The 72,089-nt window shown below is 35.7% G+C and overlaps 1 long non-coding RNA gene across 2 annotated transcripts; it reads left to right on the top strand.

Annotated features, from left to right (window-relative positions):
- The first annotated feature begins 16,769 nt into the window (after window positions 1-16,769).
- Window positions 16,770-56,968, top strand: LOC143646121 (uncharacterized). 2 transcript variants are annotated; one of them, XR_013157302.1, is made up of 6 exons: window positions 16,770-16,904; window positions 44,219-44,322; window positions 53,632-53,718; window positions 54,572-54,651; window positions 55,848-55,985; window positions 56,541-56,968. It is a non-coding gene; the product is annotated as an uncharacterized LOC143646121 (long non-coding RNA). The 2 variants fall into 2 exon arrangements; XR_013157301.1 differs by lacking the exon at window positions 55,848-55,985.
- The last annotated feature ends 15,121 nt before the right edge of the window (window positions 56,969-72,089 follow it).

Here is a 72,089-nt window from a genome sequence, read left to right on the forward strand (position 1 = left end):
TGAAAGAAAATTAACATAATATTAGCAAATATATGCAGAAAACTACTGCTCAGAATTTTAGAAAGACCTACAAATAACGAAAAGGTAAACCGCTTATGGACTGATCGATAATATGTTTATAGACAGTCAATTTTCTACAAATAGACTGACAACAATTCAATGCACTCTCAATCAAGCTAATTCTAACGTTAATATGGAAATGCAAATGACTTAAATATGCAAAGATGTCCTGAAAAAGAACAAATGTGAAATGCTTACGCTACCCAATTTCATGCTTACTATAAAACTGAAAGTAATCAAGACAAAGTTTTAGTAGCATAAGAATTGACAGCAACACAACAGAACAGAACAGAGAACCCCAGAATAGCTCCAGACTTAGGAGGCCATCTTTCTTGTTTTAATGAGGATACCAAAGCAATTCAATGGGGGAAATGAACATCTATTCAACAAATATGCTGGCTGTCTATATGAAAAAAACAAGGAAGGTCAACCCCTTTGTCGCAGCACACAAGCACAAAATTGAAATGGTTCATAGACCTAAATAAATTGAAACTAGAATGCATTAAAATAGCATATTAGCCCTTAAACAAAATTAGAGTTATTACTTTTGCTCAATAGAAGAGACTCTTCAGAAAATAAATTGACAAGCCACATCGAAAATTGCTGCAAATCATGTATGTGACAAAGGCCTGGTATTCAGCATTTATAGAGCAATAACAAAAGAGGAAATAAAAGCAATAAAAATGGGCAAAAAATTTCCATAGATATGTAACAAAATATGATATATGAATGGCAATAAACACATGGAAACCTGCTCAACATCTTTAGTCATCAGAGAACTAAATCCAAATTAGCTAACCACCAGAATTGCTTCTATTCAAATATCTAACACCACCAAATGTTGTCTAGATTGTTGTGCAACTGTGAATGCCATGCATTGTTGGGTGGAGAGAAAAATGGTACAATCACATTGGAAAATAACCATCAGTTTCTTATAATTTGAAAAATCCACCTACCTCCTTGCTTTTTACTCAAGAGAAAGTAAATCACAGGTTCACAAAAATTCCTGTATGATTATGATTATAACAACCTATTAAAAAACTGGAAGCATCCTAGGTGTCCATCCACAGGAAAGTGGATAAATAAACTGGTATATTCATGCATCAGAATACTACTCTGCCATAAAAACAAATTAATTTCTTTTACATACCACAACTTGGACAAATCTAAGAAACATTTGTATATATTATCAGATTCCATTTATATTGCAATTCTATAACAGACAAAACTAATCTATGATAAAAAATTCAGAACAGAGGTTGCCTCTAGGGATGGGAGGGGTAGGAATTGATTTTTTTAAAAAAGGGGTGTTTGTAAATTTAATGTTCTGTGTCCTGCTAGGAGTTTCAGTTACAAAGATTTAGAAAAAGTCATGTCATTGGATATAGGCTTTCCATCCAAAGGGACTGTTTTAGTTTTCTGGCTGCCAAAGCAAATATCATGCAATGGATTGACTTAAACAATGAGAATTTATTTACCCATGGTTTTGAGGTTAGGAGAAGCCCAAACCAAGGTACCATCAATATCGATACTTTCTTCTCAAAGACTGGCATTCTAGGACTGACTGCTGGTGATCCTTGGTCCTTGGCTCTTCTGTACATTGCAATGCATGTGGTGGTCTCTCCTGGCCTCTCCTTTCTCTTTTGGATTTTATTGATTCTGGCTTCTTGCTTTCCATGACTTTCTCTCCATCTGTCTGACTTTCACTCTGCTTATAAAGAACTCCAGTGATAGGACTAAAACCCATCCTGACAGAGTTTGGTCACAGCTTAACTGAAATAACTTCATCCAAAAATCCTACTTAAAATGGATTCACACCCACAGCAATGGATTAATTTTAAGAACATGCGTTTCTGGGGGTACATAGCTCCAAATCAACATTGGGGAGAAGAAAAATTCCTGTAAAAAAAGCAACCAAAAAATTGTGAAGACCCAGTTATTAATAAAGTTCAGACTTACTGGTTCCATACTGAAAAACTGCCCTTCATTCCTGAACACCAAGAAAAATGTATAAAACCAGGGAAGAGAATAAACTCTCCCTAACTTGGAACCACTGCTTATAACTGTTTAAGTTTTTGCTTTTGCCTGTAGCAATTTGTAATAAGTGTTTGTGAGAGATACAAATAGGAATAAATATTGTTCGTGCTCTCTCTAATTTCCACACTTTAGAAGGGGTTTTCTTCTCATGCGGGTCTTTCTGTGGCATCGGGGTCTGCATCTGGATCCCTGTTTCTGCAACCTGATCATGACTCCCAGGCTGAATCTCCAGGCATCTTTACCTAGTCAGCACAGTTTTGGGGCTAAATGCTACACGTCTTCTAAATTCCTGTTGTGAAGATTGTGCCACTCAGGGAGGGAAAAGCCCCTCTTCTGTGATTTTTTTGGGACATGTTAGGGATTGAATCGTATCCCCTACAAAAGGCATGTTCAGGTCCTAACCCCTGGTCCTGTGGGCATGAATTCATTTGTAAATAGGACCTTTGAAGATGTTATTGAAGAGAGCCAAACTGATTCAAGGTGTGACGTAATCTAATATGGACGACGTCCTTGTATGTGCAAATATAAATTGGATAGAGAAGTAGGAACCAGACAAGGAGGCAGGAAGAGAAAGTTTGCCAGAAATCTAGAATGCTATAGATTTTGATGAAAGCATCATCTTGCTAAAACAATGGTTTTGGACGTTCAGTCCCCAAAACTGTGAGGCAATACGTTCCTGTTGTTTAAGCCAATCAGTGTATGGCATTTTTCATAGCTGCCCTGGCAAATTAAGACAAGAGAGCATCAGAATTCCTCTACTGTATAAATTTTAAAAGGGCTTTCATAAGCAGTCAGTTTCCACCATAGATGACAGTTTTCAGAGAAGGAGAATTAGGATGACAGCGTTTTGTTGTGTTTAATTAAAGACTACTTGCCTGGAGAGCATTATTTCTGCTGATGACATTTCCAGGAGATCCTATTAGATCAAGAACAGATTTGTTGGTATAAGCCATACCATCAATGTTAAGACAACATTAATTCTTAAAATTTGGTTTGATTCTGAATTTGTATTAATATTTTTCACATTTGAAGATTTCTGCTACTTTTTCATTGCCTTCAGTTTTTCTGAATGATTTCTTTATTATTGGTATACAAAAATATGCAAAGAACAAAAAACCAAGCCTGTTTATCTTTATCAAGCAGTATAATAGAATATAAAGTATCAACTACAGATGTAAAACCATCATTCCTCTGTTATCTAACATGATAATTAGTCTGTAAAGAGCTTTTCACCATTATTATTCCACCAGTAGTCAATTCATTTCTTTTTAAGGATTTTACCTTATTGGTCACACAGAAGACGATCCTCTAGATTCTCAAAGTCATGTCAGTCAGTATTTACCCAGATCGAAGATGAGAGAATCCATAATCAGAGAGCTTAGATGGAAAAGCATTTAATGCTCAGGATGATTTAAAACATAATCCTATATCAAACCAGATAAAAAAAAAAAGAGACAGTAACAGAGTAATTTCTTATTGAACCCTCCAGGACTGATGTAAACACACCTGCATGCATCCACACCCACACACCAAGAATTGTTTTTCTGAATTAAGTTGAAGGTAAAACCCTCAATACTAAGTTTTGTTGCAATTTATCATTGCCTACTTTGAGGATATTTTTTATGGACCACATTTGTCATTGAACCGATTTATTATTATTATTATTATTATTATTTGGTATTGCAAGGTACGCATGCGTCTGTGCATGTGGGATTCTTCAAGGATTAAGATATATGTCTGGAGAAAGACTTCAAGTTATAGTCACCCTATTGCCCCAGATTCTACACTTTTGAGAGTGAAATCAGGTGCTATTTCTAATGTTGGGGTAGCTGATGTTCACTGGGATATTGTCACATTATTTCTGGGCAGTGTTTCTTCATGATGTGTTAGGAGGTATTGGATCAGGCTGTCTGGGTTGATTTCAATGTACCATCGCTTAATAGCTGTTTTTCTTTGAGGAAGTTACGAGTGCTAAGTGCTCCTCAGTTTCTTCATGTACAATGAGAATAAAATGGTACCCAATTATTAGGGTTGTGATGACTGAAGGAGATGACACATGTAAAGTGGCACAGTACCTAGCATGTATTAAGCATTCCACCGTTCTTAGCCACTATTCTATAAGTAGAAATCACAGTATTACCACAAGTAATAGTTATTTTTGTTTGGGTTTAATTCTACTAGACTTTTGAAAATGTATGCTGTGCCCATATTAGATATGTTAATTTGTTCCACTTCTAAGTTTTAATGTTCTCCTTATCTTCTCCTTGAAAATTGAATATATCTTTATTACTTGATCACTCTCACATTTCATCCACTAATTAACATTTGAAAGCATGTACTTCATAAAGTTATTTTCTAATTTTCGCCATACATTTTTATATTGCTATAGGAAACATTTTATTGTGCAAAGAGCTGATTCTGAACATCACATTTTATTATATATTTGATTAGTCACCACTGCCACTGATATATAACATTAATATATGCCAATATTTTAAGAAGCTAAAATTTTTTTAAGCTACTTAAATTGTGGTCATGATGCAAATAACAGTAGCCTTTTCTCTCTTTCCTCATCTCAGAATTATCTCTCTTCCTTCTAACACCACCTTCTGTAAGAAGCTTTCTTTGGCTACCCTATCTAAAATTTCACCCCCAAATTCTAATATACTTATTTTTCCAAAGTATTCATCACTACTCATATGGTAGCATTATGTTACAATTTACTATATTATATAGGTATTTTTAAACTTTCTTTTATTTATTCATATCTTTTCCACCAGACTGTCAGCATGAGGACTATTGCTATTCACAACTGACCCTGGGGTGCCTGGTCCGGGAATGGAACCCGGATCTCCTGCATGGAAGGCTGGCATCCTACCACTGAACCACTCATGCACCCTGAATTATTTACTTTCTTTTTATCTCCATGGCCCTGAGATTTATTTTTCCTAAACGTAGGCCTTGGTTTTTGTCATTGCTGTTCCCTGTCATTTTTTCCCTACAGCACATTTATAGAGCCCCTGTGATACGGGTACTTGGATGAAAGGGAGTTCTTTCTGGAACAGTTATCTAGAGAAGAATAATACATGGGAGTCTTTGGAGGAAGTCATCATGTGTTTCATTAAAACTCAGTATGATGTGTGTGTGTGTGTGTGTGTGTGTGTGTGTGTGACAGAGGGGTGTGTGTGGGAGATTCGAACTTTATCGAATCTTCAGTCATGTAATTTAGGAGACTAATTTCTGGCACATAATAGACATTCAAATAAATATTGAGCGGGTGAATACCATGCATTGGCCTTAATAGTCTCAACTAGCCAATGTTAGAATTGTAGCGCTGGACATGTTGTGCTAGCAGTCTTGCAAGTTTGGCTTGTCCATACTTGGGCTCACCCACCTCTCGAGACATTCCGTGCTATCTAATAGGGTTCACAGGAGATCCCGTAGCACCCTGTGTATCCAGATTCTGGTCCATGTAAGTGTTTGGTTTTGTCCCTGGGACGAGGCCTACTAGTGAGCTCTCTTCTCGTCCTCCACCTAGACCCATGTTTTCAGTGCCCTCGACAGCCCTACTACAGAAATGTTCTAGCTTAAGTTTATACTTTCTTCTTTTTTCATTCTCTTCACAGTTTTGTTGGTAGACAGGAGGAATAGAAAGATTTTTTTTTAATGTTAAGATATACTATCTTCTCTTTCACACATTCTTTTTAATTGTGAAAATTATTTGGGCTCATATGGTTTGATGCCCCAGATACATAGAGATTAGAAAGATCGATGTTATTTTATATGCTGATGAAAGAGGACTGCCCTCAGTTAAAAATTATTTTTTCTAAATATTTTCAACAAGAATGAATTAAAATCAACTAACCCCAATCTAGCAGCATTGCAAAAGTTGTCCCAAATTTCTTCTTTTATATCCGGTCTGGGATATGATATATTTGCAACTGTTATACATGCAACTATGTATAACATGCAACTATGTATAACATGCAGCTATGTATATAGTTGGCAAATAAATGACAGCGGGAGCTGGTTCTTGGAGTTGCAGTGAAAGAAATCAGGACCTAAATGAGATCAAGGATGAGATTTTTCTAGTACCATGTCTCTTGATAGATAACACTTCCTTGAAAGTTTTCTGTTCCCTTTGCTCTAAGCTGTGATGTCAGATGTGAATAGGGATTTTGATCATCTTTTCAGTTTGTATGGATCTAGAAAGACCATCCTATATCACCACTAGAGGGGAGGGGCCATCTATTTTGCCTGAAAATCTTGGTTACAGTTCTTAACTATATGTGAAACAATTGCAGAATCACTAACTCTATTCCCTTATGACATTTAATACCTGTGGATTTGCTCTTTTTTTCTTCGATGTTTTTTTATTGAGATATAATCATCCGAAGTGCACAATCAGTAGTTCAAAGTATCATTATAAAGCTGTGCATTCATCATTATAATAGATTTTTGAACATTTTCATTACTCCAAAAACAATAAAAATGAGAATAAAAATAAAAATAAAGCACCCAAAACATCCTGCCCCCCACCCCCTATTGCTTGTTTTTTGTCTTTTTTTTCTTACCCATTTGAGCATACACTGGATAAAGGGAGTGTCAGACACTTTTCTGAAGAGGACACACAAATGGTTCAAAACACATGAACGGATGCTCAATGTCACCGAATTTGCTCTCAATCAGCAACATTGATGACCTTTAGTTCAAACTTTAAAGGTAAAATGACTTTTACACTCTGCTTGCTAAATTTTATTAAAAGAGTGTTTTTTTAAAAAGTTCACTGAGAAAGTTACCATGTTTTTGTCTGTTTGTTTGAGAAGGTATATAACCCAAATAAGTCAGATTATAAAGAGCTATATATAATAATTAAAGGAGATTGAATATTTTTTCTGAGCGGAATAGAGAGCTAATGGATAGGTCGGAAGCAGGTCTCTTAAATGACAGATTTGCATCTTAGAAATTGATCAAATGAAAGCAGTTTGTAGGATGGATTATAATGACGTGAAATAAAGACAAAAATGAAGGCAAGAGATTACTATGGTCATTTTAAAAACACATGGAACTCATGGTGCAGTCCTGAGCTAAACTATGGCAATAGTGATGGTGAAGAAAAAAGAATAGGTATGAGATGATGAGACAGGAAGTGAAGTTTAGAAGTCATGATGGTGAAGTCTTTAAAGGAGGTTAAGAAGGAGAAGTTTAGGATGACTTATACGTTTTTGGCTTTGGTTAATAAAATGAGTGCAACAACTGCAGGTTGCAATAATGTATGCAGGAGATGGGTAATGAGCTCAGATTTGGCTTTGTTATGTCTGCCTTGCCTGTGGAAAATTAGGGTGGGGCTCAGCAACAGCCAGTAATTGTAAGGGGTTTCCAGGGAATAGAGATGGCATGTAGATGTCCTACCTGGAAATCAGTAAGAATCCAGGGAGATGGCAGTGAGTGGAAAGAAGAGAATTTCATGATGAAACTGAAGGGAACCTAAACATTTTGATAAATAAAGCTCTTAATTTATATTACTATTCTCTAAAATAAAAAAAAATCTATATCTACCCTTTACTAAAATCCATCCTCAAGTAGTTTAAAACAATAAGTAACTATAGTAAAGTTATTCTATAAGTTTTCATAAATGCAACGTACTTTAATAAGATGATACACATTTGGCTACTATAGGAAAGAGAAAAGTATTCTAGGTGGGGGGAAGAGTGGGCACAAATCAAAACAGGCAGAAAGTTGTAGGGTATAGTCCTAGAATGATTAAAAATATGATGAACTGTAGATTTGTTAGAATATATAAAAGAGATCAGGAAATAAAGGTGAAACACCAGATATGGATAAACCAGTCAAATTTGAACTTTGTTGTCTAGTCATTAAATAATCAACAAAGAATTTTTTGATACATTTTATAGCTTCACATATTTGCATAACTCGCTTTGATAATTTATTTAACCACTGCCTCACATGTGGAAGCAGAAAACTCTTTTTACCATTCTATTCATTTCCATTTTAATAACACTACTTAAAAATCTTGAGGATTTTTAATCTAAATTCACATATATAGAAATCTTATTTTGGCTAACTATCTCATTTATAGGCAAAGAATAATTATGAATGGAGTTTTAATCCCCTGAGGCCGATTGGTTTAGCATGTAGATAATATTCTTTTGACCACTAAAGCATCTCAAAAGCAATTTAACTATTTGGGGCACTGAAGTTTAATAACAAAAAATATAATATATTTTGGCTAGGTATTCATTTTGTTAAACATTGACATGTCTGTTACTTTTATGAACTCCTTACACATAGTACTTTAAAATTCAATTCAATGTCTGTTTTTTAATAAGTTGCTTACGTGTTTATGGAAAAAATAATCAGAATTCAAAAGGTGTCACAATTCCACTCTTGCAGCACTGAATTGAAAGGCTTGATAGAATAAATTTTCAAGACTCAAAGGCTCTTTTATCTATTTATTATCACTATAATTCCCCATCTAGGCCATCTGAAAAACCATACCATTTAGCACAAATATTTGACAGGCAGTATATTTGTGCATTAAATCTTACATATGTCTGGAGCAAACTTTAAGGCAGACCACTTCAGGGAAATGTACATTTGAACTAGACCAGTGACATATATTAAATGGACATTTACATGTGTGTTGAATAGAATTAATATTTAATTTTAGACAACACCTACAAAGCGAATGGAGAAAAAATGTTAGATACTTAGAATTTTTAATTACACAGCTTATTACTTAAGATGTGGAATACAATCTACTTATTGGAGTATATGTCAAATAAAAAAAGCTAAAACTGCAAATAATTCCTTTAACTTTAAAACAAAAATTGAACAGGCTATTCTCAAGATGATGGTATTCTGTAGGATAAAATTGTGTGTATAAATTAATGCATTTTCATAAGAGTTGCTAATAATTCCACAGAGAAAATTAGAATCATTTCCATGAATGTCAGGAACGGAAAATCGTGCCTGTTATTGTAGCTATTACTCAACATTATTTTTGGAGATAGTAAGGCAATCCAATAAAGTCAGAAGAAGACATATGAGGTAAAAGATTAAAATTGAATATACAACATTATTTTTATTTATAAGTGATATGAAATCAAGGAAATCATAAAATCAGGAAAATTACAAAATAACAAGAGACTTCAATAGATATATGAATATAAGATAACAAATACTAAATTAGCATTCTTATAACATATAGCCAATTAGAACATGTAATAATGTTTTTCTATTAAGCTTATTTTCAAGAGCAACAAAAGCTGGGTGGTTCCTTTGAATATGTGTACAATTTATGTGCTTTATACTGAAGAAATATAATGTTTTTGAAAACTTTAAAGATGGATGGGAAATTGCACCATTTTAAAGATGCAAATTATCCACAGACGAATCTATAAATTAAATGCAGTTTTTAGCAAAACCTCAACAGGACATTTTGTGGAACTTGAAGAAGTTATTCAAAAATATATTAGAAATCAATCTGAGGGAAGCTGAATTTGTCATTTCAGATTCCAAGACATATGGTAAATCTATAATGGTTGAAATAGAATTAATTTGAAAGAGGAATAGACAAATATATCAACCAAATATAAAATATAGAGTGAATCTATGCAAGTTTTTGAAATTCATGTAATGGCAGAGGTAGTTTTAAAAATCAATGGGAAAGGATCATCTGGTATTGGAATAACTTGCTATGTACATGGGAAAAATTAAAATAGATTTCTAACACCTTATCCATGAATATACAAGAATGTTCAAATGGAAAAAAGAACTAACATTGAAACTATCTTGAGGAAAATAAAGGAGAATACACACACACACACATATATAATAATCTCAAGACTGAAAAATATTTCTCAGACACATCATATAAGCCATGTATTTTAAAGAAACATTGGATATATTGGCTTAAACCAAATAAAAATTCTGTTTGATGTTGATTATAGAATTGTTCGAAATAACAATAGAAAAATGGGAAACAGACTAAATGCCCATTAATATGTGAAAGGATACAGACCTGCAAATGGGATTTTTAATGGAGAAAAGATTGCATAGTGTTTAATATGAATGACTGAATATATATCTATAACTGTATCTATCTATCAAATCAGGTTAGACTGTGGTGGAAAATATAATATTTCCTAAAACTATGTAAGTTGCAGAATAATACAAATATCAGGATAGCATCTACATACTATAGAAATAAAAACAATGGTAGTCAAAAAGTTGTATCTGGAAAGCTTGCAAAGTAGGAAGTGAAATGAAATTAGTGATTGAGGACAACATGACAGCAACTTCAACTGCAATGGTTTCATTTAGTTGTAAGTTGGTTTTGCTACAGCACGGTTAATTTATCTCATTCCTTGGACACTCAAAAAATCTTGATTATGATGACTGAAATGATGTGTGTATGAAAATACACATATATTCTCCTATGTATTTATCATGCATATATGATAGTTTCTTCCCCTCATCAGAAGGATGAAATATCTTAGATAACATATTTTATCTTAGTTCAGTCTGAAATCTGATTTTTCACTGAGATGCATTTATAGCTGCTACGTAGAGCCAATATTTAATTGTGTGAGCTACAATTTTCATTCTTCAAGGTCATGCTTATAATAGAAATACTAATTAGCAGTTAGCAGTTATAGGCATTTTGTCTTCTAAAGTACTTTACCAACAGTTAATTTACTCCTAGGAGCCATGGACTCCCTAAGTTTTGTGGGATAGAGGAAAAGTTATATTAAGCTCATTGAGAAGGAAATGAGATCAGGATATATCTTCACATATATTTGCAATATTCATCTACATAAGGTAGGAAAAACACATACAATTCAGCTTATGTTCATTATGAAATTATTGATTTCTGGGGGAGGAAAAAACTATTTTCCTTTGCCTAAATTAAGGCTCAGTAAACTAAATTTTAATAAAGTATGGAAGTTAGTTGTTTCTGGTGAGTCACTGTAAGATAACCATAAATTGGGTATAAGTGTACTATAATACTGTAGGTGTTTATAATTGCTTCTGATATGCACATTTCAGAAATATTTTATTTAAAGTTTATTCATTCTAGAGTTGTTTGTTAAGCATGAAGGCAGATGTGATATTTTGAAACACAGCCTGCCATATTTTAAATGTTATTTTTGATAATGGTTGCTTTGAGTACGAAGACCTTTGTGATACTTTTGCTATGATACATATTTCCCTTATTCTGTTGCAATTTGGAAAATTATGGCTATTTGCTATTAAATCAAACTAAGCATTTAATAACAAAGATGCAGGCAGGAAAATGACTCACCACGGTTTGCCTCCAGTTTAATGCTGTGCCTATAAAATTCAACAAGATGGCATGCTTGGAGAAAATGCTTATTATGAAAAACTGTACTGATTTTGTTTGGATTTTACTTTTAAGTGACATGAAAGGGTTGTTATTTCTAACTTTGATTATATAACTGAAAGATATTTCTGCCGTAACACTGTTGCTAGAAACACTTATTTTTTTATCATAAATGACAGAAATGATTCACATTAATATTTTGCATGGATTCACCTGCCAAATTAATTTGACATGTGGATAATATCAGAAACATGCCCCTGTACTCAGCAGAGAGATGGCTAACATCCTATAGTGAAAGGTGAACTTCCCTGGGGATTTTGCTCCTTAAAGATATTGAAGATGCCATTTTTTACTTGAAAAACCCCTGTGATTGTATTCTTGGAGGATTCCAGTTTAGTTACATGCTACCAATTCGATGAGGTTCCTTTCTGCCTTCCTTCCTGCCACCCTCCCTCCCTCCTGTCCTCCCTCTCTTCCAATCCCCCTCTCTCCCTTTCTCCTTCCCTTCCTCTTCATCTATGTCACCTGGTAAATGGTTGTTAGAGTTTATCGATCTGCACTTTCACCCACAAGCAGTTGTTAAGTAGATGTTAACGTAGGAACCTACTTAGGCAGAATAAAAAATACTTTAGGCATCTAGACTGTATGTCTAAATGTGAACCTCTTATCGACTAGGAGAAATGTTCAGTATGTCTTGATAAAGTTGTGTGTATGTTTGAAAGCAAAAAGTAGCAAATTCAGGCAAAATAAGTATTGTTGAAAAGGAAGCTATTTGTCCCTTGGAAAAATCTTTTACAGTTATCAGAATCCTTAATTTACTAAATAATTTATCAACTTTTCAAGTACTCACTTCGCTTTAAATGAGGTACATGGGATGAGCATCTTTGTATTATCTCTTGCACATTAATACACTCAAAGACTCTAATTATAATTAGTTGATGCCTAAATATTTTTAAAATGTTTAATAAAAACAATGATCTATTAATCTAAATGCACATTTCTTTTCAATCCTTGCTACCATTTGGCTACTTTTGCCCATTATTTGCACTCTGAATCAGTGCAGAGATGGTTACATGCCAATAATGAGCTCATTAATGAATAGCATCTGAAGATCAATGCTAACACTCAATGTAGTTCAAAAATCCCTCCCCAGGGCTTGTCTATGAAGATTCACAGATAAATAATCTACTATTTTCTGGATAAAAGTTGTTTCTAGTGATGGCATAAGTTCAATAAATTATTGACATAAACCTAGGCAAATATGCTCCAGCATTATCGAGGCTTTTGAGGACAGGGTGGGGGCAGAGTGAGTTCTTCACACTAGAGCTGTTAGAGAAGTCTAACAGCATTTTCCGGCCTGTTCATCAGGACTAATCCCAGCAGATGCTCTTAAACCTCTTCCCCCCTACAAGTTTATGCTTGGGACCCTAAGCCACTGAATAATTAATCCCATCTGTATATGGACACAAATAGTTATCTGGATTATTTGAGAAACAACATCAAAATTCAGAAGCTTGGCTGTAATAGTATTTTTACACTTACATTTACATTTATACTATTCATCATTTTTGTTTTACTTCTTTCTTTAGTAGGCTGTTTTTTTTTTGCTTTTTTGCTTTTATTTCTTTTGTAATTTTCACAAAATTGCCAACATTTCTGTCTTTCTACCTGCAATGCAAACAACTGACCTGGTGTTTAAGCATCATTCATTTTGTAAAGAACTGTACCATTAAAATGATTTTCATAATGTATTAGTCAGAATTCTCTAGAGACACAGAATCAACAAGAGAAATCTGTAGATATGAGATTTATAAAGATGTCTCACACAACCGTGGGAATGGAAGAGTCCAAAATCCGTAGGGCAAGCTGTGGAGCTGGCAGCTCTGATGAAGGGTCTGAGTCAGACAACAGGGCATCATCACTTGGCCAGGTTGATACCAGAACCTACCCATCATATTAAGCATCATTCATTTTGTAAATGTACCATTAAAATGATTTTCATAATGTGTTTATAACGATGATATTTGGCTTCACAATCATGAATCCTCCTCTGCTTTCCACATATACTGTTTTAAAATGAAGAGAAAAGATGTCTCTGTTTTAAAATTTGCCTGCTCTACCAGCATCCACATTCAACTGGGTAAAATTTAATAAGTTGAAGAAAAGATATAGGCCTTGTAAACCCCAAGGTACTGTTTTGGTAACAGATCGCATCGAAATTCTCCAATCATATTTCTTATAGGAAGCTATTATTTTTACACTTTGCACTTCAGATTCACAGGCTCATGGTGTATGCATTTACAAACATTTATACATAAAAAAGTTAGTAATATACCCACACAGAAATGTGTATGAATCAGTGTAAATTTGCATTTTGCTTTGTTTTATAAACATTACTAAATAATTAGGTGAGGAAATAAAGTATCACAGGTCCTAGATTTGGGTTCCATTTGAATTCCATTATAGTAATTTCAGAACCTCAGTTTTTTTTTCTGTGAAGTGGGGAGATTGGGCTATTATACTTCCCTGCTATAATGATTCATTGTACTCTACTGTTTTTTTTTTTTTTGCAGTCAAACTAATAAAAACAATTACATTTGTATCTATATCTCCAAATTCCACAGCTAGAAATGTAAGGTTATTTCAAATCATCAAAGAAATGCTCATTTTGTTCCACAACTTAAAGATACAGTAGGCTTGTCATTCTCAGAGAGATGGTTACATCGTTTTTCTTTTTAATTATACACTCAACTGGTTATTCTCAGAGAAATGATTAATACCGTTTTCTTTTAAATTTCATAGGACAAAGATGCAAATACTTTTAAGTGGACATATTACAGTTACTTGCAATTATAATAGTTGTAAAAACTGCACCCGCTTCTTAATGACACATGAAAGTCTTCATGAGATTGTGGGAGTTCATATAATTTACCCAGTTTGCAGTTCAGAAATGGAAGATCAGGAGGAAATTGTCTAGTATGTGTGATTCTTAGTGCTTTCAGACACCAGGAAGAATCCAAGCAAGTTTTGTGTGTGTACCAGTGTGTGTACTTTCTGTGTGCCCACACATGCCACAGGGGTGGGAAGCAGAGGGACGGGTGGGTTGTTTGTAAAAGGATGTATGAGAAATTGGCCTAATATCCACAAATATATGCTGGGAACTCTGACCTACATTTTCTCTTAGAATTTAGGCTTAGGCTTTTGCTTCTGATTACATGAGCAATTCAAGCCAGAGCATATTTTTTTCTTGAGATTTTACACGCATAATGCAAATCAACATTTGCACAGGATTTTAAGAAGTAGACCTAGCTGAGGGCCAAAGAATAAGGAAGGAAAAAAGGGCCTTTATATGCAATTAGATTGTAATGGGTAAGAAAACCTGAAAAAGTAAGCTGCTGACAACTTTTCCACATGAAAACATTGGACTGTGGGAAATTGAAGGTGGCAGCGTGTCATGCACCCCCCTGAATATTCTTTATCCCTGATAGGATCTGATCTGAAAAATCTGGAAAGAACTTGTGCTGTCCCCCACTCTCTCTGTCCCTTTGCTCTCTACATTGAGAATTTCTTTCTCCATGCCACAGGCCATGTAGGAGCTGAACCTGGCTTCATTTATCTTAAAAATCTGAAAAAAACTGGGTCATGAAGTTGTGGATCCCATTTTTTCCCTTTTGAGTTGTTCTGCCAGACAAGAATTAAGCCTTTTACAGAAATGGGGGAGGGGCTCTGGTAAGTCATTCTAATTCAACCATTTTTGATGATTTTGCATGTAGCAAAATCAAAAGAACACCCTTGGGGGTAGGCAAGATACAAACCTCATAAGACATTAGCTTGCGTCCACATTAGCTTGCATCTTTGCTAACTCCAGCTTACCTGAAGCTAGGTTCCAGCAGTGGGAAAGGGGTCGAGTTGACTTTTCAGTTTTTCTGCTGCTGGTTTCCTTCACTTCTCATCGTCCTAAGCTGTTACCCATTCTCACCTTTCCAGTGACTGAGCAAGGGTGAAAGGAAGAAAAGATCTTTACTAAATAGGTAGCTATAGGAACAAACTCCCATCTGTCTCTCAGGGAACTCTTTGACATGTCATTCAGGATCTTTCTGCTGCCATCCACAGGACTAAGTAGATGCTTCTCTATTCTTGGTACTAGCCCACCAATCGTTCCCAGTTCCTAGGGGTCCTGCATTCTCCTCCAGCTTCTTGTACCCTATCGTACCGAACCCAAGAAAGTTCTCTCTTCAATAGTCTCACATCTGCTCCTTGGGATATCTTAGCTTTCTCATGCATGATCCCACAGCTGGGTTTCAGTCCTCTGTGTTTCCCAGCTTAACAGATTTCGTCAAAGCTCTGAGTAATTCCAAGGAGCCAGTATTTGTACCTTGGGTGCTTCTGCTATTTCCCTGTCCTTTCCCTACATGTTCCACTTATCTCAAGTAAGTAAAATGCAAGCTTAGTCAGGAAAGAGTCTTATGAAAGAGATAAAATATTCTGAGAATCCAGAAGAGGATGGAGATCACTGCAGTTTGGAGGGATAAGGACCACTTTTAGGTAGGAAGATGATGTTCAAAAGATCAGGGCGGGGGGGAGCTGAGGAGCATTCCAGAATGAGAAAAGAATCTAATTAGAGTATCTTGTGTCACATGGTGTGGTATGCTTAAGAGAATTGTAAAAATTGAGCCGCTAAAGTTTGGAAGAATGCTCTTTGTTTATTTCCAGTGAAAATGAGGACTCCCTAACTTTTTAAATAGGGGGATATAGTAATCAAATCCATGTTTCAGGAAGGTATATATATATATATATATATATATATGTGTGTGTGTGTGTGTGTGTGTGTATACCCCCTCTGTCCCAATGTTTGGCTGCTTCTTTTGTATCTTTCATACATCATCTTTCTACCTAAAAGATGGTCCTTATCCCTTCAATTTGCAGATAAATATATTCCATGATAGATAGCTATTTGGTTACAAGCTTTGCTAAGAAGACAAACAATGTTTATTTGTCTTTGCTTTACTAGGACTTTATTTGGCTATAATAAAAGAGTAGATGCCAAAAATGTTTGCTAAAATGTTAAAGGAATGACTTAGAATGGATAGGGCTAGAAGGCCCCTAAAGAAGTTAGTTAAAAACCATAATTATAACACAAGAAAACCATGGTAATATCTGGCAATACAATAGATGAGAGTGAGATTTTAAAATGTACAGCTTTAATAAGTCTGCAATTAGGTACCCATCAAAAGAAAGGAACAAGGATTTAGAATTCTGTAGTCTTGAATAATTTAGCATTATGACATGAGATGAGAATGTCAGAAGGAAGGCTCTATTTGGATGGCAAGTCATATAAGTTTTATTTTTGTTCACATATATTCACAAGATTTGTTTCTTGGTTTACTTGGGGATCATGCTAGAAAGTGAAAGTCAGCTTGTAGGGCCAGACAACTGGCAGGTAAGGTGGCGTCTTAGTTTGCCAGAGCTACTATGACAAAAATCACCAAATGGTTTGGCTTAAAAAACAAACATTTATTGTTTCAGTGTTATGAAGGCTAAATATCCAAAATCAAGATGCCAGCAAATGCTTCTGGCTTCTGGATTCTTCCTGCGACTTTCTCTGACTGTGTTGGAATTTCTTCTTTTTTTACAAGACCTTTAGTCATGTGGATGAAGGCCCACAGATTCGGTTTGGCTTTGCCTAAAAAGGATTTTCAAAGGTCCTAGTCACAAATGAGTCCACACCTTAACTGATAAGAATATCCTTGAAGGTCCTGCTTACAAATGTGTTCACACCAACTATGGCATGGATTGTGACTTGCACATGATCCATTTACCAACAAATGCGATGATGAGGAAAAAGAAGGCCTGTTCATAGCATCGTGTTTCTGTAGGAGATGGGGTTTGGGTCAGGATGAAGGGAACTCAAAGGAAAACCTTCTTTATACAGTTTACTGGCCTTGTCAACATTGGCAATAAGGCTAGGAATAAAAGGTGAAGCTAAAAGCACTACAGGCTCTTGTCAGGAAAATCAATCATTCTTCTGAAGCCAGTGGACTCAAGTGTTGCTATTTAAAATTGTCTTTAAACAAGAGTGAGTTATGATCGATGAACGGATACTTGAGTGGTAGAAAAAGAAAATGAATGGAACTAGTACAGGTAGCAGGATTAATACAAAGTGATGAATTTTGAGCACATTATAGAGGAGCAGTCTTCATTATTTACCATGATGTGACCATGACAGAGGATGGAAGAAGGCAGGCAAGGCTGACAGTATTCGTGACCCAGAAAGACAGGGAAACCAATGAACATGTTCTCAGTAGATAAAAGGAAGCCTTTTATAAGGAAGGCAAATAAAAATAGAATTTAAAAATTTTTGAAACATGGAGGGCACTATGGTAGACAGTGCCATGTGCTAAAAACTCAAGGAAATTGGTCCCTTTATCTCATCACAATGGAAGCAGCATGGAGAAGTAGTTATGAGTTCTTGGGCCAGGCTGCCTGGATTTGGTTTTACCAGTTGTATGATCATGTGAACAATTACCCAAACTCTCTGATACTCAGATTTTCAATCAAACTGGGACATAACAAGGCCTACCTCCACTCTTGTGGTACCCATGTTTCTTTTCATAGGTAAAAGTACTTAGAACAGTGTCTATGAGTCTTTCTTAAATAAACACTTATAAAGTGTTTGGTGAAAAAAAGTGTGATTCTATTTTTAAAGAATAAATTTCAAAGTATAAAGAGGAGCCATCAAGAACTCGACTTCTCATCTAAAAATAATTTCAGTCTCAAGAGCTCTGAAAACTTACTTGCTTTTCTTAGATCTTCCATCTTCCTAAGAGCTATTGAAGCCAGAGAAAGCAGGGTGAAACTTGGGGTCAAGATGGTTCCCTTAGTTTAATTCCAAACTCTCCAATTTACTTAAAATGGCAACTGGGACTTCATTTATAACAAAACAAAAGAAAACAAAGCAAAAAGAAAAGAAAGCAGAGAAAAGAGAATTAAGAAAGAAATGACAAATGCAAAATGAAAGAATATTTGTACATATGCTATCATGAATCTTCTACTCCAATATTCTTCCTTACCTCTATTACAAGCAAAGAAGATTTTACATTAGTTGGCTCCTGAGGGTAAAACAAATTCAATAAGGAACTTGCAAGTGCAGAGACATAAATTTCCAATATTCTCTAGGACAATGAACTCTAACACTGTATCTTCCCTAGAGCAGAATTCATTTGCTTAGATGATCAAAAACCATAAATTATGAAGATTCATTCCAAACACATTTCTATTGATCTCTTTTTCACAAAGAGTCTTGGAATAAAAACCAGGTAAAATATTCTTGAAATACAGATATGAAATGCAAGGTGGTGATTCCTTTGAAAGGGGTATAATTCCACTAGTACTAAGTCATACATCCTGTGGTACATTGAATTACCTGTCCCTTCAAAAGACATGTTCTTAATCTAAATCCACTTTCCTGCAGGTGTGAACCCATTTTTAATAGGACTTTCTGAAAATGTTATTTTTAGTTGAGTTAAGGAACAAATGAATCAGGGTGGGCCCTAATCCATATTACTTGAGTTCTTTCCAAACAGAAGAAATTTGAGCACAGTCAGTCACACCTGTTCACAGAAAGGAGCCAGAAGTCAGTGGAAACCAGAAGACCAGGAAAAAAAAAGACCAGAAAGAGATGGCCACATACTGGCACGCAGAGGCACAAGCCAGGGAACCCGAAGGACTTTGGCAAACTAGCACCAAGGAGGAACGTATAGCCTTGCCAAACCTTAATTTTAGAACTTCTGGCCTTTAAAACTGTGAGCCAATAAATTCTTGTTTAAGCCAGCCCACTGTGTTGTATCTGTCATATCAGCCTGGCAAACTAAGACACATTCCTACAAAGATTATCTTAAAATAGCATTCAGTTATTAAAAAAATATAACATATTTAGTCATTTGGATTTTCTCCTAGTATTTTCTATTCAGCATAGTTACATATTAAGATCTAAATTGGATCTAAATTCACTACTCACACTTCAGTACTTATACATTCACATATTTTAACCTTCTATTTGTAAAGTGTGACCCAGAGGAAGTTTTATGATTCCAAGTTCATCATAGGGCAAAATGGTTTGAAGTTAATAAAAGTCTTTTACTTCTTAAGCGCATTTCCTTTAGTAGCCACACCTCCAAAGAACATTTATAGGAGGAAAAGAGCTAGAAGTGAAGGAGAAGTTGAGAAAGTTAGCAAGAATGATTATTACACTAAATAAATAATCATGACAGGAGAAAATTATTTTTATTTAGGAGCTCCTACATAAGCAAAGCCAAGATTCCTGTCTAACTGCAGACTACCTCTGTTACCTATGATCTGGCTGAGCATTCCTGACTCTCAATAGTTCATGTCAGATGTAACAGACTTGTTAATATCATTAAGCTAATAATTGTAATGTTTTAAAACTCTTATTTTCAGAAAAATCCTTTTGCTTTCCTTGCACAAAGCTTACATATGTTAATGTATTCAACAGATTAAATGCAGTGTCCTTGATCATGAGACTGGGAGGCAGGTGATCAAACTGGGCTGAAATGTGGGATGGGCCCCTTACCAATTTGGGGACATACTATGGCTTGTGTATCAAATGGTGGTGATAATAACTCCTCTCAGAGTTGTTTAGGAACTAAATTAGAAAAAGCATGTGAAATATATAGACACTGCAGAGACACTGTTAGAGCTTTTATTGAGGAAATGTCATTTTTCCAAGGCTAATTGTCTTGTCCAAAGTCACACAGGGGGTGAGGGTCAAAGCCAAGCTCTGTAAGCAGGTGTGTCTCCAGGCATTTATTTCTAAGTGTCTAAGACATTACAAAATTTGACTTTTATTCTGACTTTGGGCAAGTTCAGCTTTTTGTCTTTTAATTTCTAAACTATAATACAACAGTACGTCATGCATTGAATTGTGTCCTGCCAAAAGATATGTTTAAGTCCTAAACCCCAATCCTGTGAAGGTGACCGCATTTGGAGATTGTGACTTTGAAGATGTGATAAGATAAGGCCAAACAACACTAGGGCAGGCCCTAATCCAACATGACTGATGTCTTCCTGAAAAGAGGAAACAAACACAGAAGAGACAGCCATGCGATGGTGGAGGCAGAGAATGAAGTGCTGCAGCTACAAGTTGGTGAATGCCAAGGATGGCCAGGAATCCAGCAGAAGCTAAGAAGAGGAAAAGAGGGATTCATTCTTATGCCTTTCAGAGGGCACATGACCCTTGATTTTAGACATCTTGCCTCCAGAACTGTGAGACAATAAAGTTCTATTGTTTTAAGCCACCCAATTGTGATGTTTTGTGATGGCAGCCCTATGATAACTAAGACACAGCACAATGCAGATTTGACTAATGTTAAGATAACTACTCTTTGTGGCTGTGTCTCAAGAACTGGTCAAAGTGAACAGGAATACATGGGACTCTGATTCTATAATTCCTTATCAGCATACAGCTACAGAACAGTTATAAAGGCATGTGATCACGGCATAGAAATATACTGCTGCCATGGGTATGGGTGTTTCTTGAAACAATATATGTATTTCATTTTGGAAAACACCATATTCAAATGAATTGAGTGTAGTAAGGAATGGCAGTTATGATCTAATAAAAAAGCTTTAAATTGATTATAGTGAATACTTTTATTAATTATTAAATTTACTGATCACTAAAATGCCCAAAGCATAGAAAAGTATAATGAAGAAAATAAAATTCACTCACAATTTCACCGACCAGAATGATCAGTTTGCAATTATTTTTATGTGTCCTATTGCAAATGTTAAGCTCCCTTGCCTTTTTCTTTTTCCTCATATTAATTACTATATAAATACTGGTGCAGATATTTACAAGTATCATTCTGTAATTTGTATTATTGTTAACAATATATTGTATTGTTTTGTGATTTTAAGACTGTTCTAGTTTGCTAGCTGCTGGAATGCAATATACCAGGAATGGAGTGACTTCTAAAAAGGGGAATTTGATAAGTTGCTAGTTTATAGTTCTAAGGCCAAGAAAATATCCCAATTAAGGCAAGTCTATAGAAATGTCCAATCTAAGGCATCCAGGGAAAGATACCTTGGTTCAAGAAGGCCAATGAAGTTCAAATTCAAGTTCTCTCTCTCAAGTGAGAAGGCACATGGTAAACACAGCCAGGACTTCTCTCCCATCTGGAAGGGCACATGGCGAACATGGTGTCATCTGCTAGCTTTCTCTCCTGGCTTCCAGTTTCGTGAAGCTTCCTGGGAGGCATTTTCCTTCTTCATCTCCAAAGGTCACAGGCTCATGGGCTTTCTGCTTCATGGTGCTCAGCATTTTCTGCTCCCTCTGAATCTCCCATTCTTCAAAGTGTTTCCTCTTTTATAGGACTTCGGAAACTAATCAAGACCCACCCAGATGGGTGAAGACATGTTGTCACCTAATTCAGCTTAACATCCACTCTTGATTAAATTATATCTCCAAGGAGATGATCTGATTACAGTTTCAAACATACAGTATTGAATAAGGATTATTCTGCTTTTATGAAATAGGATTTAGATTAAAACATGGCTTTTCTAGAGGACATACAGCCTTTCAAACCAGCACAAAGATGTACATAAGCAACATGATAATGTATATCCTTTTGCAATTCTTAAATTTAATATTACATTTTGAGAATGTGTCTATATTAATACATGAAGATCCAATTAATTTCTTTTTAATGCTGCAGAATATTCCACTGTTAAAAAAAATGGAGTCATTTCTGTAATTCCCCTAATGAGGAGGGATTGTGCAGGTTCCTCATTTGCTGTAACAAACAGTGCTCCAGTGAAGATGCTTGCATGTGTGTCTGTAGGCATATGAGAGAGAGTTTCTCTGGGACACAACACCAGATTGCTTGGTCACAGAGTGTTCGTACCTTTAACTGTACTAAGTGTTGTCAAATTGCTCCCTGGGGAGTTTTTATCCTTTAATAATTTCACCAGCTGTATTATTGTCCCCTTTTTATACATCCTGACCAACACGCTCTTGTTGGATCTTGTAGGCGATCAGACAACTCATTTTGCTGTTGCTTTGTATTTCCTTTATTATATGAGAGAGTTAACACCTTTACTAATGGTTGGTGATCCCAGTTTCCAGTGCTCTTTATCTCAGTGAATTAAACCACTGCCTATTTGGTTGCACAAGTCAGGAACCTAGAAGACATTATTGACCCTTCACCCCCCTCAATGGTCATTCATTTCTGTTGATTCTGTTGGTTTTTCTTCCTAAACGTGTTTCAATTGTTCTCACTTTCTGGGCCTCTTTATCATCCTACTCCAAGTTGACCTCTCTGGATTATATATTAATGCAGAAGACTCCTAACTGGGCTCTGAGCGCCTCCTTTTGCTTCCTTACAGTGCATTATCTATCCACACATCAACTACGGTAATCACTGTTAGAGGAAATCCTAATTACTTTTTAAGTTGAGTAGGGTCTTACTTTCTAGGATTGCCATAACGAATCACCACAAACTTGGCAGCTTAAAATAATAGAAATTTATTCTCTCGCAATTCTGGAGACTCGAAGTCTGAAGTCAGCATGTAGGCAGGTCCGTGTTCTCTGTGGTGGAGACCCTTTCTTGTCTCTTTCTCTCTCCTGGTGATGCCCAGCGATCTTTGGCGTTCTGTGGCTCTGTTGCTGCATAACTCTAGCGTCCGTCCTCTTCCTCCCGATGGCCTTCTCCACTACGTGTTTGCATCTTCTTGTCTTCTTAGGAAGACACCAGGCATATTGGATTACAGCCCATCCTGAGTCAGCAGGATCTCCTCTTAACTTGATGGCACCTATAGTGATCTTTTCAAAAACATTCACTTTTTTTATAACTTTATAATTTTTTATAATTTTATAAAATATAAATTCTTCTGCCTCACACCCTCATGCACACAGTAGTTCCTAGCAGATTCAAAGAAATAGTTTGGTGTTCTAAGTCTTATTTAAGAATAATTAATCCTTCTGTTAAAAATTTTGCAGAATGTCTATGCAACCACTGAATTATTAACATAGGACTTGTGCCTTTCCATTACTAGGTCTTCATCTAAGGTAGTGAGATTCTTTTCTATAAAAGTAAGCACAATCAGGCAGTGCGATGATGATTCAGGGGCAGAGTTCTCACCTGCCATGCCAGAGACCCAGATTCGGTTCCCAGTGCCTGCCCATGCAAAAAAAAAAAAAGTACACACAATCACATAAAAGTCCAAAATCATCTTTCTAGGCCTTACTTATTTTTGAGCAGTCATTTCACTTCCAAAAAATTAAATGTGACCTTATCTGACTAGAAATCTAAAAAGCAAACACATCACTATAATAGAATGCTATAAAATGGTTTGCAATGATTATTCATGTAAAAATTCCATTTGTGTTAGCATTTTTATTAAAATTATCATTATTTAAAAGTGCAACGTGTAATTCATCATTTCATTTCTGCCTATTTGTAAATCTCTGAACATGAGCATATTCATAGAATTCTCAAGAACTCTAAGATCATACAGCATATTTCAGATATTTTTAGTCTGAGCATTTGGACGGTTCCTGCTTACAAAGTTTTGTATTCTAGACAATTTAATATTTCTTGTATATATTTAGTGTTTTTTTAAGTTTAAATAAACTCTAGAATACTATTTGCATGCCCAAGTTAATGTATTGAAAACTGAAAATACTTTGTGCAGACAATGACATAAGAATATATAACATGTTTAAAGAATATATGCCACAAATTTAATTATTGCTAATGTATTTATAGGTGTTAGCTCCAGTGTTGAAAAGCTTTATTTATATCAGTGAATTATCTGAGAGATGCCATGGATTGGAAATGCCAAAATGACTAGTTTGAGATCTAAGTTTGAAATATTTTTCTTTAAGTTTAAGGATGATCTATGTATAGCAGCCTTTGAATTTTTCAGGTGACTATTGCCCTTGGAGAAAACTCGAGTTACCATATTTTACATCTCTGGTGTATGTTTCCAAGAGAGAAGATGCTGAAGCCTCTGAAATCTTTATTTGCATTAATGAGGCAGAGAGAATAATTTTTCACATAAATATTAACATTGTAGCAGTGCCAATATAGTCTAAATTATTTCATGCTCTTTGATTAATATTTCAAAGTGCACAGAGTCTCTAACTTAATTAGTCCTAGTGCTATAAGAAGTAGATCAGGAGCCATTAATTTCCTGCTATTCGTTGCCAATTGTTTGCATCACCACATAGTCCCAGGGGTCCTAGAAAACTGCTTTAGTATCTGGAAGAACCCTGGAGGCAAGCTCATGGTCAGTCATTGCTATGCCCGAGAAGGAAAATTGCACTGCTTATCATATTTGATCACTTACACAAAGTCTTTATATGTTTACTTGCAAGTGATTTGTGCACCAGACTATGAATTGCCTGATGTAATTGATTCGCAGTTCACATGTAGAGAATGTGATGTTTGGTGGATTCCATCACACAAAGAAAATTCCTTTAACAAATTACAATTGGTTAATTCAATCAAAATTGAAGTTTTGCAATACTTTTCTAGAAACCTGTTTTTGTTAACGATGATTATTCCAAATACTAGGTCAGTGTTGAATTATTGGGATAACTTCAAAATATTAAATATTGATTGCTAATTGCTGAGTATATGCATATGGAATATCTATCATAATTCAAGTTTCATGAAGACTGGATGTAAAATGTTTATTTTTATAAATTAGAAACTCATAGTAAGTGAAAATGTCTGCCCAATTTAACTGAATAACTGTGTTATGCCAATAAACGTGTTCCATAGTATTCATCAACTCAGCTGAGAATGTGCACCTGTAGAATTGCTCTCCTTCAATGTTAAGCTATTTATTATTCTATAATAATTGGTGGTTGCAAACCTCTCTTAATTTGTTAAAATGTATTAAGCTTGATGGCTCTCCATACCAAAGTGTTATTTTGTGTGTCATTATGGTATATTCATTTCTGTATCCCAGAAAAAAAACATATTTTTAACACCATCTCTGAGGGTGTGAACCCATTGTAAATAGGATCTTGTGGAGGTTTTTTTTTAAGTTAAGATGTGACCAATTTAATAAGGATGGTTGTTACTTCTATTATGGGAGGCATTATACAAAGGAAGCCTTGGAGAGGAGCCAGAAGGTAGAAGTCATTGGAACCTGAAAGCGAGAGGAGAGGACATTGCCCTGTGATAGAAAAGCCAAGGAACCCATGGATTGGCAGTCCACTAGAACACTACCTGCCCAGGGAGGAAAGGAGCCTTCTAAGGCTCTGAAGCTGTGAGCCAATTAATTCCTGTTGTTAAGCCAACCCATTGGTATCTGTCTTAGCAGTCTGAAAAGTTAGATAGTCATACAGAAAACTCCAGTGGTTAAGAGTAAAATTATGGCTCCAGACAGTCTAATTTGGAATCTGGGCTCTGACATGTCCCAGTCTTTGACCTTGGGCAATTATTTAACCTGATGCTGCCTCCATTTCTTTAACTGTACAATGGGGAATAATGATAGTTGTGAGTCAATGAGGTTGTTTTGAAATAGAGTACATCTTCTAAAGTAAATAGAAAAAAAGGCAGAAAAATAGAAAGACTTCAAAATATTTTCTATTATGAGTATTAGTTAAGCATTCTGTTATTTAATATTTGAATTATATTATTTTTCAGAAAAAAAATGAATTAACTCTACTTAGAAAAATCTTGAAAATTTAGATGTAGATTTCATACCCATTGATCAACACCATCCATTCCAGTCATAGTTGTGATGAGTGGTTGCCCAGAGGTTCTTCTATCTATTCTGTAGCTTTCACAAACTTATAGGATAGTTTAATATATGTGGTTATTCCTTTACTAGGGATATAGTATCATACTCTTTGCAATCTGTTTTCACTCCCCTCTCAATTCCTTCCCCCCTTTACATACACATTTGACAATATATTCTTTTAAAATGTTGGTCAAATACTTCACAATATTGTTATTAGTAGTGTACTTAGACATTCTCTTTTTTATGGGTTGTTTTCACTTTCTCCTATGAAGCTGTCTTAAGAACCCTGCATGTTGCTTCCTTAGGTACATGTATAAGCTTTTGCCTGAGATTGATTTCTGAAAGTAAACTTCACTTTGTCACAACTTAAGTGATGTTTAATTTCATATACTGTAAATTGGCTTCTAAAATAGTTATTTTCCTTTATGGTGTGATGTCCTGCAGTGTCTGTTAATATTTATTTATTAACTTCTGACAAATACTTGATATTATCCGAATGTTAATACTTGACAATATTATGTTTAGGACTTGCCACCTTGTTCTTGTTATTTTATATTACTCTAAATACTAATAATGGTGGGAATCACTTTCTATTTTTATTAGTCATTGCCTTATTTGTTTTTTCTGTGAATTGCTTAATGAAAGCCTTTGACTAATTTTTCCTATTGAGTAGTTTACCTCTCTCCATCTCTGATTGATTTGTAAATTATTGAGAATGTTCATTATTTTTTTCTGTAGTATGTATCTCTATTTTACTCTTTCAATCATCTTTCAATTTCTATAATTCTTGTAGCTCAGCTTTAATTTAAACATTAATAAATAGTTGATTTCCATGTTTACATTAACATCCTATAACCAGTAATCAAAAACATTTCTCTAGAATCTAATCTTATTTTTTCTAGGATCTACTTATACATGTAGACCTTTAATCTACCTGAAAATAATCTTTGGAATTTTGAGATATATTAAATTTCTGAAGTTCTTTAATGTATTTTCCAAGATATAAGATTTCTTGTTTAAACCCTGTTTAGTGAATAATCCATCTATTATCTTCCTTTACTTCCTCACATACAAATGTGCAGTATTTTAAGACACACGTATATGTCACATTTAAAAATTATGTCTCAGATTTACTCAACATAGCTGCCCACTGAATGAGGTAAAAATACTAATCCAAGTTACATCTTTATAGTGTTTAGACCCCTGCCCCTCTTTTTTTTCTGTTTTGATGTCATATGAATTTAATGAGTTTAATCCTAGATTATAATTTCCAGAAACCATTCCTACAAGAATTAACAGCCTTGCATAATCACTTAATTGCACACCTTTGCTTGTTGCATCTGAATTCATCAAATTGGTGTTATTTCCTTCTTGCTGGAGTTGCAAACTAGAGAAGTTCTTTTAGAAGCAATGAGAGAAATTTTTAGAACTTGAATGTGTTGAAAAGCATTTATTTTATTCTTATACTTGAATTATTATTTATCTCTGTATAGAATCCTGTTCGAATTGCGTTTCTTAGAGCTTATGTAAACTTACCATATAAATTAATTCTGTCTAATATATAGAATGGTGTGAGGGTGTATGCATTCCAATCTATATAGATTTAATATATGCCAAATAATTTAGCTCAGTTCAGTGAAGCAAGGATACTTTATTTGATAAATATTTCTAATACAAAAGACTCACCATCCAGAGAAGAAAAATTTGTATTTCTATTAGTTTGCTAACACTACTGGAAATGCAATATACCAGAAATGGGTTGGCATTTATAAAGGGAATTTATTAAGTTACTAATTTGTAGTTCTAAGGCCATAAAAATGTCCAAACCAAGGCATCCAAGAAAAGATACCTTGACTCAAGACAGACCATTGTTTGTCACATGAGAAGCCATATAGCTGGTGTCTGCTGGTCTTCGTTCCCAGTTCTGTTGCTTCCAGCTTCTGATTCCAGTGTTTTCCCCTTTAAGCATCTGTGGGCCTTCATTTAGCTCCTCTAGAGCACAGCTCTGCATTCTGGTCTGTTTAACATCTCATGAGAAGGCACGTGGTGATGTCTGTTGGGCTCTGCATTACCAAACATCTGTGTCTAGGTGTCTGCTCTTTCTTTTGGCACTCCAAGCATCTCCAAATGTCTTCATCTCTTTTGGTTCTGATGCTTCTCTAAAATGTTTCCCCTTTTAAAGGACTCCAGTAAACAAATCAAGACCCACCTTGAATGGGTGGAGTCACATCTCTATCTAATAAAAAAGCCACACCCACAATTGGTGCATCACATCTCCATGGAAGTAATCTAATCAAAAGATTACCCATAATTTGGAGAGTCACATTGCCATGGAAACAGTCTAATCAACGTTTCCACCTTACAATATTGAATCAGGATTAGAGGACATGGTTTTTCTGGGGTACATAATACTTTCAAACCAGCACTTATATGATATCAAAATCTAAGTCCAAATGAATGAAAAACAAAAGTAGTATATAGGATTATACAAATCTCAGCTGAAAAATTACAAAAATATATTTTAGTTTAAGGATTATTGAAATTTATTAATTACAAAAATAAATGCATAGGTTTATGGTCGCTTAGGAGGCAGAGTTCTCGCCTGCCATGCCGGAGACCAGGGTTTGTTTCCCAGTACTGCCATGCAAAAGAAAAAAGAAAAAGAAATGTGTAATCTAATATATGAAATCAAGTTGATGTAAACAGTTTATTGGATACATATTCCATAAACAAAATCAATGAAACTATGATACAGATAGATTGAGAAGATATTTTTAGAACTTCCTGATAGCAGTTTAAGGGCTAGAATTCAGAAAGATTTTGAACAATTTGAGTAACAACCAAAAAAGCAAATCAGCAAAGGATAGGTAAAAGATATGAATAGGCAGTTTCGAAAAAAAACAAATTAAAGTAGACAATAAATATTTGAAAAGATACTCTGGTATTTATGAAAATTCAAATTGAATTAATGTTATCATGTCACTTTATACCCATCAGATTAATAATTAAAGAAAAATAGCAAACACAGCTGGTTGGGGTAAAGAGAATAGTGTACTTTCATACTTTGCAGATAAAAATTCAATGGCTTACTGAAAATACTTATGAGAATTTATCCTGTAGTTTAAAAATAATGGTATATTGGAATTGATTTTTCTGCAACAGAATTTCTAGTAGTTTCTTATCCAAATGGATAAGAAGCCATGTGCTCCAACAGTAGAAAATGGAAAAAATTGTGGTATATTCACACTGTAGTTAATATTCAGATAATGAAAATAATAATGTAACAGTTCCACTTCTGACAGTGGAAGACAGAATTTTTCTTAACAACACTCCTAAAATCAATAATTAGAGCAGAACAAAATGGGGAAAAGCTATTTCAAGGTATTGAGAATGACAAAGGCCACTAGGAGAATAACTGGTCAAGAGAAGAAGACTACGGTAGCCGGGCATTGCTTTTCCTTTTGAAATACTTGGCAATCAAAAAAGCTGAGAATTTGAGCCATTCTGGCAAACATTCCAGGCTTTCAGTTAGGAACCAAATATGGACTTCACTAGCATTGATACTCAAAGCCTAAATTATTTTCATCCCTGAATGGATTAAGTGAGCCAAAGAGAATCCTTTGTAGGAACAGAATGTCATAAAGAGCTTCAAATTTCCTCTATGATGTTTCATATAGAACATTAAAAAAATGAATAAAGAAATGACCAGACTATGAAAATACAAGTTTTGACTCCTGATAAAAAATCAGGAATAAGCAACATAAAATAGAAATACAACTGCAGAAGTTCTAGATAATGTAATTGACATGATTTTTAAACAATATAATTAAGATATTTAAGAAGTCTTAAGTAATTCAGCATAAACTTGTAACCTATTGATTTAAATTTAAAATACAGAACTGAAAGCTACAATTTCTGAAATTAGGAAGTCAATGTATGCATTTCACAATGGACTGGACCTACTAAGAAAGAATTACTGTCCTGGAGGTTAGGTCAAAAGAATATATCCCAGGCTGAAGCACAGATAGCGAATAAATGCAAAACTTCAAAAAGAGCATAAGAGATACATGAAATATAGGGAAAGTTCTAACATGCATGTAAACTGAAGTGTTAAAATCAGAATTGAGAGGCAATATGATAGAAACAATATTTGATGACATGTTTACTAATAAATTTTCAAAATAGACAGGAGACAAAACCACCAAAATCAAGAAGCAATTTAAAACCCAAATTTAACTGATACTACAAAATTCACTTCGAGGAATATCAGAATGTAACTGCTAGAAACTAAAAGGAGAAATGCAAAGTTAAAGCAGATGGAAGATATTTTAAAAGAAAATATTTTATTTTTATTTAAAATTATTTAAAATATTTTTATTTAAAATAATATTTTTAAATGAATATTTCTCTGAAAATGAAAATATAATAAAGGCTTATTTAAAAATATTTTTATTGAGAAATCTTCACATACACACACAATCCATACATAATATTCCATCAATGGCTAACAATATCATCACACAGTTGTGTATTCATCACCACGACCATTTTTACAACATTTACATCACTACAGAAAAAGAAATGAAAAGAATAAAGAAAAAATTCATACATCTCATACCTCTTAACCCTCCCATTGATCACTAGTATTTCAATCTACCCAAACAATTACCCTTTATTCCTTCCCCTATTATTTATTTATTTTTAATCCTTATTTTTAAACTCATCTCTCCATACCCTGGATAAAAAGAGCATCAGACACAAGGATTTCACAATTACGTGGTCATATTACAAAAGCTATATCATTATACAATCATCTTCAAGGCTATTGGAACACAGCTCAATAGTTTCAGGTACTTCCCTAGAGCCACTCTAATACACCATAAACTAAAAAAGGGTAATCGATATACTGCATAGGAATAACTTCCAGGGTAACCTATTGATTCTTCTTAAAATCTCTCAACCACTGAGATTTTATTTTGTCTCATTTCTCTCTTCACCTTTTAGGTCAAGAAGGCTTTCTCAATCCCATATGCCAGGTCCTGGCTCATCCTGGAAGTTCCACATTGCCAGGGAGATTTACAGCCCTGGGAGTCATGTCCCTTGTGGGAGGGAGGGCAGTGAATTCACCTGCTGAGTTGGCTTAGAGAGGCCACATCTGTGCAACAAAAGAAGTTTCCTGGGGCTGATTCTTAGGCATAATTAAAAGTGGGCTTATCTTCTCTTTGCAGGAATAATTTTCATTATTGGCAAATCCCAAGACCTAGGGCTCAGCCCACTTAATTGGTTGTCCCCATTGCTTGCTAGACTAACAGAAATTCTTCAAATGGGAAAGTTGAATATTTCCTCCTTTCTCCCCAGTCCCCCAAGAGGACTTTGCAAATACTTCCTTATTCACTGCCCAAATTACGCTGTGATATATCGGGGCATCACAGTAACCTGGACAAACTAGCAAGATTTCATGCCCTATTCAAGATTCCAGGTACTCATGGTATTCAACTAAACTGACCATACAAGTTAAATTAGGTAATGCACTATCCAAAGTTTAAATTTTACACCAACTAAATATGTCTCCCTTTGGTCTCACACAGACTTTGAGTTTTAAAATATGGACAATACCATCCTTTACCTTGTATTCTGCTGTACTTTAGTTCCGTCCAGATCAGAATCCTTCATTTCTCTATTAGAAGTCTAATCACTTTTTCAAAAAAATTTTAACAGTTCTATATGGGGTAATGCTGACTTTCCTAGTTTCAGAGCTCTAATTCTGAGTCTCAGGTGTCACATAAATACCCGAAATTTCTGGAAACAACCGCGTTATACACAAACAATTCAGCATCTCAGAACTTAGAACTAGCAGTTACAACCGCTGAACATATGTGACTGCTGTAAGGGCCTGCAATCCAGGACACTTTATGATAGACCCCGACCTGATAACCCATACTCTCAACTCCAACTTCCCGAGTTTGCATATTGTAGTTAGTACCTAAGTGAGGCATGTTAATTTTTCTTTAGTTTTTGCTGTTTCATTCAACATACTGTCCTTAAGCTTCATTCACCTAGTTGCATGCCTCACAACTTCATTCCTTCTTGTAGCTGCTCAATAGTCTGTTGTATGTAAACCCCACAGTTCCCTCTTCCTTCCCTCACTCTTTGTATCATTAGGCCACCTCCATCCATTGCGAATCTCAAAACACTGCCATCAAAAACACCAGTGTGTAAATGTCCATTCCTGTCCCCACTCTCAGTTCCTCCAGGCATACACCTAGTAACAGGGTGGCAAGATCCCAAGGCAGGCCCACTCCCAGCCTCCTGTGGAACCACCACACTGCCCTCCAAGGGCTTGTTACTCTCTGTTTCCCTACCAACAGTGAATAGCTTCATCTCTTTCTCCACATTTTCTCTGGTACTTGTTTCTCTCTGTTCATTTTTAAACAGTTTTATTCTCACAGCATACAATCCAGCCTAAGTAAACATGCCTTTACCACCATAATATATATGAAGACATTTCCTTTTCTTCTGCAAAAAATCCATACCCCCACATGTTGACACTCAGTTTTGGCATAATGTCTCTGTTATATTCAGTGGAAACATATTACAATGTTACTGTTGACTGTAGACCCTAGCTTGCATTGATTGTTCTTTTTCCTGTATATCACCCATTTTCATCACCTTGCAATGCTGACATTCATTTGTTCTCCCGCATGCCAAAATGCTTTTTTTTTATTAATTAAAAAAATTAACAAAACATTTAGAAACCATTCCATTCTACATGTACAATCAGTAATTCTTAATATCATCACATAGTTGCATATTCATCATTTCTTAGTACAGTTGCATCGATTTAGAAAAAGAAATAAAAAGACAACAGAATAAGAATTAAAACGATAATAGAGAGAAAAAAAAACCTATACCTCACATGCAGCTTCATTCAATGTTTTAACATAATTGAATTACAATTAGGTAGTATTGTGTTGTCCATTTCTGAGTTTTTATATCCAGTCCTGTTGCACAGTCTGTATCACTTCAGCTCCAATTACCCCTTCTCTTTTTTTTTTGTTTAATTAACGGAAAAAATGAAATTAACCCAGCATTTAGAAATCATACCATTCTACATTTGCTATCAGTACTTCTTAACATCATCACATACATGCATGATCATCGTTTCTTAGTACATTTGCATCGGTATAGAAGAACTAGCAACACAACCGAAAAAGATATAGAATGTTAATATAGAGAAAAAAATAAAAGTAATAATAGTAAAAACGAAACAAAACAAAACAAAACAAAACAAAACAAAACAAAACAAAAACCTATAGCTCAGACGCAGCTTCATTCAGTGTTTTAACATGATTACTTTACAATTAGGTATTATTGTGCTGTCCATTTTTGAGTTTTTGTATCTAGTCCTGTTGCACAGTCTGTATCCCTTCAGCTCCAATTGCCCATCATCTTACCCTGTTTCTACCTCCTGCTGGACTCTGTTACCAATGACATATTCCAAGTTTATTCTCTAATGTCGGTTCACATCAGTGGGACCATACAGTATTTGTCCTTTAGTTTTTGGCTAGACTCACTCAGCATAATGTTCTCTAGGTCCATCCATGTTATTACATGCTTCATAAGTATATCCTGTCTTAAAGCTGCATAATATTCCATCGTATGTATATACCACAGTTTGTTTAGCCACTCTTCTGTTGATGGAGATTTTGGCTGTTTCCATCTCTTTGCAATTGTAAATAACGCTGCTATAAACATTGGTGTGCAAATGTCCGTTTGTGTCTTTGCCCTTAAGTCCTTTGAGTAGATACCCAGCAACGGTATTGCTGGGTCGTATGGCAATTCTATATTCAGCTTTTTGAGGAACCGCCAAACTGCCTTCCACAGTGGTTGCACCATTTGACATTCTCACCAACAGTGGATAAGTGTGCCTCTTTCTCCACATCCTCTCCAGCACTTGTCATTTTCTGTTTTGCTGATAATGGCCATTCTGGTGGGTGTGAGATGATATCTCATTGGTTTTGATTTGCATTTCTCTAATGGCCAGAGACATTGAGCATCTCTTCATGTGCCTTTTGGCCATTTGTATTTCCTCATCTGATAGGTGTCTGTTCAAGTCTTTTTCCCATTTTGTAATTGGGTTGGCTGTCTTTTTGTTGTTGAGTTGAACAATCTCTTTATAAATTCTGGATACTAGACCTTTATCTGATATGTCGTTTCCAAATATTTTCTCCCATTGTGTAGGCTGTCTTTCTACTTTCTTGATGAAGTTCTTTGATGCACAAAAGTGTTTAATTTTGAGGAGCTCCCATTTCTTTCTTTCTTTCTTCAATGCTCTTGCTTTAGGTTTAAAGTCCATAAAACCACCTCCAATTGTAAGATTCATAAGATATCTCCCAACATTCTCCTCTAACTGTTTTATGGTTTTAGACCTAATGTTTAGATCTTTGATCCATTTTGAGTTAACTTTGTATAGGGTGTGAGATACGGGTCCTCTTTCATTCTTTTGCGTATGGATATCCAGTTCTCTAGGCACCATTTATTGAAGAGACTGTTTTGTCCCAGGTGAGTTGGCTTGACTGCCTTATCAAAGATCAAATGTCCATAGATGAGAGGGTCTATATCTGAGCAATCTATTCAATTCCATTGGTCAATATATCTATCTTTATGCCAGTACCATGCTGTTTTGACCACTGTGGCTTCATAATATGCCTTAAAGTCAGGCAGCGCGAGACCTCCAGCTTCGTTTTTTTTCCTCAAGATGTTTTTATCAATTCAGGGCACCCTGCCCTTCCAGATAAATTTGCTTATAGGTTTTTCTATTTCTGAAAAATAAGTTGTTGGGATTTTGATTGGTATTGCATTGAATCTATAAATCAATTTAGGTAGAATTGACATCTTAACTATATTTAGTCTTCCAATCCATGAACACGGTATGCCCTTCCATCTATTTAGGTCTTCTGTGATTTCTTTTAACAGTTTTTTGTAGTTTTCTTTATATAGGTTTTTTGTCTCTTTAGTTAAATTTATTCCTAAGTATTTTATTCTTTTAGTTGCAATTGTAAATGGGATTCGTTTCTTGATTTCCCCCTCTGCTTGTTCATTGCTAGTGTATAGAAATGCTACAGATTTTTGAATGTTGATCTTGTAACCTGCTACTTTGCTGTGCTCATTTATTAGCTCTAGTAGTTTTGTTGTGGATTTTTCCGGGTTTTCGACATATAGTATCATATCGTCTGCAAACAGTGATAGTTTTACTTCTTCCTTTCCAATTTTGATGCCTTGTATTTCTTTTTCTTGTCTAATTGCTCTGGTTAGAACCTCCAACACAATGTTGAATAATAGTGGTGATAGTGGACATCCTTGTCTTGTTCCTGATCTTAGGGGGAAATTTTTCAATTTTTCCCCATTGAGGATGATATTAGCTGTGGGTTTTTCATATATTCCCTCTATCATTTTAAGGAAGTTCCCTTGTATTCCTATCCTTTGAAGTGTTTTCAACAGGAAAGGATGTTGAATCTTGTCAAATGCCTTCTCTGCATCAATTGAGATGATCATGTGATTTTTCTGCTTTGATTTGTTGATATGGTGTATTACATTAATTGATTTTCTTATGTTGAACCATCCTTGCATGCCTGGGATGAATCCTACTTGGTCATGATGTATAATTCTTTTAATGTGTTGTTGGATTCGATTTGCTAGAATTTTGTTGAGGATTTTTGCATCTGTATTCATTAGAAAGATTGGTCTGTAGTTTTCTTTTTTTGTAATATCTTTGCCTGGTTTTGGTATGAGGGTGATGTTGACTTCATAGAATGAATTAGGTAGTTTTCCCTCCACTTCAATTTTTTTGAAGAGTTTGAGGAAAGTTGGTACTAATTCTTTCTGGAATGTTTGATAGAATTCAGATGTGAAGTCGTCTGGTCCTGGACTTTTCTTTTCAGGAAGCTTTTGAATGACTGATTCAATTTCTTTACTTGTGATTGGTTTGTTAAGGTCATCTATTTCTTCTTGAGTCAAAGTTGGTTGTTCATGTCTTTCCAGGAACCCGTCCATTTCATCTACATTGTTGTATTTATTAGCGTAAAGTTGTTCATAGTATCCTGTTATTACCTCCTTTATTTCTGTGAGGTCAGTGATTATATCTCCCCTTCCATTTCTGATCTTATTTGTTTGCGTCCTCTCTCTTCTTCTTTTTGTCAATCTTGCTAAGAGCCCATCAATCTTATTGATTTTCTCATAGAACCAACTTCTGGCCTTATTGATTTTCTCTATTGTTTTCATGTTTTCAATTTCATTTATTTTTGCTCTAATCTTTGTTATTTCTTTCCTTTTGCTTGCTTTGGAGTTAGTTTGCTGTTCTTTCTCCAGTTCTTCCAAGTGGACACTTAATTCCCGAAGTTTTGCCCTTTCTTCTTTTCTGATACAGGCATTTAGGGCAATAAATTTCCCTCTTAGCACTGCCTTTGCTGCGCCCCATAGGTTTTGATATGTTGTGTTTTCATTTTCATTCGTCTCGAGATATTTACTAATTTCTCTTATAATTTCTTCCTTGACCCACTGGTTGTTTAAGAGTGTGTTGTTGAGCCTCCATGTATTTGTGAGTTTTCTGGCACTCTGCCTATTATTGATTTCCAACTTCACTCCTTTATGATCTGAGAAAGTGTTGTGTATGATTTCAATCTTTTTAAATTTGTTGAGACTTGCTTTGTGACCCAGCATATGGTCTATCTTTGAGAATGATCCATGAGCACTTGAGAAAAAGGTGTATCCTGCTGTTGTGGGGTGTAATGTCCTATAAATGTCTGTTAAGTCTAGCTCATTTATTGTAATATTCAAATTCTCTGTTTCTTTATTGATCCTCTGTCTAGATGTTCTGTCCATTGATGAGAGTGGTGAATTGAAGTCTCCAACTATTTTGGTAGATGTGTCTATTTCCCTTTTCAGTAATTGCAGTGTATTCCTCACGTATTTTGGGGCATTCTGATTCAGTGCATAATATTTATGATTGTTATGTCTTCTTGTTTAATTGTTCCTTTTATTAGTAGATAGTATCCTTCTTTGTCTCTTTTAACTGTTTTACATTTGAAGTCTAATTTGTTGGATATTAGTATAGCTACTTCTGCTCTTTTCTGGTTGTTATTTGCATGAAATATCTTTTCCCAACCTTTCACTTTCAACCTATGTTTATCTTTGGGTCTAAGATGTGTTTCCTGTAGACAGCTATAGAAGGATCCTGTTTTTTAATCCATTCTGCCAGTCTATGTCTTTTGATTAGGGAATTCAGTCCATTAACATTTAGTGTTATTACTGTTTGGGTAATACTTTTTTCTACCATTTTGCCTTTTGTATTATATATATCATATTTGATTTTCCTTCTTTCTGCACTCTTCTCCATACTTCTCTCTTCTGTCTTTTCGTATCTGACTCTAGTGCTCCCTTTAGTATTTCTTGCAGAGCTGGTCTCTTGGTCACAAATTCTCTCAGTGACTTTTTGTCTGAAAATGTTTTAATTTCTCCCTCATTTTTGAAGGACAATTTTGCTGGATATAGAAGTCTTGGTTGGCAGTTTTTCTCTTTTATTATTTTAAATATATCATCCCACTGTCTTCTTGCTTCCATGGTTTCTGCTGAGAAATCTACACAGTCTTATTGGGTTTCTCTTTTATGTGATGGATTGTTTTTCTCTTGCTGCTTTCAAGATCCTCTCTTTCTCTTTGACCTCTGACATTCTAACTAGTAAGTGTCTTGGGGAACGCGTATTTGGATCTATTCTCTTTGGGATATGCTGCACTTCTTGGATCTGTAATTTTAGGTCTTTCATAATAGTTAGGAAATTTTCAGTGAAAATTTCTTCCATTAGTTTTTCTCCTCCTTTTCCCTTCTCTTCTCCTTCTGGGACACCCACAACACGTATATTTCGGTGCTTCATATTATCATTCAATTCCCTGAGACCCTGCTCAAAATTTTCCATTCTTTTCCCTATAGTTTCTGCTTCTTTTTGTATTTCAGATGTTCCATCCTCCAGTTCACTAATTCTAACCTCTGTCTCTTGAAATCTACCATTGTAGGTTTCCATTGTTTTTTTCATCTCTTCGACTGTATCTTTCATTCCCATAAGTTCTGTGATTTGTTTTTTCAGACTTTCCAGTTCTTCTTTTTGTTCATTCCTTGCCTTCTTCATGTCCTCCCTCAATTCATTGATTTGGTTTTTGAAAAGGTTTTCCATTTCTGTTTGTATATTCAGAATTAGTTGTCTCAGCTCCTGTATCTCATTTGAGCTATTGGTTTGTTCCTTTGACTGGGCCATATCTTCAATTTTCCTGGTGTGATTTGTTATTTTTTGCTGGCATCTGGGCATTTAATCAGATTTCCCTGAGTGTGGGACCCAGCAGTTTGAAAGACTTTCCTGTGGAGTCTCTGGGCTCTGTTTTTCTTATCCTGCCCAGTATGTGGTGCCTGTCTGTCTGCGGGTCCCACCAGCAAAAGATGTTGTGGCTCCTTTACCTTTGGAAGACTCTCACTGCTCGGTGTGTGGTGGAGACAGAGGAAAGTTGTAGGTTGGTTTTAGTGGCTTCAAATTGTGAAGTCCTGGGATCTGAATTCCTTGAGAGAGGGTTTCCACCTGAGTTGCGTTTCACCCTCCTGCAGGGAAGGTTCAGGTGGTAGAGAGCCCTGAAAGCAGCCTGTTTCTGCATTCGGGGCAGTTGCAACCTTTGTAATCCCAGTGCTGAGCCCAGAGGCAACCAAGCCTCCGTAGAAACAGCCACAGAAGGCTCTGTTTCACCCCCTTTCCTCTTCTTCAGTTAGCCCAATAGGCGACTTCCGCCTTGATCAGTTTCGCCTGAGCTGAGGGCCTATTTTCAGTAGTCGGAAGGTGTTCATTAATGCCACTATTGGTGTTAGGTTGGACTCAGTCTCTACTACTGTTGGAGACTCTTTCCTTTCCCTCTGGGAAGTCGCCTGTTGGGGAGGGGCGCTGGCCGCCGCGGCTTGGGGAACTGCTGATCCAAAGCTCCCAGCCGGCCCGGGAAGCCGCGTGTGTGGGAGGGGCTTCGGTCGCCGGCCGCCGTGGCTTGGGGAACCTCTGATCCGAGGCTCCCAGCTGGCCCAGGAAGCCATGTGTGTGGGAGGGGCTTCGGTTGCCGGCCACTGTGGCTTGGGGAACCACCGATCCGAGGCTCCCAGCTGGCCTGGGAAGCTGAGCATGGGGGAGGGTTGCTGGCCGCCGCGGCTTGGGGAACCGCTGATCCGAGGCTCCCAGCCAGCCCGGGAAGCTGCCCGTGAGGGAGGGGCACCAGCCGCCAGCCACCGTGGCTTGGGGAACTCGCCTCTCCGATTCTCTCAGCCAGACTGGGAAGGAGGGAGGGAGGGGCGTCGGCTGCCAGCCACCGCGGCCCGGGGAAGCGCGCGCCACTCGGGCACCTTACCGCACCGGGAGTCTCATAGCTTGTCCATCCGTTCCAGACTGGGGTACACTGTGTGTCCGGTCTCTGTCGTGGCTCCGGGAGCTGTTCTGTACTGTTTCTAGTTATTTAGTAGTTGTTCTGGAGGAGGAACTAAGATGCGCGCACCTTACTAAGCTGCCATCTTCTCCCGCATTTCCTAGTTTTAACTCAAATAGATAAGTTTATTATTCATGAAAGTTTTAGTATGTGAGGGAAACCAGGAATAATAGATTAGATGAATTATTTAAGTTTTTAGAATATAGCCCCAAAGTAACAGAAATGCTATGAGGGAGAGTCATATAAAAGGGGCTTTTGAGGAAAACTATAAGAAAATAAGATTGTGGCTGGCTAGCAACTGCAGATTGATTTGTGAAATTTGGTAACTCAAGAGATTCTACTCAAGTCAATGGTTGAATGAAAGGTATCATTTAAGTTTGCTATGTTATGGCTTCTCTCTCTAGTATTTATTGAAAACAGTGCAGAAGCTTTCTAAGAGTTTACTACACAGCTATGTGTAGTCTACCTAAAATTAGCTTCATTAGGAAGCATATGCTGAAGATTTGTAAAACATTTGCTTTAAGAAATCTTGAAGGAAACCAGAGGAAGAAACCACAGGACCTTCAAAGGAACAACTGGAAGACCATCCCTGAATTCCCTATGGAAACATGAAGCCAGAAGACAAGAGAATGCTACCTTCAAAAGAGAGAAAGCAAATAGCTGTCAACTTAGAATTCTAAATCTATCAAAATATCATCTGAGGAATGAAGATTGTAAAGACATTTTCGGAAAATAAAAATAGAGAGGATTTGTCATCAATGAAATTATACTAAAGAACTAATTTTCTCTTTGAACCAGAAAGCCTATGATAACTTGAAGATGCATATATGAAAGAAGAGCACCACTATGATAAACTTATCAGTAAAAACTAATGAATTATTTCTGTTAAAAGCTATATTGAAAATGACTTGTGGGGTATAAATATAAGGAGAATCAATCATAGGACAAATAGAGGAAATAAGTCAGAGTGAGGACAAATGAAAATAAAATGTTTTAAGGTCATGTCCTTGTACTGGAAGAACTAAAAGTACTAACCTTTGGTAAAACAAGTGAGTCGGTTACAATATTTAGGCAATCTCTCAAAAAAATAGTGAAAGAATGTAAATCTACTAAGCTAACAGAAGAGGAAATTATAATCATGCAAAATAATCAACCCAAAAGAAATCAAAGAAAGGGCAAAGTAAAGGAAGAAAGAAAAGCAAGACTAAAAGAAAGGGAGATAAATTCATATCCAAATAGATCAAGAATCAGTTAATTGCAAACGGACTAACTGCTCTGATTAAAGGGCAGCCTTATCAGAATGGAGCACACATATAGAATATAAAGACTCAGAAATTTAAAAATAATAATTATGGAAAAGATATCATTAAATACTAAGAAAAAATCTGGCATGGATATTGACATTAGAAAAATATGCTTTAGGGGAAAAGTTATTATTAACGACAAAGATGTATACTTTGCATTGCTAAAAGATTTATTTCACCAGGAACATAAAATAATTCTAAATTTCAATTGTTTAATTATACTATATCAATACATATCAACACATACAAAACAAAAATTGAAAATTATAAAAAAAGAGCATAAATTCACAGAATGTTTGGAGTGAGTTGTTACAGCAGTGCATCTGGGAACACAGATTCAGCGCACAATAGAAACTTTCAGCAAATGATCCCTTTTTTGCCCAGAATAATGAGTCCAGAAAGGGCAAATAGTCTCCTTGTCACTTACATGGCACAGAGAGTCCAAAGAGCAGGAGAAGAAGCAGTCATGGCCAATCTCCCATGGTGCCCCAAACTGCCCCCAGTCAGCATTGATAGATGAATGCTCTGCAGATCCCACTTTTCAGTGGAGAATAGAAACCAATCTATGCTGTTTGAGTGTGGTTTTATCTATCTTGGGAGGAGGGTTTCCTGCTACTGAGAATTCCTTTCTGATAAGCAACTGGAGCTGCTTATCCAGTGTCTGAGTTTAAGGTCTGGCCAGGACTTTTCCTTAGATTTAACATCTCCCAAGGTTGTGGAGTGGCACGCAATAGAGAAGGAGGTAGAGGTACCGAATGACAACAGGAGAGCTGCTTGGTGTGTGCTGGCGACTTCCCCTAGAAAGAGTTGGGAGTAGGTGAGATCTGGGGAATGGATGCCTCACAGGTGTGTGTGATTTCCTCAATAGGCTGGAACATTTTCACTTCTCAGCAACTAACAGAACCAGCAGTAACAACAATAAAACATGTAAAGAAAATTTGAATAACTAACTCAATTTACCAACTTGATCCAATTAATGTACACAGAACTCTATACTTAACAACTTCAAAATACAAATTCCATGCAGAACACATAAAATAAATACAGAACATTTACAAAAATGTTTGAGCCATGATGTATGTATAAAGAAATTCAAATAAACTGAAACCATACAGCATGTATTCTATGATTGTGGTTAAATAAAGCCAAAAATCAATATAAAAGATAAATAGAAAATTCTATGTGCTTTGAAACTTAGCATTGCATTTCTAAATTACCCATGAGGCAAAAACTAAGCTACAATGAAGATAGGAAAACATAATGAATTGGATGACAATGAAAAAATATAAGAATCTCTGAGATGGAGCTAAGCTCTGCTTAGAGAACAATTTAAATCATTATATATTTTGATTAGAAAGGCACACAAAAGACAAAAATCAAAGGACTAAACATTTGTCTAAAGAATTCAGAGAACAATTACAGCCATGCAGAATTGTTTATTTTCTACTGGAGCTATTATTACTTTAATTTGTAAATTAATATTGGAGTGACTTCATTGCTATCAATTTAATTTTAATTCATATAACTTCGATTTATCTGATAGTGTATAGTGATGCATATTTGCATGAATATTTTGTCCTACATTTTATAATATCTTGAACAATGCTGTCCAATAGAAATATGATGTAAGCCATATATGTAGTTTAAATTTTTCAGTGGTCACAGTACTAAAAAAAAAAAGCAAAAAGAAACAGGAGAAATTTATTTAATGATGTATTTAACTCAATCAAACTATGATTTTATCATTTCAACATACAATGAATATAAAAATATTAATGAGATAATTTACATTCTTTTCCCCCATCATTGTCTGAAATCCTGTGGGCATCTGACACAACACTACATTCCAAATCCTCAATAACCATTAGCCTCATCTGGCTAATGCTTCTCATATTGGACAGTGCATATCCAGCTTTTCAGATGACTACATTAATAAAAAATCTATGCATTGACTTATATATAAAGGACACTTATGCATAATCTTTCTATACATTTGTTTTCTCACTAAAACTTCAGAGTTATTGTGATGTTCATAGCATGTGTCCACACGGACGGGTTGTGGTGCCCAGCAGTGCGGTCAAACACCACTGGCCTGGTCCTTACTGTGAAGATATTTCATGGACTTAAATCACCAATAAGTTGATTGCATCTATGGCTGACTGCAGCTACAATCCACAGAGGAGACTGCTTTCAACAATGAGCGATAATTCATCCAATCAGCTGAAAGCTCTGAAAGGACAAGTGATGATTTCAGCAGTCAAAAGAGAATTCGCATCTCTACTTCCACCAGTCAGCTTCTCCTAGGGAATTAATCAAAAACCTTCATTGGAGTCTCCAGCTTGTGGCGTCTCATATGAGATTTGGACTTGCCCATCCCCACAGTCATGTGAAACAGTTCCTATAAAAATATCATAACATTTATAGATATTTTCTATCCTGATTAACACAGTTATCAAACGTTTTTCTTTGTTCGAATACATGAATGAATGGGATAGCTGGATGAGTGTATCTTGCGCTCAATTCAGTGACCATGCTAATAAAACATTTGAGAACCCTTAACTGCACACTATCATAATGTATTACTTTCCTCAAATGTGTAGAATATAAAAAGTAGACAGTTATATTTTTGATATAAATTTAAAACTGTTTACCAGAAATATTTTCATTTTCTGTTGGAATTAAAACTTCTTGGATGGAGTAATCTTCCTCTCCCAATGAAATCTTCTTCCTCATCTGGCATTCTCTACATCATGCATTGATACCATTCATCTAGTTACCAAAGCCAGAAACTGAAGTGCTGTGTAGAATGTGTTGCCTTCCCTGGTCTCCCTACTTCCTCCCAACTCATATAATGAATCCCAGCTTATTGATCTTGGAACTACTGCAATTACAAACATGTCACAATAGCTTTGAGGCTCTCAGAAAAAGAATATGGTTCTCAATCTACTGAGTTCCTAAAAGCAGCTTGTCACTATTGCAAAATTTCCACTCCTTGCTAGCAAGGTTTAATTTCCCTGTGTCATAAGGTATGGATAGTGAGAAAACCCTTATCAAATTAAAAAATGTCTCCAAATACCTGTATTTGGCTTGGAGGGTTATGTTTCTGTCATATAGGATTTGAAATTATTTCAACTTTAAATATAAAGTATGACCATATTTCCTTGATTTTGTAGTGACAACAATAAGATGTGCCGTGTACATGTACACTTAAAGACGTATGTGTATATAGAAATCTTATAAGACAAATCAATTTTGAAGATGTCAAGATGGGAAGAAGGTGAGTCTTAGAATCAAAGAAATATGTTGATATAAAAAATTGAATTACTCCCTTCAACACTAGATCAGTGGAAAAAAATTCAATGGAAAGCATGAATCCATGCTCCCATGCATACTTCTGAGATGCTCAACAGGTAGATTCCAAATATAATATGCCAAGTAGAGGCTTTGACTGATTCCCATTCGTATAGTTGTCTCTCTGATATTTCTACTTGGTTCTGTAGCAAAATGCAGAGAAACTTAACAAGTCCAAAATGCAATTCATATTCTTTTCAGTTCACCAATGCAGTTCCAGGCCCAAGTCGACTCATGCATTTATTGCAATTGTTGCATTTCCCTCCACTGTTTTTCCACTCTAAAGGCAAGTATCAAATCATACTTGGTTCACTGTTATCCCCTCCAAATTATAAGTTATTGAGGATCAGATAAGACCAATATGATAGCCTATTACATACATTATAGGTTATCCAAGTAGATTGAATAAAATTATAAAATGTGTAATTATCAGAAAATAAATACAGTCACATTCTTTTTTTTTTTGTTCCATAAGACTTCACTGTATTCCTGTCACTTTCTGATCGGCCTTCCAATTAACTGGCATAAAACTATAAAATGTGTAATCATCAGAAAATAAATACAGTCACATTTTTTTTGTTCCATAAGACTTCACTGTATTCCTGTCACTTTCTGATCTGCCTTCCAATTAACTGGCATAAAACTATTTCATTATTGTATTGGCCCTGTTCTATAAGCATTCAATACGTTCGCTCAGCTCAAATTACTCTGTCAAGTTCACGTATCTCTTCCCCCCTCACTATCTCATTTTCTTTCTCTCTCTCTTCTTTTTTCCTATTTCTCTCTCTCTGATGCAAACACACATATGGTGAAAAGTCCAGAGGGAACATTAATAAGGCAAATCTAACTTTTGTGTACAAATTACAACTCAATTTTTCACAATATTCAGCATTGTAGTTATGAGATTAATGTATACCATATATAACCCATACTTCTGAATTGACTGAAAGCAGTTGTGTTTTAAAAAGAAGATATACAACAAATCCCTAGAGAGCTTAAATTTTTCTTTCCTTCTTTCTCTTAAAATTTGTTGGTTAAAACATGACTGCCTTTCCTAAGACTGACAAGGTGTCAGAGTCTTGATGAATTGTTTAAGTTCTGAATATGGTTGCCATGTAAATAGGTGGAAATGCAGAAACCTTTGAGAAAACTGAAGTTCTTCTTGGAATACAAACCAAGTAATGCTGCAGCCATTTTTCAAAAAAAGATGTAGCAAGATGAGATATGAAATATTTGGCTTTAATAGAAGTAATTACTTGAAAAACCAATTGTAATGGAAACTGCTCAAAAATGAATACTTCATATGCAGTAAATAGTCCTCGATTGTGTGTGTAGTCAACCAAAGACTTCTAAAGCAGTTTGCAGATTGAAATACAGCCACCACTGAGGATAATTGAGCTAAGATTTGATGCACGTATATATACCAAATAGGTCATGCAAGCTGAAGGGCAAAACTCTTTAGCTTTGGAAATTACTATTACAATTTGGTTGCTATAAAGTTACTACTGAAAGTGAGCGTGGGGGCAAGCAATTGTACTCCCAGGTACATCCTTCATCTTAAGAAAAAAAATTAAAATGATTTATGGCTTTAAAATTTGTTCTCTTAAAGTTCCCAGTCAATTTTTTTCATAAAATTTGGATGCAGCAATATGTTAAGGAGTGCTTGTAAATGCCAAAGTATAATGTTAACATTTGATTGCAGTTATTACAATTATTTCTTGAGCTCTGAAAAATGAGGGGTTTTTATTGTCAGTACACATTATTGTAACACAATGCAAATGTAGCAATATGAAATAATTACAATGCTATTCATGACTGTGATCTGCTTTATTTGTTATGATGACAAATAAACATTGTGTAACTTTAGATTTCAGTACACATAACTGATAATGTAGTTCTAGGAGACTTAATTGGAAAATTAAAATAAAAAATCCAATAAAAAGTATACATAGAATACTGTATTCTGTAAATTGAGATCTCTACTAAGATTCACAGGGGAGAGTCACTTCATAGGACGTTGGTTGAAATCTTTTTTATCAAGAAATTCAGTGTTCTGTTTAACTAGTTTCCTGTAATTCATATGAATTTTGCAGCATGTTATCTTGAAATATTAATCAAGGTTCCTTCTTCCATATTGCCAGATACCCCCAGGACTTTGCTCCTTTCAGGAAGATGGAGTTTTTGCCTTTGTGAACTTAGGGAAGGGATGACACAGCCTAATATGGAGCTAATTATTGGCCTTTGCTTTTCAAATTCTGACTGCAAAGGAGAGACAAGTTAGGGAAAAGTTATCAGGGCTTGGATAATGTATTTCAGAGAATACTTGACAAAAGACTTTCTGCTCATGAGTCAAGAAATGACCCCTGGGTAGGCAGAAATAGTAGTTTGGGTGGAAATAGGTATATTGAAAGAGTGTTGTAGTATTCAGTAAGGGGCATTAACCCTGTACCCCTGTAAAAGGGTGGCAAGCTCAGGGTTGGTTCTGATAGGGAACAATCAAATGCCTTGACATGTTTGGAGAATCCAGGAGCAAAAGGAAAATGTTCCAGTTCTCCAAGGTATAGATTCAAAGATGTTGAAAGTCCACCATGGAGAAATGGTTTATGGTGCATATAAGCAATTATGGCCTTAGATACCAAAGGGCTTGGGAAGTGAGGGGGCTTGGAAGTAGCTGAGGGACATGAAGAGATCCTGTGATTCAGGAGGACGGTTATATTGTTTTGTGATTCCATGTTTCAAGGCTGTATTACATTTGTACATATATCAGCAGAAACCAGTGAAGACAGATTCCCTCCCCTCCCCTTCACTGTTCTCACAGATGCAAAGAGTACCTCCAAAAGCTCGACACCAGGTAAGCCTCCTAGACCTTCACCCAACCGTAATGAAGGAGTCTGGGGGAGAAGTGGGTATTGACCTAAGTAAGGTTTCCACCGTCCAACAGAATGGCTACAAAAAACACAAATTTCAGTTACTGTAAAAAGAATTAAGAATGCTACTGAGTTAGTGTCTGAGTTTCATACTTGTTAGTAAGAATAAAAATAATGTAAACAGTATACCATCTCTGGAGCCTCAGACAGGGACCTCCTCCAATACTGGCCAACCATCTAGAAAAGAGTAGCAAGCAGCTGCTGACTCAGTGACTCAGGTAATATGAGGTAGCTCTAGAATCCATCCTTCAGCAGCAGGCTCTCGAAGTCCTTGTTTTAGTGCTTCAGCTCTGCAATCTCTGCTTTTATAGCTCTTTACCAGTGATCAGTTGATTCATTTTTTTTCTCTGACTCACATTCTACTTGCTGCTTTGCCTGCAGGTGTCTTCTTTTCCACTTTAGTATCTGCATTGTTTTTTTCTCCTTTCATTGGATAGTCAAACTTTCTTAAAAACATGTTGGTCAGCCACCTGAATAGAGTTCATCTCTTAGATAGAGCATCCCCCTCAGGCTAAATTCCCTTCTTTGGCTTAATTAAGTGGTTGCCTACACCCTTAGCTTGTATGGCACCCAGGCAGGTATGTTTTGCCTAGGTTAACCTCAGGCTCTGATATGCACAGGGCAGAAGCTTCATAGACAGGGAAAAATGAAACTCGCATGCACCTGTTATGAGTCTTCATGCATTTTGAGTTTTGTCTGCAGTGTCAGCTAGGATCTTCATATATTAAACAGCTCCAGAGGAGGCTGCATAACATAATCTAGAAACAAGGCAGTTCTTCAGCCTCACTCACCCTCACCCAGATGTGAAAGTCGTCTACAGTTACCAGCAGGTGTTTTATCCAGAATGATGCAGAAAGTCCCTTGAGAGGCTGGTTGCTCTGAGCTAGATACCATGAGTTGTGATTTATGTATGTATTGGTCACGTTCTCCACAGAAACATACCTGACAAGGTTATATATATTAACATAATCTAATGTAACTATTATGAGACTTATTATAGGAATTGGCCCATATGACTGTGGGGATGGGCAAGTATGAATTCCATAAGGCAGGCTGCAAGCTGGTAACTCTAATGAAGGTTTTATATGAATTCCCACAAGAAGCTGACTGGCTGAGGTAAAAATGGAAATTCTTCCTTGTGACTGCTGAAATTATCACTTCTCTTAAAGTCTTGGACTGACCAAGTGAAACATCTTTCATTATTGAAGTCAATCTCTAAGTGAATTGTGGATGTCATCAACTCTAGATACAATTGGCCTACTGATTATTTAAGCTCAGAAATTATCCTCACAGTAACAATCAGGCCAGTGCTTTCTTGACCAAACAACTGGACACCATAACCTAGCCAAGACACATGAACTTAACCATCAAAATATGTTAATTAGTTCATCAATTTAGTCACCTTTTATAGGTCCTTGGGTATAGGCATGATCAGGGACAAATTTCGTGACCATGGTGCATTGCATTCTAGCAAGAGAAATGGCAAGAACATCGTAAGCACAAGTAAGTAAATATATAATAAATCAGAAAGATAATATAGACTAAGTGGAAATGGGGGAAAATAACAGAACACAAAGGACATGGGAGTTGCAATTTATAAAAAATAGAGTGGTCAGTGCAAGACTCTTTGAGAAGATTGACTTTGAGTTCTCTGCTAACCCTGCTTTGATCCTATCTAATGATTCTTGATGTGACTACTCTATTTAAGAGAGGAGGATGTGATGGTAAAACAAACAAGAACCTTCTACTTCAGTTTCCTAAGCACACTAGCCTCTACTTCAGAGCACATATCCCAAATTACAAAAAAAAGGAAGGAAGCAGTAAGCCAATCCTGGTAAATTGTATAGATTACTCTCCAATCCCACATTCTTGATAGATTAAAGTTCGAGCCAGTCTGACAGTTGGTTAGTTTCTTGGGGGCATAAAAGCAAAACTAGGGCTCTAAAATATCATGTTGGGAGAAATACAAAATGTGTTTGACAGCACTCTTTTCACAGGAAGGCCATTTGTTATTAAGAGGTCTACTTTAATAGCCTGGTGAGGGCAGAGGTCTCAGGTGGATGCAAAAAGCAGTAAGATGCAATGCAACTTTTTACAGATGGGACTTATGGTAATTTGCAGGTCTTTGCTTTTGATGAGTGAATTTTCAAGTTCACTGCAGACCTGGGAGAGTTAGTCAGAAACCAAGTGGTGTCCCTTACTTTGTCCTTCCCCTGTTCAGCACTTACCTACTCTGTAAATAACTCTTGAACAATTTAAAAATATTGTTTTGATAGTGAAGCAAATTAATAGCCTGTTAGGGAAAGTTATATATTTTAGTCTGAATTAGGATTAATGAGCACCTTGAACACTGGCTCAATGCCCTAATTACTTGGTTTTGAACAATTAATTCCTTGGTCTGTCAACTCTATTGCCTAAGTTTCTTACAAGCAGGGGGATCCAGTATTAGGAGGCAAAGTGCTAGAACTGTCCACCTCTGCAGTAAGTGGACTGGAAACCCAGGTGTCACTGTCCCTTTGAATTCTTCCCTTTTAGCATTGTTTGAGCACCTGACATTCAAGATAGTTTAGTTTGAATCCAACAAAGTTTCCATTGAGGCAGGCCTGGGTTTTTTAGGTGATATAAATTACTCAAACCTCAATGGACACCTGCCTCAGGGGCTCCTGAGGACCAAACATTCAGTTTTGTTTAGGAAAACTGTGCTTACTTTGCTTCCAGTTTTTTTTTGTTGTTGTTGTTGTTTTTTTTTTTTAGTGTGCCACAGAAAATTTAAATTTTGGACAAAATAAATATCTTTTCCTTTAGTCTCACACAGAAGTTAAGGTCTTAAAATAGAGACAATATCATCATTTACTCTGTATTATGACTTACCTTACTTGTTGAAGATGAAGTTCTGATTTATAGCTGATTTTTAGAGATGCATCAAATGAAGTAGTGTAACTGACCAGTAAATTTCATTGTTTTCTTGATCTTCAATCTTCTTTTAAGAATAACACTATGACTAACAGCAAGCTATACTTTTGTCTAACATCATGCAGATCAATATTAAGACATACAACATGGACAGTGAAAACATTGTCAAGTCTTTAGAAATGTTATAAAATCTCTAAATATACAATTAACATTTCATCCATACAAATTTATCTAATATAAAGTTAGAAAATCCCTTTTACTTATTGGAATACCTCCTAAATACTTCCTATGTAATATCACCTCATTTTTACAAGGTAAACGAACAAATTCTTTGCAACAGTTTGAAATAGAAGGCATCCTTTAGGGTTTGACTTTGGGAGGTCAAAATTTCTAAACTTGTCAGTATGCATGGTATGATAAACAGGAAATTGGGCTACTGTGAAACAATATTTGGTTCCTTATTTTAATTAGAGTAACAATAAACAGTCTTCTAAAATTAAGGCTGATAGGGTCAACATTAACGTTGACAAGGACATTATTCTATCATGACGTAAAATCTTTGCCTTCTAGACAAAATACTCAGATGATTAAGAAAAACGTTATTACTTTTCATAAAGAGCAAACCAAAAATCTGCATTATTTTAACAGAGAGAAAACTAAACTCCAGTCTTGTATGAATAAACAGTTTCACACAAAAAGCCCCTAGAAAATATAAACAAGCCTATCAAATTTTGGTCAGCATTGACTATGACAAATAGAATTCACTTTCACAACTCTTCTACAGCTTCCCATTTCCATTCAGTCTTTTCTTACACATGGAAACCAACCATTTACAAAACTACACTCCCATAGACAAGCTTATCAAATTTAATCTGCATTGACTATGACAAGCAAAATTCATTTCCACAAACTCCCACAAATTTCCATATTCACCCAGACTTTGTCTTACACATTCTCAAGAACAAAACTGCACTCCTTTCTTTAACAAAACACATCCTGTATGGTTTATATGCCCCCATAAGTTGCCAGAAAGATCTTTGATATTGTCTTTAAATATCTGTTCTAGTTTGCAAGCTGCCAGAATGCAATATACCAGAAATGGAATGACTTTTAGAAAGGGGAATTTATTAAGCTGTAAATTTGCAGTTCTAAGACTGTGAAAATGTCAAAATTAAAGCAAGACTATAGAAATGCCCAATCTAAGGCACCAAGGGAAAGATACCTTTGTACCTTCTGGAGAAGGCCAATGATGTTCAAGCGTTTCTCAACTGGAAAGGCACATGCTGAACGTACAACATCTGCAAGCTTTCTCTCCAAGCTTCTTGTTTCATGAAGCTCCCCAGGGAGTGTTTTCCTTCTTCATCTCCAAAGGCCTCTGGCTGCATGGCTGTGAAGCTTTTTCAAATTTTTCCCTCTTAAAGGACTCCAGTTAGCAACCCCACCTTGAATGGGTGGAGACATATCTCCAGGAAATCATCTAATCAAAAGTTATCATCACAATTGGGTGGGTCACATCTGCATGGAAACAATCAAAAAGCTCCCACTCAGCAATATTGAATGAGGATTAAAGGACCTGGCTTTTTCTGGGGTCCACAAATTCAAATTTATACAATATTCCAGTCTGGACTTGGAACTGGAAACTTTCTTTCTTTGAAGCTTTTTAAGGCACTGAGATTCTGGAATACCAGCAGAATAGAGAAAAACCTGGTCATCGAGCCTCTAGACTAAAAAGTGTCTAGTGGCCACGAGAGGGTCGATGACCTGTTTACCTGTCTTGTCAGGCCCCAGAACTTCAGAATGTTAGGCAGACTCATTTTTAGGAATCTTTGTCCTTCTTGGGTGGCCAAATTGATACCAGGTAAAAGCTGTGCGTTCTCTGCTTATGCACATAACAGCCAATCCACAACAACACGGTTTCAAAGAGAGAAAGAATTTAATTCTATGCATGAAACAAGAGAGAAGATGGCCTATTCTTGTTTCTATTTTTTTTTAACATCCTGTATTAGTTTCTCATTCCTCCTGCTACAAATTAGCATTACTCTGTGGCTTAAAACAACACAAATTTGTTATCATACAACTCTGGAGGTCAGAAGTCCTATAATCAAGGTGATGTCAGGACTGTGTTCCTCCTGGAAGCTTGGGGTGTGTGGAGGGAATAGTTTCTTTGCCTTTTCTGGCTTCTAGAGGCTGCTTGCTTTTTGGCTTGTGGCCCTTTTCCTCCATCTTCATGTCAACACTATAATCTCTTCAAATCTCTCTCTCCTGCTCTGCCCTCTGTTTGCAGCATCACATCTCCTTCTTGAATTTGGATCTTCCCTTATAAGGGCCCTTGTGAATCCACTGGTCCCACCTGTATAATGCAGAGTAATCTCCCCATCTCAAGGTCCTTAGTATCTGTACACTTCCTTAGCACATAAAGTAATGTTTACAGGCTCTTGTCATTAAGACGTGGACATCTGATGACCACACCCTCCCTATCGGCACCTGCAAATTCAACAGCTAAATTTACTCCAGATTCTCCCATGAACACGATGGTCAATAACCCTATTTTCATAACTGCTTTTCACTGTGTTTCTATGTTTTAGAAAAGACAAAGAGGGAGCTGCTCTTAAAAATTCTCCTGAAATCTCCTTAAGGGGAATGACCATAGATTCAATTTGTTCATAATTATCCTGGTTTTCATTTGTTAATCTGACATGATTACAAATAGTTCTCCCTTCCACCTTCTAATACATTCTGATTTAGATGACAAATTATATGGTCATCTTATATACCAGCCCACTCATACTAATTTTGAAAAAAGGAAGAATTTATGGCCACATAGGAAAATACCATAGGGCAATCCAACCTGATAGTATTTTCAAGCTGCAGCTTTTGAAATTTATATTGTGTTCAGGAATAATTTAATTCTTTACCATCTGCCTTGAAGGTTCAGGACTAACTGAATCTAATTTTGTATCAACCAAAATATCAAGCTAAGCCCTCAATCAAGTTCCTCTATTTGTCTGTATGACCTTTTCACAAACAAGCCCTCCCAGCTTACCAAAGTAATTAATTCAGCTTGATTTTAGTTTATACTGCATGGCACTTGTCTAGAAAACTTTCCAATCCATGTCCAAGCAGTCTACTGATATTTTAAATTTTGCTTTTATTTGGTTCAACAACACTCGCATATTTTATGGATCATAATAATTATTTAGTGATGGGGAGAGTTTGATAGGTTAGTTGACTTACAATGAAGATTTCAGAAATGAATTCCATATTTTTCTTCCTCTTAAATCAAGTCCTTTTGTCCTGTAACAAGGCATTTTATAAACTACCACATTCAACAAAAATAAGTCTCTGTGCCTATGCAGTTTTAATAATTGTGTTTTTTTTTTCTGGTTTACTTCCAGAAGGGAGAATCTACAGTAAAATCGGCTTGAAAAATCCATTAAACAAAACAGGTTAAGGACTCCAGGAGCTTCTCCAAACTACTTGATGTGAGTAATAGACGCTTTGCCTTTTTTTTTTTTAACAAGAATTTGCCCTCGTCTAAGCAATGGTTTCCTTGTCTGAACTTGGAACATAGGGTATCAGGCACTTCTTGTGCATCACCTCCCGACACTTTTGCTCAATGTGCTGCTTACTCCAGTCTTGCTTCTTCAACCAGCTTTACACAAATGAGCCAACAGCTCCTACCCCCCCTGAACCATGTGTCAATAGCTCTCTATCTTGAACCTTTTCTGTTGGCCGCTGGGCTGTCTGGAGGAACCAGCTCTACTCAAATGCACGTGTGAGGGAGGTAAAGCCCCTTGAGCCAGTTCTTGACCAATGGAAGCCAGAGGGGACCAGTGGTGGGCACCAGTGGAGAAAGCCCCCCTTTCCTTCATACCAGTGGATTCAGTGATGCCTTGTACATGGCTTGGCTCAGCTGGATCAAGCCCCAGTTGGCCTCAGGGTGACCAATGGGAAGATTCTTCACGAGTTTTCCTACCTATCATATTTCAATCCTCCCAGTTTCCTACTGTTTTTCTTTTCTTTTCTTTTTTTTGTTTGCATGAGCAGGCACTGGGAATTGAACCTAAGTCTCCAGCATGGCAGGCGAGAACTCTGCCTGCTCAGCCATCATGGCCCACCTTTTTATTTTGTTGTATCAGTTCCCAAAGCAAATCACCCTCATGCAAGCTCCTGCACCAGGCTCTGCCTTCAGGCAGAAAACTAGGCTAAGGCACACAGTATCCTTTTGCTTAGTAATTCTTTTTGTACTTACTTATCCTTTTTAATTCCTTTAATTTTTTTTTTCTTTCTCATTTGTGCCCTTTGGGAGATAAAATGTTTTTTCTGTTATAACAGGAGAATATAAGGAATCCTGTGAGGAAGAAACTGTTGGGAATCTTGACTGCAGCAATTGATATTCAAGCCTATCTACATAGGTGATAAAATTTCATAGAGCTACCCACACATGCATACTCACATACACCATCATGCACTTACACCCACAGCCAGACACCCTCACACACTCACACATTCACATGGACTCACATACACACACTTACAGAATACAATTTAAATTGAACTCTACAGAATCTGTGGGTTGCATCAAGTAACCATACTGGTTCTAGTATCATATTATAGTTCTACAAGATGTTATTGCTAGTGAAAACTGGTAAAGGGTACATAAGATCTCTCTGAATTTTTACTTACTAATGCTTGTGAAAGGACAATTATCTCAGCAATTACAAGTTTACTTGAAGAGTAATGTAGTTTGTCTGTTTTGACAGTAACATCTCAATTTACATATACATTTGAATTACATTCCTTTAGCGGTTTAATAACCAGGTTAAATATATAGATATATATATGTATTCCCTTATATATATGTAAAGAAATCTCATTTAAGTCGTGAAGTAATAGTCAAAAACCTATTTGACTTTTAAATAAAAGTCTTCTTTAAGCCTCTGTATTTTGAGCAACCTGTAATCTAGCAGAATAAACTGCACATTTCATACAGAATTAAATTAAATTAGTACATTCCCATTTTGTGCTTTTAATTTTTATTAAGAAAGAAAGCACTTCTAAAGTTAATCAGTGCTTACAGTCTATACCTGTTATAAAGGAAGCTTAATAAACACATGTGATTAAGTTTTTAATTTCCTCCTCTTTTGTTCATTTTTCATAGGAATATCTAGGCCCATTTAAATCTATTGGAATCCTTTTTTTTTCCCAAGGAAGGAATCATAAACTTTTTATGTAAGGGGGAAATGTGTTAGCATCTGAGTGGATAGGCTACCTTCTTTTTTTTTTAAGAGCCCAGGTCAGAAACTGAATTTGTATTTTGTAAAAATTACGTTTTTTTTTCCTTTAAAGATGAGTTAAACATATTACTAAAACAGAACTCAATGTATTATAAGACTCTACTTTTTTCAGCATTATTTGTATCAACCCCAGATAACAGTAGGAATGGGGGGATGCAAAAATAATTTGGCTCAATACTGTCATTTATTAGATCTGTTTAAGTGCCAACTTACATTTTCTGTAAAAACTTACCCATTTGCCATGTCAAAACATGTTTAATCTGCTAGGTTTGCATTTGTCTACATCACTATCAAATATTCTTTCCCTGTTTTAGTTACTCTTCACCTATACCTTAACCTTCTGCTGCTTGTCTCAATAAATTCAGAACACAAGCATTTACCTACAGCAAATGTGAATGGTCCCCCCAGAAATATAGCATCCTATATGAACCAAAGCTACAGGAAAAAGAAAGGTGAGGTCAAGTCTAATTCTCTCGTGTAGCCTCCCTTGATCTTTCCTTTTAGGCTCAGACGCTGAGTTATCCTCTCTATTTTTATGGCTAGATTAATCTACTATTGCAATAAGTCTGAAATTTCAGAATCATCTGGCTGGAATGACCTTAAGGAGAGCTGACTGCTAAAATAATTATATGAAAAAATGATAGAAAGATGGAAAAATGAGAATTGCAGACCAAGAAGATAGCTTAGAGACGATCTTATGCAATTTTCTAATTTTATCAAGAGAAAGGAAAAGGTCAGCTAAATAATATTATGTTGGACTCGTGTATCCTTCTAACTTTGTTAAGTCCACTAAGCCATTTGTTTTGCTTCAGCTTCTCTATAGACCCAAGGTCAACCCTACCCTAAGTCAGGGGTGGTATGAAGTATCCTAAACTATTAGCCCGGTATTTAGATTGCATTAGTGAGTGACTGGGTGGCATTTCTCCTAGGTACCTAAATCATTTCCTTATTCTTCTCTGAAGTATCACTTAGGATAGTAATCCTGACTTTCTCTTCTCTTCTCGTAGACTCTCCAAAGTCTTTAGAAGGACCCATGATGCTCAACCTCCATGGATGGAACCCACCATCTATTGGAAAATTCTTAGATGGTAGTGACCTGAAAGACTTGAGACACCTCTCTTCCAAGAACATCTTTCTGCCTCTGTGGGTCAGTATGGAGTCAAGACCAGCCTTCCATAATACATGACCTTCCACCACCAACGAAGGGGATTCCATAATTGACTTAGGTGCAAGACTCTATAGTCTAGGAACACTTACTTTGGAGAAAAGCACCTTTGAGTTGGGCTATCTGCCTAAATATTATTTTCTACTGTTGTCTAATTTAATAAGTTCTCTTCTGCCCAAATCCTAGTCAAATTCAACCTCAAAATTCTATTTTGGGAAATGTGAAGGATCAGCAGGATGGGGAAAGCAAGTATGTGAAAGTGACACTTTTGAAATGGGGAAAAAATTAAAGCTACTATAAAAAACAGAACTATTATTGTATTCTCTTTAATATTAATACTTCTTTCACTTATCCCTCCACTTTCTGGGTGCCTTAGTTAAATTTGACTTCCAAATTAGTTTCCTTAAACACAGTAACTGTGATAATAAGTATTATTTTCTGGTTGCTTTTGTTTGCTTTTCAAAATATCACACTGTCCTTGGTATGTCCCATAGGCCATATAAGAGACACTTCAAAAATAACTGCACTTTCTGAGTTCTATGGAATATAAACGAAAAAAAAGTAAAAATGTTTTATCATATGTCAAGCAGCATACATATATAAACCATAAAAACTCCTTGTACTGAAGAGAATAAACACAATACAAACTAAAGAAAGTTACAAATTTAAAATATAATTACTTGGGATACAGAAATTTTAATACTTCATGTGGAGGATGGTTAACAGATATTTTATGGTTTCTCTTTAATGCTGCATTTTCATCTATGATTCTCACTAACTCATGAAAAGGCAATAGGACAAAAATGGTAGGAAACCAGTGGTACATAAAAGCAAATGTGATATATTTTCATTTTGCTATTTCCAATACTTGTCAATTGGAAGTTACATTTACATTATCTGAGAATATACTCATATAAAAGTAAATGTGTATATTATATATGGACAATTTTGATTTTCAACTTTTATGAAGCCTAATTAATTAAAATATTAATCAGCAATGAGAATGAACCGCAACCATATACAAGGAGATAGATGACTATTATAAACCTAATGTTAAGCAAAAGAAGCTAACGCAAAAGTGCACATACGACATAACTCCATTTATATAAACATCAAGAACATACAAAATTCATCTAGGGTCTTGGATGTTAGGATAGTGGTCACTCTATTGGCGGAAGTTATCCCTGGCAGGGGGAGTGTGATCTCTGGAATTGTGATAATTTTCTGTTTCTTGATATGTATGCTGGTTCCTTGGGCATGTTCATTTTGTTGAAAATTTATTTGTACTCATGAGATATATGCCCTTATGTCCCAATGATAGTCCTACTATCTTTGCTTATAGTTTTTAAGCAGGAGCCTGATTAGTGAGAAGTGTGTATTTGGTAAGGGCAAACAACATTAATTTGGCTGTTCTTTGGTTACCATTATGAGCACCATTATAACTAAAACAGACATGCCTTGTACTTTATCAAGCCCTCATCAAGGCTATGCTTTCTTCCCAAAGACTGGAGTTCTAAGGCTGGCTGCTGGAGATTCTTGGTCTTAGGATCCTCCATCACATGCAAAGCTACATAGTGACTTCTCCTGGCCTATCCCTTCTCTTCTGGGTTCCATTGACTTTTAGCTTCTGGCTGTTTCCTCTGTGGCTTTTTTCTCTCTCTGTCTGAATTTCTTTCTTCCTATAAAAGGACTAAGACCCATCTTGGTTGAATTGGGCCACATCTCAACTAAATAACCCAACAAAAAGTTCTACTTACAATGGGTTCATACCCACAGGAATGGATTAAGTTTAAGAGCATGTTTTTCTGGGATACATGCAGCTCCAATCACCCCCATCAAAATGTCTTAATGTTGAGATTGGTATGGTAGGAGTTGGAATAGCAATACAAGTGGTCATTTCCAGTGTTTACCTGCAACCACATTTTGTGATTTTGAAATACAACTAATTTCACTGTCAATTTTTTTTTTGCCCATAAGTTGACTGAAAGATAATAGCCATAATATTATCATTAAGAGCCATAATGTGTTAACTTCTTTGCGTAAAAAACAACTCTCAAATTAATCATCTACCTAGACTTATAACTTCACCAGAGTAATGGCATAAATACTATGTCAGCCATACCTCATATAGCTCTTTAGATTACTGTGAGAGAGAATAACTGTCTTAAGTCTTTTTCTCTGCCAATTTTGCTCCTACATGTCAAAAGGAGCAAAAGGAGAGAGAAAGAAATGATAAACATCACATAAAAGTATGACATTACTTTTATAATTGTATAAACCAAGAGACAAAATTAATCAGCAAAGGCAGGGAAATGGCATTTTCATAGTTTAATATGCCTTTCAGTCTTTTAAAATGTGACTTTCTGTTTCTGAATGTGAAAGATGGAAAGCAGTGATGAATGCAAAAAAGAAAAAAAAATGCGAGCAGTTACCATATCACAAAAGAAGAATATTGCCTCATCATTAAAAGCTGTAATATTGCAACTTTATGGTGAACCACTGTAAACATGTTATCTTTTAATGAACCATAGTCTCAACTCCCAAGCCTAAAATAAGTAGGTGGTCATAAGTGAACATTCAGAGTGCCGACAGAAAATATAAATACTGAGTGACTGCCTTCCCTAAATGTTAAAATAAAAATAGATTTTTCAGAAAGACTTTCTCTTCAGTTTAAAATTTCATTATTTACATTTGTATTGGCCAATCCTCTACAATGTTAGTGCCAATATTTACGCACTTAGAAAAGAGTCAAAGTTCATCATGTTGATTTCATTAGTGAAGTTTATGAGACTACTAATACTGTAAATTATTGCAGCAGCCTTAAATGGTGGTAAAAATCAGTGTGTGTACCAAGTCGGCACCTTCAATTTTACCTAAGTACATAGAATACATGCCTCAAGCTATGTATTATTTGTTCTTCTCTTTGGAGGGAAGATGACTGATCAAAAACTTCGTCAAACAGTAAACTGTGTGTACCAAAAAAAAAAAAAAAAAACCAAAACTACTTAAAGAAAGAACCCCAGCCATGTGTTGTACTGGAGAAATTTGAAGCGGGTTATATAAGTGCAATTTCTGACTGCTAGCTGAGTGGCCTTTTATATCAGCTGATTCCCTGGATCTCAGATTGCTCATACGTGAAATTAGGGGTATGGCCCAAATTATCTGGAAGGTAGTTTCCAGTTCCAAAACTAGAAGAGGCAATTTTATTATTTTCTTATTCGTTAATGTTAACTTAAAAAGACTATGCCATTGACCACTGGAAGTAGTGTTTTTGTATGCTATTGCACCAGAAATGGGATGGACTTTATAATGGGAATTAAAAACATATGAACTTCCAGTTATAAGGCCATGAAAATGTCCAAATCAAGGCAACAACAGAATGATAACTCGACTTTGAAGACTAGCTACTAGCAATTTTCAGCAACTCTATTGCATGGCCGAGCCCATGATGATGTCTGCTGGTCTCTCCCTTCTCTCCTGGGTTTTGTGGCTTCCAGCTTCTGTCTTCAGTACCTGCCTCTCTGAGTTTCTGTGTGTTCTTCTTTTTCAGCTTTTCTGGTTCTCTTAACTTCTCTGGGGTTTTTTTTCTGTGTCTGCTCTCTGTCTTCTGTTCTCTTATAAAGGACTGCAGTAAGAGGATTAAGACCCACTTTGACTGAGGTTGGTCACATCTCAATTGAAATTTCCTAATCAAAAGATCTCACCTGCAATAGATCTACAGCCACAAGAATGGGTTGAATTTAAGAATATGGTTTTCTGGTGTGCATAACAGCATCAAACCACTGCAAGTAGCTAATATGTTCTCTCTCTTTTATCCATATGATGCTTTAAAGGAGAAGATGGCTCAAAGAGAATAATGGCAAAGACTCATGCCATGCTAACAATCCAGGCAAGTGGTTATTTGTAATAGTTTGGGAGTGGAAGTGGATAATATACGCTGATCTCCTGTCATACTGTGGCACACACATTGATTTTTCTCCTCCTTGCTTTACAGCAGCAAAAGTTACCATCTGTGGAATGCTTATTCTAGGTAAGTAATTTTAGTTTCATTATTCTTATTGTAGGTTTTTTTAAAGCTCTATGGTAAATATTATTGCCAACAAATGAAGAATCTATCATTTAGAGGGAATAAATAATATACTTAATGTCACACAGGTAATTAGAAATACAGTTGGAATTCATGTTTACTGGTATTTTTGAACAATCAGGAAATGTCATGAGTATTTTTTTTTTGCTGATATAGTAGGTACTGAAATTGAAAATATTTTATTGTGAAATACAGCGAGTGTCTTAAATGAATTAATGAATGGAATTTTAACTAGTAAATAAAAATGATGAATATAAATGAATTAATGAGGATATAAAGGATTTTTTTCTGTTTTGTTTTATTATAACATGATTCTCACCTCTCACTAGTATTGCGATAATCACTTCCATGAGAGCAAAAGGTGCAATTAGAGGGAGGAGGAGCAGTGATTGTGAACAATTCTGCAGGCTTCAATGAACCTGTATTAAGCATGCAGATGATAGCTTTTCTTGTAAATTTTGGCAGATAAAACATATATGACCAGCTGAAATATAAGATAAATTCCCTTTACATAAGGTGAAGTTTCCCTTTATGGGATGCACCACAAGGTCACTTGATCAAGTTTCCCTCCATATCTCCAATTTGCTCTGCAAGTCTTCATCCTTAAATTCCTTCCTTGGTGCCTTTAAATGCTGACGATGTGGATCTTGACGTTATTTTTAGGTCCTCGTCTGCACCGACTGATCCTATTACTTGAAGTACCCTTCTCCCTGTGGTACTCCATCTTCCACCACTCACACAGTGGGGGACTCCTCGACTCATTTCTAGCATCCCTTCTGAATGAAGCTTTTATGACCTAAGCTGGAGGTGGCTAATCCCTGAAATCCTTGTACCTTCTCCAACTTTCAAGAGAGGCTCTCACACGTTATTGAAATTCCTTGTGTATTTTTCCATCTAGATTCCGAGCTTCTTAAAAGAAGGAAAGATCTCTCAGAGTCCCTTCGCATTCTCGCAAACATTACATCTCATAAGTGAAACTGATTAGAGAAACTCTGGTTCAAATATGACAGAAATAATGGGAAGAGTTGGAATTTAGGCAGTGTGTCAGATGAGAATCCTCAGATCAGTCCCCAGGAAATTCCTGTTTATTTTTTTTAATTTATTTTATTTTCTTTACTCTTGGTGTATCCTTCCTGTCATATCCTTACATACTATTGGTCTTGCCCTGAATCCATTTTTTGTGCCTAACTCACAGTACTGCCTGTGATTTCTCTTTTCCCCAGCTTTCAGAGCTTACAATGAGATAGAGCTTGTCTTTTTAAATAAGTTTCTTCCAGTTCATTAGCATTTGTTTGCCTTATTTTTGTGGCCTTCTATATTGTCTGATTGCTTCTCTTGAAAGAGCCTGAATGCTTCTTTTAATGTAAATATTTTCTTATTATTTCTTTGTCAATTTTGAGATTCAGGCAGCTTTGAGTCTAGGAAAGATGAAAAGTTATTTCAGGTGCTTTCATTGCCCATCCTCGTGCCCCACCATCTTCTCTGCTTTGCTTTGCATTCCTTGCCCTCTTGGCTGGAGGCTCCCAGGTTTCTGATATTGATTTATGTCGCTCCATGCCATAAAGTACGCAAACATATTTTTCCAGGATAGTGTGCCACAAATTAACTTTTTGTGCTGGTTTGGAGCTATGCGCTCCAGGAAAACATGTTCTTAAATCTAAACCATTCCTGCGGGTATGCATCCATTGTTAAGTATGACCTTTTGATGAGGTTATTCAGTTAAGGTGTGAACCATCTCAATCAGAATGGTATGGTTCTATTACTGGAGTCCTTTATAAGCAGAATGAAACTCAGACTCAGAGAGAAAACCTGAGGGAGCAGCCGGAAGCTGAAAATTAAAGGAACGTGGAAGAGAAGGGAGAGACGAGGAGACACTGCTTTGCGCCTTGCCATGCGACAAGCTAAGGACCAAGGATCACTGGCAGCCAGCCACAGAATGCCACAATCTCTTGGAAGAAAGCATTGCCTTGACATAGCGTTGATTTGGACATTTTCCTAGCCTCAAAACCGTGAGTGAATAAATTCCCATCGTTTAACCCAGCCCATTTTATATTATTTCTTTGACCAGTATAGAAAACTAAAATGACTTTCTATCATCCTTTGCACACCAAAGTCATTTTCATTGATAATATTATCCACAATCTTCATAGAAATTAAGATTTATAGATTCTGACATATTTTGCAAGATATTTCTCACATATTATTCTTCTCTAGTCTCAATTGTTTTCTACTGCATAAAGTTTGTGCACAGTATTATTTCAGTATCCATTTGTATATCCAAAATGTATATTATAATTTAATATCAGTATATACTTCCTTCCACCCAACATACTAATATTTCTCTCCCCTGAGTTCCAGACTCCTACAAATTGCTGTTGAATTCATTTATCCATTTGTATATCCAAAATGTATATTATAATTTAATATGCCAAAGTAGAAGTCTTGCTTCTCTCAAAAACATTTCTCTTCTACTTTCAACTTCTAAATAGATGGCACAATTTTCCACTTAGTTATTCTGAACAAAGTAGATATTTTGTGCTTGCTTTTTAGTTTTTATTTATATGTAATACCCCAGCAACTCCTCCAAACTAGATCTTAGATCTATCATTTATCTCCATTTGAACTCCTATAACCCTACACCAAAAATCACTTCTGTTACTAAAGCAGCATCCAAAATGGTTTCTAGCTTCTTCTCTTCTTCCCTTGAGACAGATTATCTCACTCTCCTGCGTACAAAGCGTGTACCACTTTAACAGGGTTGCAAACACCTCCCCGTGCTTCAAAAGTTGCTAGGCCTTCACTGTCATATCAAATACCTACCCAACCTCAACACAATCAAGGATGGTGGGCTTCCCTGCATCATATGCCATTCTCTGTGCTTGCTGTATCCTCTGCCTATGATATCCTGCTTTTCCCTTGGCACCCACTGCCTGGCTCCCCTTCTGATTCCTCAGACATCAAAGTTCCTCATCAGAGAGCCTTTCCTTTGCATGCCATGTAAAGTAATGGCTACACTCACTCTTTCCAGTACATTCTCTGTTATTACTTAATACCATTTCTTCTAAGTATTTAGGACAATACGGAATTATTCTATTTAGCTATCCATCTGCTTGTATGGACTGCATACTAGCTCTTTGAGACTAGCGCTTTGTCATGTTTATCCCTGTATCCCAGGCAACTCAAATAGTTTCCATCTCATAGGAATTCAGAAAATATTGTCTAACTGTTGAAAGAAGGAACATATTGCACATTAATTTTTTGGAAAGGATCATGTCTATTTTATTCACCAGTATAAAATTAGAGCATAACACAAGTCCTGGAACCTTACAAGCACTCAATAAATATTTGTCAATTTAGATACATGAAGAGTTTTGAATGAATGAATGAAAGAGACTACCCCACTCAACTACCTTGAAGGTTTTATTTTTAATTTAACTCTCATCCTTTGATCAATCTGCCTAAAGTCTCTTTCCAAAACAAGACTTCCAAGCTTTTCCCTAACTCCTTCAATGATGCAATAATCCCTGGAAAGACATAAGAAATATTTACTAGCTGTGTGACCTTGGGAAAGTAATAACTTCTCTAACCCTTAGTTTGCTCATCTGTATAATGAGCAGGATAACAATCATACCAACATCAGTTTACTGGCAGAATATAATGAATACAAACTTTAAAAATGTTAGCATGACACCCATCTGAGAAATACTTCATAAAAATATGTGGTTGCTGTTATTACTATTTGTAAAATTATTTTACTACTAAACAAAGCTATTAGAAGTCTGAGATAAGAAACTAGATAAGAGATGCATTCCTACCAATGTGAGAGTAAAGCCGCAGTCCCCATCAGAGAAATAACTAATTTACCCAGAAGACAACAAGGCTCTACATAAAGATCTAAAGGAACAGTCTGGGCCCAGGTTGACATAAATGGTGTGGGGATAATAGCCTGAGTCCTAAGGTTGAATTGGAGGACACAGAGCTGCGATATTCAACTAAACTTCTACTTCTACAGTTGTGAACAAACTAGACTGCCCATAGCTTCTACTCTCAACAGTAGATTCATGGGTATCAGATACAAAATTAAAGTGAGAAGTTTGATTCTAAAATACTTGAAGTTTTTGAATGATTGGGTTGTACGTTAATTTTTATGTTTAAACCAACTTTCATTGTTTTCCCTTGAATAATTTAATCCTACTCTTTTTCTTGATCCTTTTTTGATGTATAATTGACATATAATGAACTACAGATACTTATTTAAAATGTAAAATTCATTAAGTTTGGATATAAGATCAGTTTGGGTATAGGTTGTGATGGTTTGACAGGTGTAAATACAGATCACAACTGGATACTTTTATCCTAATTTAGTTCAGCATTTCTTTCTATCTATCACCTCGGTTCACACAGTAGTCTTAATTTTATAAAGTTTCTTAGAGAAGAATATTCAATTTCTCAAATCCATACTGAAATGTATATAGTACATAGAGTTAATCAATATTATCCATTTAATGATATTGAGTTACTTTATTCATTACAAAATTTATTCAACAAACACTTCTTTTACTATGAGCCAGGGACTGTGTTGGGCAGTAGAGATAGAATGAAACCATAATTTAACTGGATTAGAAGAAGGGTCTGTAGCCTTTAAAAGCCTAGAATTTATTTGGAGATACATAAAAACAGGGACTAGAATGTGGGATGTGATGCAAAAACAAGCCCAGGATGCTTTGGGGACAACATGAGGGTCCAGAAACCAATCTTTGTGTGCCAAGGAAGACTTCCTGTAGGGGAGATAGGTTAGGGAATTTGTAACAAGTTCTATGCCTGGGAGAGATAGTTAAGAGTTAATCAGGAATTAGAACAATGCCAGGTTTGGTGGTCAATAAACCATTTAAACCATATATTAGTGTACTGGCCTGGAAATACAGGCTGCAGATTGGGTTAAAATAGAAGCCCAGAGACCACATAGAGAATTGGTGCATGAATCTTGGTGTGATAAAATTTTAGCCTACTTTAATTCAATTCAGAAGCAACACACATTTGGGAAGTATTTAAGAGATACACTGGGCAGTACTGGAAACAAAGAAGATGTGAGAGGATGGAGCGGTCTGATGAAAAAAGTAAATCGAGGGTTGTGCTGGTTTGAAGCTATTATATACCCTAGAAAAGCCATGTTTTAATCTTGATCTAATCTTGTGGGGGCAGCCTTTTCTTTTTCTGGTTCAATATGTAGGGCAGAGACTTCTGATTTGATTATCTCCAGGGGAATGTGGTATGTCCAATTGTGGGTGTGACTTTTTTTAGATGGAGATGTGATTCCATTCATTCAAAGTGGGTCTTGATTAGTTTACTGGAGTCCTATAAAAGAGAAAACATTTTGCACAAACAACAGAGCAGATGCAGATGCTTGGAGGGCAGTTCCTTCTGAACTAATACAGCTGAAGGGAGATGGACATTTGGAGATGCAGGCCCAGCGGATATTGTCATATAACTTCCCATGAGATGCTGAGCAGGCCAGAACCCAGAGTTGTGTCTTGGAAGAGCTAAGTAAAGGACCATAGTTGTCAAGTGAGGAATCCCACAGGAACAGAGGCTGAAAGCAATGGAGCCCAGGAGCAAAGGGACCAGCAACATGCCTTCTAAGTTGACAGAGATGTTCCAGACACATCAAACTTTGAATTAAGGTATCTTTCCCTGGATACCTTAGTTTGGATATTTTTATAAGCTTAGAACTGTAACCTTGCAACTATTAAAGTCCCTTTTAAAAAGCCATTCCATTTCTGGTATATTGCATTCCAGCAAACTGATACAAGGGTATTGCTGAGGGATAGATGTTGATGTTTCTTACAGTCTCAAGACTTGTTAGGGAAAAGGGAGGTTAGTTTGTCTGACACATAGTATATTCAATCAATGTATGTTACAAGGATACCTCTTGTAGCACTGTTTACAATATTCAAACTACTTCAATATCTAGCTCCATAGGATTGGTTAAATAATTTGTAGTATGTCAAAAAGATGTCATATGTAACCATTTAAAATGATAACAATGGCAGATATTAATGACATAACAAAATAGGAAAAATTCATTCAATTTAAAATATAGGTTACACGATGCATAAGTATGTCCACATTCTCTTTAAAATATATCACATAGAAATATAAATAAATGTATATGTGTCTACTGGAAAATGGTCCATAAATTATAGCAGCAGAATATTAATCATAGTTATATAGATGTGTTTGCAATATAGGCTATTTTTATCTTTCATATATAGATCTGAATTTCCCAAATTCTTTCTATTGAACGTATATTATTAAACCCAAATAACAAGTTTGAATTTAAAAAGTTTAAACTTAAACATTGTTGCAAAGTCCCTTAAATTTGTATTTAGACTCTTTAGGTAAAAGAATGAAAGATGCATCATGATCCATTTTAAAAACAAGAAGATTCACGCCGGGAAGTAATTAAGTTAACATTGGGGGCTGTATAAATTACAAGGAGTTATGATCTTCTAAACCTATGAGATGAACATCATGACCCAAGTGAAAATATCTTGGCTTTTTGGATTTGTAATGCATATGAAATAGATTTTTCCACACTTTTATTTAGGGAGTAATATTTTGAAAGAAGGATTATTAATCTTCAAAGAATTTAATATTACAAATCATAAAATAACTTTATATCATAGATATTGATCTGAATAAATTGCTAATGTAAAAGATGAGAAAGAAAATAGTAGAACAAAATTAATGTGTTTTTTTTTGTGATACAAAGCCAGGCAATCAAATGAAGAGACAATTTTCAATCACTTTTATGAATCTAAATATCATTTTACAGGAAAATTGGATGCTGGATAGTAATATAAAAATAAACTTTTGATAAGTATACTTATGTTCTTAGAAATAAAACTCCTTTATTATTATTATTATTTTTGCTTGTATAAAATCTTGATGGAGTAATAGCTATTTTTCATAAAATAATCTGACAGAAATATCCCCATGAAAAAGAAGAATTATATTGTTCGATTTTTAACCTGGCATAGACACAGGGTTGTATTGATTCTTTCATTTTTTATCCTATGCAAAGTACTTAAGCATTTATAATTTTGATCTTAGCTGTGTTTGCTTGGCCCCTTCTGAGGTAATGTGATATTTTAATTCTTCTCTTTTTAATATTTCTGTATTCTTTTAAGAATCAGTTAGCTGCTATTGAGTAATGTATCACCTCAAAACAATAAAAAGTTTTTATTTTAAGTAAGTCTAGATTGAGTTGATAGCTCTGATTGGGGTAAACTGGCTGAGCTGACTTCTCATGCACCTGTGGTCCGGGTCAGGCTGACAGGGAGCTATCTGGTATGGGAAAACCTAGCCTGGGACAACTCAACTTCGCTCAGTTCCACGTGGTCCCTTGACTCCAGAAGACTAGCTTGGATATGCTTCTTGGGCAAGGCTCCAAGAGTATCTGCAGAAGTGAACATCCTAAGGACACACAGTATTGGCCCACTTTTGAAGGGAGGAACTGTGAGCATGTTGTAAAGGGTGAGGACAAGACAAGGTTGGAGAATAGGGGTATTTTTTAAAAATATAAATTTACAAAATATTGTATATTTAATTTATTTAGTTGATGACAAATCTTTCAGGAATTGAGACTGAATATATATATATACACACACACACACATATTTTTTTCCATAGGTGGAATTTGTTTATTTAATATAATTTTATTGAGATATATTCACATACCATATAGTTCATTCAATGCATAAAATCAATGGCTCACAATATTATCAAATAATTGTGCATTCATCACCATGATCATTTTTAGAATATTTGCATTACTCCAGAAAAGAAATAAGGTGAGAAAAGAAAACTCAAAACATCCCATACCCTTTTATCCACCTTCTAATTGATCACTACTATTGGACTCTACCAATTTTTTTTTTTTTTTACATGGGCAGGCACCAGGAATCGAACCCGGGTCCTCGGGCTTGGCAGGCAAGCATTCTTACCTGCTGAACCACCGTGGCCCGCTCTCTACCCAATCTTAAGACTTAAAATAGAGGGAGGCTAAAAGAAGACAATGTCATATTGTCAGGAATATGTATCTATATATCTCTATATATTTATATTTCAGTGGAACAGAATAAAACATATAGAAGTAGATCCACACAAATACAGGTAACCAACATTTTTATTAAGAATTTTTTTTTCAAGATACAACATCAGTATTAAAGAAGTCTAAAGCCATTACTTTAATATTTTCTTTATTTTTTTCTTATTCACGGTTGCAAATCATACAATGTATTTACAAATATTTTATACAATATTTTGTTTTCATATATTGATTTGCTATTTATACTTGAACCCCTATAAAGTAATGTACTATGCTAGATTCTGAAGGTAGAAAGATTAAACACCATCGACTTTACATTAAAGAAGTTCAATTTACCTGGGGCATAGCAAAGACAGAAAAAAATGTATCATCGTTTTCTAAATGTTTTATAAAAGTCACCATGAAAATAAGGATGAAGGACCATTTGGCCTTTATGTGTGGTTAAGAAAGGTTTACCAGACTGGAAAATTGGTGTACAGCTGCAAAGATGCTCATTAGTATTAGAAAGAGGGAGGGCAGGAGGTGAAAAGGCATGGAAGCCCAGAACATGTTATGATGGGAGACTCACTCAACACATCCAGTGGTCAGAAGGACTGGGGCCAAGGTTCAACTTAGCAAGTCAGTGGAAACTACAGAGCAAAGGGCCTTCATTGTATCTCTAGTAAGGAATATGGGCTTGTGAGAAAGTGGTCAAATCTGTGAATCCATAAGACATTAAAAATAAGCAGATTTTGATTTTAAGTATAGGCTTCTTCATCTGGAGAAGGTTTATCTTTTCCTATCCCACCATGCTTTTCTTCTCCTAAGAATTTGGTAAACTGCTTTTGGAGTCTAAGAAAACAGTTTGGCCATTTCTTTCCTTTTAAAAGGAACTTTTGTCGTGCTGTGCTTTGAAATTTATTGCCTTTTTGTAAATATGTTGTTTTTCACAAAAAAGGGAAAAAAATGAAGTAAAACAAAGATAGGATTTAACAAATGAATATAGACTGCCTTATCATTATATCGGTATTTCTTTTGATCTCCAGTATCTTGGAGAATAGTAATTGTGGAATAGTTACCTGTACCAAACTTTAAAATCTGTTCTATAACTATTTGTTAAAATGTATCTGGAAATTTATTGCTTTTTTATATATTTGTTATATTTCACAACAAAAGAACTTTAAAAAAAAACGCTGTACAAGTTTCACAGCTCCCTGTGGCTCCTCTTTTCCACCTGTCCACAAGCAGCCAATGGCAAGACAGCTCACATGAACCTGCTTATAACCTGCGGTGTTCTTTGATACAGTCTCTTCCATCAGCTGCTGGCCAGATGGCAGTAAGACCCAGTATTTCAATTTGGATCTTAGAAATTAAGCACAAGGTGTTATAGGACCATAAGAATCATCAACATTCTACAATCCAGTTTTAGCCAGAAAGTCCAACTTTGGAGTTTCAGCATTAGTTCCATTAATTGAAAGTGTTCAGTTGCCTTTACATTGAAATTCCTTTAGTGGGCATAGCTCTTAGAATCTCACGGTGAGAGGGTGCCCACAAGGTCACTGGAAATAACATCTAATATCTCCCTTAACACTTTCATTGCCCCAAACACATGTGTTAGAAAGAATTTAGAGATGGAAAGATAGTATCCTTAGATTGTGACCTCCTTGATGCTAAGGGTGGAATCTTTACCTTCTTCTTCCTTTGATTCTACCCTCTAGGTTTATTGTCTGTCCCACAGTTAGTGCTTAATATATCACTAGCACATGAATCTCATTCAACTGACATATAGTATTAAAAAGGAAAATTTGGTCACTGTCAAGGTCATAATTTTAATATAAAATCACCTGTTGCGATGCAACTGCTGTAATTTTCCTGAGCATATTTATTTCTCAAATTATTTTGGAACTTTATATCTCTTTCCTCTGCTACCATGTATGATCTGAGGTTATTCTCATCCTGATCAGTGATATATCTTCGTAGAGTGTTCACTCTGGAGATCACAGCAGCCCCCTATTGCATTTTAAAATTAATTCCTTTATTAGCTTACATTGGTGGACGTGATAGTTAATTTTATGTCTCAACCTTTGGTTAGGTCAGTTATTTGGTCAAAACTAATATTTCTTCCTTAGTTTTGCACGTATATGTTTGTGTAAATATCAAGCAAATATCTCTGTTTATGTGGTAATTTTATATCCTAGTTTTTAACTTACAAGATATCCTGGAGAAGATAAATATCACCTAAGTGCTTACATTCTCTTTTGGGGAATAGGTTAGTGCATTATTGGTTAATGCAGAATAGTTACATCCATATGATTTTTATTTGGAGAATGAGTATAGTTGAAGGAAGTGTGTATGAGTGCCAAGTTATCAAGGATTGAGGAGGAGCTCACCCTTGATAATGTGAGTAGGCTTTATCTAATCAGTTGAAGGCAATGGGAGAAAAAAACAGGAGAGGAAGTTCTACTCAAGACTTCAACATCAACTCTTGCCTGAATTTCTAGTCTGCTGGCTGGCTCTACAGATTTTGGACTTGCTATCTCCCAAAATTACTTAAAATTCCTTAAAGCCAATTCCTTAAAATAGATACATACTTATGCATATACAAATATCTTATTAGTTTTGTTTCCCTGGAGAACTCTGACTGATGCAATCAGTAATCAATTTTCTACCCAAATCTACTTTATGAATTTTGGTAGGGAACTGATAATTGCCTCTTTGTTTATAGCCCCTTTGTAAGCAGTTTGCAGCTAAACAAAGTTTCAACCATCTTTTTCTACCTCTGTTTTGTGGTAGCATGCAACCCCTTACAAACATAGCACAAGTGGAATTTTGACCCATAGAACCTATTTGATGGGCTGTGATGAGTGAATCTTTTCAATTCTATAAGAATATGAACTTGAAACCTTAGAGTAGAGGCTGATTAGATTAGCTTAATTACTGAACTTTGGTTGTATTTTGATGTAAAGCCAGAGTAGATGATATGGCACACTAAAGTATATGCATGTTAAGAAATGGGGGAACAGAAAGGCACAACTCATGCTGAATGCTTGTCTTGTAAAGAAGTAAGTGAGTGAACATTAAATATCCAATGAAAGGCAGAGATTAACCACTTTCTGGATCCATAAAGAGAAAGAATGGCTGCAGTTTCTGAATTTCCAGTTCCAGATCACTGTATCTTGGCTGTGCTTTTCTTTATTTTTACAAATATCAATAAG

This window comes from Tamandua tetradactyla, chromosome 9 (genome assembly GCF_023851605.1).
Source record: "Tamandua tetradactyla isolate mTamTet1 chromosome 9, mTamTet1.pri, whole genome shotgun sequence".
Lineage (NCBI taxonomy): Eukaryota > Metazoa > Chordata > Mammalia > Pilosa > Myrmecophagidae > Tamandua > Tamandua tetradactyla.